Source organism: Manacus vitellinus, unplaced genomic scaffold, assembly GCF_001715985.3.
Source record: "Manacus vitellinus isolate BGI_N305 unplaced genomic scaffold, ASM171598v3 scaffold_25_pilon, whole genome shotgun sequence".
In the NCBI taxonomy this organism is placed as follows: Eukaryota; Metazoa; Chordata; class Aves; order Passeriformes; family Pipridae; genus Manacus; species Manacus vitellinus.
The window spans coordinates 1,540,632-1,612,387 of NW_021939882.1; the positions used below are offsets into that span (position 1 = coordinate 1,540,632).

A 71,756-nucleotide genomic window follows, 5' to 3' on the forward strand; every position below is an offset into this window, starting at 1 on the left:
AAAGTGTCTTGCCTGCCCAGCAGCCCTGGCTGGCTTGTCTGTAATAATTTTGTGGGTGTAGATTGAAACATCTTCTTGAATTGCACGGATGTTAGTATCATTAGCAAAGAATGTATTTTTGGTCAACTATTAACAGGATTTTAAGTTCTTAATTAGCAAGTTCAGAAATCTTAGAAGTGTCATGAAATGTTCAGTATCCAAATGTACAAGGTACAACTGCTGAATTCAGCTACTGTTGATTCCCAGCCCCTTTTGTTGTGTTTTGTCTCCTTGTGTAGACTTCAGCAAATTATTTCTGTTTTATCCTGGAGTCTGTTGATTTTCTTCTATTTGTCTTGGAAATGTAATAAAAAACTTCTCAGTTTTAATACTTGTTTGGCAATTGGAATTAATTCCTCTGTTGAGAGAAGTAATTGAACCTTGTGACTTAAAGGTGAAAAACCTGCACAAATGTCAGTCTTTCAATATTCACCCATCTTCTACCCTAGAGATTCAGTGTTTTGGTTATTATCTATAAGAGTATTTTTCTTTTTGTTTCTTCTCAGGGAACTTTGGCTGGAGATAAGAATGAGATCTTATTTTCTGAATTCAACATCAACTACAACAATGAACCTTTGATGTATAGAAAAGGAACTGTCTTAATATGGCAGAAGGTAAAAAACTATTGCCAGTAGCTTCTTGCTCATGTTTTAAATAGTTACACTGTGGCAGACAGGCTACACTGTAAAATCACCAGATTTATATCACTGGGGCCTGTGCCGGGCCCTTCCCAGAATTAGGTCCCAAGTGTATCCATGGCAAAGGAATTACAACCTTTTGTTCAGTAATGTAGCTCAGTTCATAGTACACTTAGTCCTTTTCTGCTTTAAAAGTAACTTGGAAATGTTCATCATTCTAGGATAATCCAGAATTAGTGGAAAAAATTCCTGTCCTGTGGTTTTTTTATGAGATGAAACCCCAGAAAATCATAAATGTTTATGGCCTTAGTGTCCTTCTGTGCTAGGAGACCTTATGTAGAAATAGTGTTCCATCTGTCTATACTAAGAGTTCTCCATAACTTGCTCAGCCTTTTGTCTTCTATACTTAAAAAAACTGTAATCCTTTTTTATTTAAATTTTGGCTAACAATTTGAACTAACTAGAGTAGACAGATGCTCCCACCTGGAAATACAGTCCACTTGTTCCTTAGACATATTTTTCCTTGGTAATTGTAGACATTATCAAGGTTTCCTCTTTGCTTTATATAGCTCCAAAGTACATATTGTGCTTCATTCAAGGATACTTGAATCCTTAGTAATGTGAATTTGCAGGTAATTTCTTTAGGCCATGTGATGATGATGGGCAGCTTCAACTGCTCACTATTAAGTCTTTGAATTGAGAACAGACTCTGTTTCAAAAGATGCTATGTTCAGACTCTGGTATGATAAAGGGTTGATAGTTGTTTTTGTTGTGCCTTTGTTTCTTGTCCATTTGTGAATCCCCTCTGGAGTCTTATATGTCTGCTAATGTGTCAGCTGTATTTTCAGGTTAATGAAATCATCACGAAGAAAATAAAGCTGCCAAAGGAAGCAGAAGAAAAGGAAGTGGAAGTGACCCGGACTAAGACTAAAGTTGTTCCTCTGCACTGTGATATCATTGGGGACCAGTTCTGGGAGGAATATCCTGAGATTCTGGCTGAGGATCATTGATACCTCTGACAAGTAAATTGGTAGTTTACATTTTGCTCTGCTTGGGTTGTTGGCTACTGAGTAATACGGATGGTGGCTGGCAGAGTTTAACCTGGAACCCTCTTCAGCAGCTCCATTGGTTTTATTACTGTTGTTGCCTAAAAAGAAGACACTGGTGTGTTGTCTGACATACAAGGATATGCCCATATGGAGAGCTAAAATCATATTATATTTTGAATGTTAAGAACTTGTCATAAGTTAAGACTGCTCCTTCCTTGTACATGTGTATCTTGTACATGTGTATTTGTAGAAAAAGTGTATAGAAATTTCCTGCATTTCTGTACCATTTAATGTGTGAGGTATTTTACTGAACTGCTGAACCATAAAAAAGCTTGCATATTTGAACAGAAAATTATTAATTTTATTTTTGTTTCAACTGAGTTGGACCAGAATACTCAATTGGCATATAGTATTTCAATTCAAGGCCAGTGTGTTTGGTCAGATGAGTGACACACCATTCAACTGCCTAATGTCTGATTCTTACTGAAAGGAAATGGAGCGGCTCAGCAGTTTCCTGACAGATCTTAAAAGTTTTTGTCAAATGTACAGGATTTTTATACTTGTAAAAATTAAAAATAATAATAATACCTTCTCTGGTATGGTTTATCATGTGGCCTTCCTCATTCCTGGGATTTTTACTAGTAAGTGGTGGAAGTTCCAAAAAGTGAGGTTAATAAAGATACTGTACAGACTGGAATTCTCTTAGGACAGGGATAGAGTTTTCTCACTTTCCATGGCCTGGGAAGTCACCTGTCTCCTACTGGGCAGGAGTGGCAGTAGCAACACAGGGGAACATTCCTGGTGCCTGCAAAGAGGGAGCCAATATCAACTTGTACTGTTTTCTGATTTTCCTGGGAATGACACAGACACAGCAGTGCTGACAATCCATGTTAGATGGAAGAGAGGAATGTGTGTTGTCTGGTTAATGCACAGGTTTGTTCTGGTTTAACTATCAGTTAAGACCCTTTGTCAAAATAGTTAAATCATGCAATCTCTCAGAGTAGAAAAAAATCTGCTAATGGATAGGGGCTTGGAATTTGAGAGAAATAACCTATTTCAGTGTAGAAACACAGCTATAATGACATAATAGGTATTTATAAGGCTATTACTACTTCTAACCATGCTGGTTTCAAAACCATGGTGCTAGAACAGTAACTGAGCCAGTTATTACTAAGGGAGAGATAGTCAGCAGTTGGGACTGGCCATAAAAATGGAAAGAAAGGATCAAATGTGATTGCGAAGGTCATTCAGTACAGAGTTCATTTCCCATGAATTCACTTATCAATCTACTCTGTTTCCCCTTCCTGCAGGAAGAACTTGCACATTTAAGGCAATGTGCCTTTTGGTGTTTTTTTTTTTTAAAAAACATGAGCCAGGTACTGATGTAAACTTTGTAGCTTCTTCCTGAGATTAAACAATGAGCCTGTGTGTTTATAATAGCACAGGGCTTCCCCTTCTGCTGCTCTGTGCTAATACTGAGCAGTTAAGAACATGCACTGAGAGAATGTATTTTGCTTTTAGTTTGTAGAACAGGCCACAAAATTCCTAGGAAGAGGATGTGAGTGAGTGTGAGATAAAGATTTTGAATGAATCGTTCTACCAGTCATTTACCCCAAGAACTTTTTATCTGTCTGCTGGTTTTTTGTCTTGTAACACAAATGTAACTTACTTGACTTTGAAATGCCATTTGTTACTGTCTGGTGCCTGACTTTGGACATTACATACAAAGCAGCTGTTCCAGAACTGGTAACACTTTGGATTTACTCAGACTAAAGATGAAAAAAAATAATTTGGCAGCTATGATTCATGCTTAGAAAGTATTATGTAGGTTTTTTATCTTAAATATTATGGCCACCTTATGCATTATACAACATATCTATGTATGTACCTTGTATGTGTGTATAAAAAATGGGTCTGTATAAATTCGTATCCTCAGAGTGTTTTCTAATTAACTCATCCTTACAATAATATGGAATAAGCCAACAAATGCAGACTTTGGAACCGAGATATGGATTGTCTGTACAACCATGGCCTTTAATTTGTATTAATATAAATTCTAGAGAAAGAAACTCTCTGTGGCATCCTCATGCATAAAGTCATATATATGACTTAATAGCTGTAGGGGAAAATAAATACTCCCAAGTTTCAAGCAGCAGCCCGGTGTTGGTGACACACACATCAACCTGTGCCTGTTCTTCCATGTATTGCTGTAGCTTAGAAGTCCTGTACTGTGACCCAGTGAAGAAAGAGGGGTTTTCTGTGCAGTTGGGGAACGACCTGTGACTGATGTATTGCTGTAACAGGCGGCGTTAAATGTACAGGAACCCATTATGAAACATTAATGGAGGTGGTGAATCATTACAGTAAAACCTCTCTGCAGCATTAATGGTGTTTCCTCGCCGTTCCTCAGAGAAGTGGTTCTGTGCTGTAGATCCTTTGATGGGTTAAAATGCAGACTATATTGCAACCACACGTTGCCCAAGTGCCATTTCATTGCCTGAGGCAGATGGGATTTTGTGCCCAGTCGAGGGAGCACCCCCAGAACCGCTGAGGGGCTCCAGGGTGGGCTGCAAGGGAAAGGTTGAACCAGGGGGTCTGAGTGAAGATGACAGAATCACAGAATTATTAGGCTTGGAAGCGACCTCTGGAGATCATCCAGTCCACTCCCACTGCCAAGGCAGGGTCATCTGGAGCAGGTGACACAAGAATGAATGCATCTAGGTGGGTTTGGAATGTCTCCAAAGAGAGAGACTCCATGCCCTCCCTGGGCAGCTGTTCCAGTGCTCTGCCACCCTCAGTGTAAAGAAGTTCTTCCTTATATTGAGGTGAAACTTCTTGTGTTTTTGTTTATGGCCATTGCTCCTCGTGCTGTCGCTGGGCACCACCAAGAAAGAGCCTGGCACCTTTCCCTTGACACCCTGAGAGACTCCCCCCTCAGTCTTCTCTAGGCCCAGCTCCTGCAGTCTCTCCTCATCAGAGAGATGCTCCAGACCCCTCACTAGCTTCATGGCCTCTGCTGGACCCTCTCCAGTCTTTCTTGCACTATTGCCAAAACTAACCCCCAGAACTGCTCCTCCCCTTGACCCGCCTCCCGTTTGGAGTCAGCAGTCCTTTAGGGTGGTCTCTCTTTAGTCTTCTTCACACTGCCCTTTTCTGGAACTCTTACTTTTGGCGCATCGTCAAGCCCTCTAGAATCAGTGTCCATGCCCCTTTGGAACAGCGTGCGACCACGAGGACAGTTTTGACTAGTTTGCAAGCTTCGTGTTCCTTTTACCACTTCCACTTCCCAGAGGAAAGATACCCCTCAATCTTTTGAGAAGTTCCCGTCTGTCGAGAACCCCCCGACCTTTTACGTAACTTAAGCTACACAAAGAAGCTACATAGCCTAAGCTGTATGGTTCTGTGCGGCTACAGCCCCGACACGAAGGGTGCCGAACGAACGAACCTGTGGCACCTGCAGGGCTCCCACAGCTCCCCGCCCGCCCGCCGCCGGCTGCCTCGCCCCGCGGGCCCATGCTCCGCCCTCAAGGGGCCTTGCGCGGCAGCAGGCCTCTAGTGGCGGCCGCGGGCGTTGCCGCCCCCCGCAGCCCGGCCGCATGGAGGCAGGAACGAGGCGGGCGCGTGAGCCGCGGGGTCCCCCCGGGCGCCGCCCGCGCCGAGCCCCGGCCGCCTGCGTGAGCTCCAGCGCTTCGATCCGCTGCTGGCGCTCATACTCGCCGCGTCACGCGCTGCCCTATACCCCGCCGGGGCGCCCTGCTTTCAACAACCTCTGCCGAAGTACGAGAGGCTTCCATGGCGCTGCGCCGCCATCGCGCGGCCGCGCGCCGCCCCCGCCCAGCCGCGCCGCGCCGCCGCCCGCGGGCCCGCCGGGGCCCGCCCCGCCGCCGACACTCCGGCGAGCGCAATACCAGCGGCTCCGCAGCCTCATGGTGAACGCGGGCCCTCGAGCAGGACGCGGCCGAAGGGAGAGCGGCGGCGGCGCGCGCGGCGGCGGGCACCGTCGCAAATGTCCTCACCAGGATGCCGCGTAAGGGAGCGCGGCCCCGGGGGGCTGAAGCGGCGCTGGGGCGGGCGCTGGAGCCCGGGGCTGGGTCGGCGGGAGGGAAGCGGCACGGTGGGGTCCCGGGGGGATGGCGAGAAGGGGCTGAGGTGGGTCGGGAGATGCGGCTGCGCCCGGGAGTGCAGTTGGGATGGAAGTTTTGGGAGTTTGGAGGTGAGAAGAGAGCGTGGCTGAGGAAGCGGTGGGGTGGCAGCGGGGCGTGGGTGGGTGACAGCGGGGGGATGATGGCGTTCGGTCGGAAATGGTACTTGGGTGGTGAGACACTGGCACAGGTTGCCCAGGGAAGTTGTGGCTGTCCCATCCCTGGAGACGTTCAAGGCCGGGTTGGACGGGACTCTGAGCAACCTGGTCTAGTGGAAGGTGTCCCTGCCCACAGCATAGGGGTTGGAACGAGATGATCTTCAAGGTTCCTTTCCAACCCAAACCACTCTGTGATTCTGTGAAATGGTGTGCAGGAATGAGGAACAGCATTTCTCAGAGCTGCTCCCGCAGAGATGACACTGACTTCGTTGTGGTCATGTCCTGTCTGACTTGGTGTGGTGATGTCTGTTATTTGGTTAGTGACATACATCCCCTTGGTTTTAAGGGGAAAAGGGATGAGAAACTGCTGGACTTTCAAAAGTACTATTTTAGACGAGGAATCAGATTTGAGTCCGTGCAGCTTATAGTTAAATCATAACCACAGGGCGAGTCTGTAACACGCTGCTGTTACTTGGTTACTAACCCTACATCCTGTGGGCATAAATACAGCACTGGCGTTTCTGTTAACATGATGGCAGAACAGTGGATTGAGGTGGGAGGCAGCTCTGATGTTGCTAAATTCATCAGTTGTGATGATGTACAAGTTTCTCGGTATAAATGTATATATATGCAGTTGTGGTAATACCCCCTAAACATTAAGGGGTTCCACTTCTGCACCTACGCTGAGGATCAAATGGCATTGCTATCAAATGAGATGTAACTTTAGTGCTCTTAATTAACAATACTGGGGATTTTTTTGAATCAGTATCTCTTCACCACCATCACCTTAATGTTCTTTACATAAAAAGACAAAGCCCAAAATGTTCAGTTCTACCCAAAGCAGAACTTTTTTCTTGCTTAGGCACCAAAACACAATGTATTCATTGCTATATGTTATTAATCCTAGTACTTAAGAGCATCAGGATGATGCACAGGCAGATTTAGCTGCATGCAGAGCCTGGTCATTACAGCCCCTGGTGCTTGCAGAAGAGGTGTGTTCCAAAAATAAATTCCTTGCGTTGGAAGGACAAATATGCATTGCATATTTTTTCTGAGATGTCAGGTTGTTTAGAGGGTTTTGGATGATGTGTTCTGCCCTTTTGATCAGGTGAAGCTGGAGGTTTGCCATGGAGAAGCCAGAACCTTACACAGCAAGGAAAAGTGGGCAGTCTAGATTTGGTGGAGCTGTATAGTGTTTTCCAGGGTGCTGACAGGCAGAGGTATAGTTGGAAATAAGGATTGTATTTGGATTTTTATAAAAAGGTGTAGATAAAATTTATATGTAAAGGGAATATTGGAATTTAAAATTTAAAAAAAATCTAGATTTTAAATTACTATTCAAATTCTCAGGGTTGGTTAGAAAAAGTGCTGTTAACTGATTAAAAGCATCAATCTGATGTTGTGGTGGTGTCATCTCTGGTTCCCAGGGTGGATCTGTGAATTCAGAACATAAGTTTATCATCAGTTCAGCTGAAGGAGGCACAGAGACTCACAAAAAGACCCTCATAAGCAAAGCTGGGAGGTGCTGAGGTAGCTTATGCTCTGTGTGAAACCAGTTTCCTCCAGTTATCCTGCTGGAGGGGGCTGGCAAGAGGACAATGGATCTCAAAAAATAAACGTGATTAGGTTAATTCAGAAGTAACTGCTTTAGATTTCCCTGCTGTGGCTGTGAATTACCCTGCAGCCCAATCCTGCAGATCAGCTGTCATACAGTAACTTTACACTCACAGGAAGCATTTTCCACTGTGCAAATCAAACCTTGAATACATGGTCCCTAAAGCACAAGGTGAGAGATCATCTCTGACTCACATATTTTATTGATATGAAGAACTGTGTGAGATTTTAGACCAAGTCTTTTCCCTGACTCTCAGTAGGAATTTTACAGCAACCCTGAGGCTGTGTTTGCACAGGCAAATGGGTACCTGTGATTTATCACTGTGATGGCTTCATCATGACGTGGGTGGAAGTGGTAAAGTAAATAAGATTTACCCTCTAGATGACTTACAATTGCAAAGATTTCTAGTGTGTGGATGAGACTCATGTGTGCAAAGTAAGGCATGTGTTGTACTGAATTCCTTCAGTTTTGCCCTGGCTAAAAGCATTATTGTCCTGTGGTTTAACGTGGTTTCATTGCTGGCTGCTGCTTAGAGTCGTATTCCTCTGCTGAAGATTTGTATGTCTTTGAAGGATGTTCAGTTGGCTGCTGAAATTTGAAGTGAAACAACACATTTTCATCAATTTAAAGTGGTCTGGTTTGGTTTGTTGAAGGATTTTGAGTCATTGTTTCAGAAATCTTCTCATAAAGGAAAGGAACACATCTGATATAATCCTTTATTCACAGATCATAATTAATCCAGGGTAGCCTTAACAAGGTATTTGTCTTTTCTGGGAAACTAACTCTGCCCCCATGAGCTTTCTGTTCCCTCTGAACCACTTTTATTTACAATTAGCATTACTTAGCATGAATTTGAAATGTAGCTAAAAGATTTTCAGCTAAGGCTGATTTGACTGTGGGTTATGTAAAGCAAAACCTTCATGTTTTATGAAGTCTTGGCTGTCCCCACCATAATTAGAATTTTGGTGGTCTGGTAATTGCAGCTGCAGTGTGTTACAGTGCTCTGGGGCTCCTCATTCCTTTTGCTGTGAAGACAAGTGTCGTGCCAAGATGTGCCATATTTGTAGATAGAGTAGATTTCTACATTACTTTTTTTTCTCTCTCTCTCTCTCTGTATATGTAGTTACAAGATAATGTAGTGATAGAACAAGGGGGAATGGCATAAAACTGGAAGACAGTAGGGTTAGATTAGATATTAGTAAGAAATTATTTACTGTGAGAGTGGTGAGGCCCTGGCACAGGTTGCCCAGAGAAGCTGTGGCTGCCCCATCCCTGGGAGTGTTCAAGGCCAGGTGGGATGGAGCTCTGAGCAACCTGGGATAGTGGAAGGTGTCCCTGCCCACAGCAGCAGAGTTGAAACTGGATGATCTTTCAGGTCCCTTCCAGCTCAAACCATTCTGTGATTCTATTCTATGATTCTTTGTATTTTGTTGAAGACTGGTGACGTTCTCTTTCTGTTTTAGTCCATGAAGGCAGCCCTCTGGGGGAGCTTCATCGCTGTGTCCGAGACGGTGTCAAAATCAATGTTCACATCCGCACTTTCAAAGGGCTTCGTGGAGTCTGCACAGGGTTTCTGGTTGCATTTGACAAATTCTGGAATATGGTAATTATTGTTCCAGCTCTTGATTTATAACTGTTATATTGAAAACTTGAAATTTGCAACAGGTTTAAGCGGACGACATTCCGAGAGGATTAATGTGGTATTGTGGTGCACAAACTAATTTGCTCTGGCACCAAGTGCTGGGTTTCAGATGTAAGTGGTGCTTGGTGTTGGGCTGGTCCATCTGGGAGGTGCCCAACTGTTTTAGAGAGGGTTTAGATGAGAGAGAAGCTTTGAAGAGTTCCCAACATCTTCAAAGAATTCATGATTGTGGAATATAAGGAATATCAGAAGCTTCCAAAGGTTTCTCTGCAAAACCCAATCTTTTTGTAGTGATTGTTGCTTCATTGTGTTCTTTCACTAACATCACTGGGCTGTCAGTGACAAAAGCTTTTCCCTGTGCTCTACCCCATGAACATCTTAAAGACAGAGGATGGAAAAGCAGCAATTAAATGTTTGCGAGCCTGGAGCTGTGAAAAGTTTGGAAATGGGAAGGTGGGAAGGATTTCTCAGGCAAGGCTCAGAAAGGTTATGCAAGTAATGCAGAATGGATTTAACGCTTTGCTGCTGCTTTTATACCTCAGTACAATTTAGATGATTAACAAACCAGCTCCAAAGCACAGTTTGTTCTTTGGAGAGATGGATTTTCTCTCAGATAGAACATAATTTCATTATGCCTTGACACAGAGCTGGTCCAAAGCTGCTTAATGTCTTCTTTTAATTTTGACCTTTCCGTTTCTTTTCTCTTCTCCAGGCCCTGACAGACGTGGATGAGACTTACAGGAAACCAGTAATGGGCAAAGCTTTCTATGCAGAACCTCAGCTCACACTGACCCGAGTAGGTGACCATCTCCAGTTTTCTTTTTTTAATTAGTATCTCCTTTTTCAAAGTAGTAAGAGGGGAGCATTGATTGGAAAACTATATTTACATTTGAAATATTTTACCTCCTTTTATTACAGATGACTATAAAATTACTTGAACTGAGGGAAAAAAAATAACCCAAAATGTTTTCTGACCTTTTTGAAAGTACTTTGGCCATAGTTCAGTGCTACTAAAGTTCCACTTTAGGGCCCCTATTATTCAGAGCATAGTTGCTGCCACTGCTTAGTTCAATATGCTGAGCTTCTAGAAGCTCACTCTCTGGTTTTTGATTTATTTGTTCTGTGTGCTTTTTGCACCTGTGACTGATCAGGTCCATGTTTGTCCTACCAGGGAATGTTGCAGAGCATCCCTCTGGTACAGCTGTTCATGGAACCACAGTCTGTGTCTGCAGCCAGTGAAACAACATGGCTGTTTGGTCACTTGAGCTTCTAGCCTGGGTACTGTGGAGCCCAAGATTCTTGCTCCAGAGCAAGACACACTCTACGATCCAGCTGCAAACAGAGTTGTTTACCAAGTTGAGAACTGAAGAGATGATAAATGAACTTCTGAACAATGAAGGGGAAAAAAAAGTGACAGGGCTGTGCCCGTTGTATGGCAACAGCTCTGGGCCTTTTTGAACATCAGAGAAGCATCACAAAAACATTTAAACAGTTTCATTGTGAGGAGTTTGCTTTCAAATTCCTGCCATTTAAATCCGTTTTCTGATAGATCCCACCCTTCCTTTTTTAAAGATTAGTTAAAAATAATCAAGTTGTCATTGTTCCTTTAGCCCACTCTCACAGGGATTGGCTTTCCATCCTGTTGCTGGGACGAGACAGGCTAACCAAGAATCCTTCTCATTTGTCAGTGTTTCATAAAAGCTTGCCTGCTGCCAGAGCAAAAGCAGTTTCTTTCCCAGTTTCAGCACCATGTATTCTTAGATTAATGAGTTCATGCAGTGCTTTGGATCCGCTGCTGTAGCTTTTATTATTTTTCTGTTGTTTGTGATCTGCTCACCTCCCAGAATACCCACACGGCAACTTTTAGTTTGCTTTGGGGAACACAAAAGATCCCTCATTTTTTCAGTGTGCACCCTTTGCTAATGGAGACCCCTTATCTTAGGCATTCATGACACAAGAATGTCTCTAACACTGACAACATTACAAGAGCACTGGGAAAATGAGCTCATGGAGCAACTTGGTGTCTCTGTGTTGCTCTTGACCAAAGTTAAATGCTACCACACAGCAGGGTTGCTCTCCAAATTAAATTCCTTGATGCTCACATAAAGACACTCATGACCGTGCAAGAGATCCATTCACCTTGTGTCACTGTTTGACTTGGGTAAGAAAACATTGTCTTTATTGGTGGTGAAGATTCTTCACTGATTGTGTCTTGTGAGCTCTGATTTAGGATCATATACACACAAATACCACGTGTGGAACAAGCAGCCTCTCTTGTTTTATGAATGTGGTCATAGACACAAATGTCCTTTTACAGCTGTTTGACAGACTCAAACTTCAGGACTCCTCGGGGAAGAAGGGAGCTGACTCAAAGACTGTCTCAGAGGAGCTGGCCCTGACAAGTGACTCTCAGACGCTGGGATCAAAAGCTGGATCAGGACGAGGGAGAGCAGAAGAGGAGCGTGAGAGGCAGAAACACTCGGGCAGAGCTGGAGAAAAGAAGACGCCAGGTGACAGTTTGGTTGCCGGAGGTGAAGCTGATGTGGGCAGCAGGACTGCCCACACAGAGGGTGCCAGTGCTGGTGGCACCCGTGCACGAAGCCAGTCCCGGAGGAAAAGGCGGCCCAAAGTGGATTATCAGCAGGTGTTCACACGTCACATAAACCAGATTTTTATTCGAGGAGAGAATGTCTTGCTTGTCCATTTAGCACATTGACTTGGCTGAGCTTTGGTCAGCGTATTTGTTTGATAGCATGACTTGCTGCAGCAGCTCCCATTGCTATTTAAAGTTGTCATTGAGTTTGATGGTACCGTGGCTGGTTTCCCATTGCCATAACAAGGTAGGGGAAATAATTGTAAGTAGAGCATCCTGAGCTTGATGCCAAAGCAGCTTCCTTAGATCCCTGTTGGGGGTTTCAGGACAAGGTCAGCAATGGAGTTGTTTCTGTGATATGAGGGAGGTAAGCACAGATCCCACTGCTCCTTAAAAAGAAGCTAAATGGAGAGGGTTGGAAGAGAATTTTGGTGTAATCTGTTATAGGAGCTACTTGTGGCACATGTTTAAGGAGCTTAAGATAAGATCTCCACCTGCAATGAATCAGAAATGCTCTTTTGCATGTTCTGAGAAATCTCAAGAGGAGATTGCTAATGAAACCAACAGTTTATCTGCTGCTGTTACATGGGTGTCCTCTTTTCCAGACATAATTCTGACAGTCATTTTGAAACAGTTTGTAAAAAGGTGGAGTGACATACTGCTGATGGCTATTGCCCTGTGTGATAGAAAACCTTTTAATTGAAAACTGCTCATCTAATGTGAGTGATGATAGGACTGTAATTTGTTTTCCATATCAAAGCTTAGGCTTCTCTTTGTAGTGCTGTGCTTTGGCCCTGTGTCACCAGCAAGCAGGTGATGCAGCTGATCCAGGGGCCTCCATATTTGGGGTTTATCTGTGAATGCTGTGGATGCAGATGGAAAATTGTACTGTTACATTTCATCCATATACTACTTAGTGTAATAGTGAAGCTGGCAAAGGTGTAGGGTTTTTCTCAGATGTGTTTGTGCTGAGCACACTTGTACTGTATCTAAGAGCCTTTCAAGCTCTCTATTGAAACTAGAGGTGCTGTGTCTCCAGCAATTCCCATGGAGCAGAAATCTTCATGGGTCTTTCCTATCCATGTGAATGATGCATCATCTAATTCCAGTTGAACTGAGCTTCGGAGGTGTGGCTGAAAATGTTTTGAAATATAAAAGTCAAAGTCAACTCATCAGTGTTTTATTTTAAAAAGACTATTAAAGCCAGGGTTCTGCAGGTATAAACTGATTTCCAAGAGAGTCATGTGGAGAAGTTTCAGGGTAAATGAAGCTGTTACATTATCTAGTCTGTTAGCTTCATTGTCCAAGGACACTAGAATTCATGCTGCTATTCCTGTATTCATCTCAACTGCCTTGTGCTTTGCAGCAGATCCGTGTGTTTAGGATGAAGTTGGGAAATTGCTTTATATCAGGTCTTGTATTGCATATAGGAGTCATAAGTTCTCAAATTGAGTGACTGTTCTGTGGGTGACGTAGATTGCTGCTGCAAATGCAGCATTCTGGGGATGTCTGGTGTTTGGGTGAATCACAGAAATCATTTAGCAGGAGTTCCTGGACACACAAAGCAGTTGGTTTTGCCTCTGGGGGAGCCTGAAGCTTCTGTCAACATTTCAGGTGACAGGGGGCTTGGACAGCTGATGAGCTGAGCCAGTGAGCTGCAAATCCTGGCTCAGCCTGGGACAGCAGTGCTTCAGAATAAAAAGTGCTGTTGAGGCAAAACAGTTTCATCAAGAGCAAAAAAGAAAAGAAAAAAATGAAATACTATCTACAGCTTCTTATTATACATTGCTTTATTGTAATCCCTTCCCACTATGAACTGAGACCAGGCACTGAAAAGATTCTTCTCTTAGAGGCTCTTGTTTCCTCTCCTGTGCTGTTCTTGTTTGTGTTCCTGTGCTCTGCAGTTTTTCCCTTTTTTTCTTCCCCCTTTCTCCTGTCAGTACTTTGTCTCTTCAGGATGTTCTAAACCCTGGTTTATGAAGACTGTTCTTGTATTCATCCCTAGTTGTTCTGGCTTTCTGAAGCATTCTTGGTTGGCTTTCTGTGTGGTTCCCAACTAACCAGAACCCTCACAAATTACTAGAAACATGTGAAGCTAGAAACAAGGTGCTTATTTCTGCTCCTGACTTCCCAGCAGCTTTTATTGCAAGTGAATATTTTCTTCATTCTGTTTTTGATTGTGGAGTTTTTTTCCCTCTGTTTTCTGACAGCTTTGTTTTTATTCCAGTTGCTTAGGATGACTCCTCTCTGCCTTTTCCATTCATGCCAGAGGCTGCTGGTTTTGACCTCTCCTCTTTCCTTCATATTTGCCCAAAGGATGTCAAACTACCCTCAGGCCTGTGTACTACTACATCTAATTGAATTCTTTACCTCATGTTCTTAATTCTATTTGTCTGCTTGTATTGCCTTGTGCATTAAACAAGGTACAACTGCCATGAATGTTCTTGTGGCTGTCCTGCCCTCCTTCCTTGTCGATTGACACTTCCCCAAGTTCTCAGTTGCTACTGGAAGTCTCAGTGTTTCCTTTAATCAGAAGTTTTTCTCTGAAACCTTGCAGGTGTTTGTTGCTTCACATTTACAAGTTCCTTTGTTTACATTTTATGAAAAATACTGGTGCTTAGACTTGCGTTTGTGCCTTGATTTTTGTATCATCCCTAACCTGTTCTTCCAGAATCATCACCTTGGTCAGCAAACCTGATTAAAAACTATAGTTTGTCTACTTTTTTTTTGCTCTACCTCATTACTAAAATGTTCCTCCTCTTATCTGTGAAGTTGGTTAAAATTCTCTCTTCCAATTTAGATTTTATGGTTTATTTGTTGGTTCTTTGTTTGGTCCACCTTTCTCCTTATTTCCAAGCTGCTTCCTAAATACAGCTGCCTCTTCTACAACTTCAGATCTTCCAAAATGTCTTCCTTTTCCCACTTTTTCTGGCATTAAAGCGCATTATTAAAATGCTATTTTATGGATTTTGTCTCTTTCAAGCATCATGATTGTGATTAAGCAAGTGATCCTGTATGTGTGTTGTCACTTGCATGTTTAAAACTTCAGATAATGTTGCTCTTTAAATAAAATTGAATGTCATGTTCTGAAATGAATTCTTCTACCTCACCTAAGTATTCACATAAATCTGTTCCAAAAAAAAAAAAAAAAAAGAGAAAACAACCCTTGGAAACAAATGAGCTTTGGTTTTGGTTTGTTTTTTTTTTTTTTTCTGGGTTTTTCTGTCCATGTTTTTTTTTTTCCAAACTCAGCATCAAATTTTTGTTCAAAAAGCTGTCTGCTCCCAGCCTTCCCTCTCTTGGCTGCAGTGTCACAAAGATGCTGTGAGCAAAGACACACCAAAGGAATGAGGAGTAGGAGCAGGAGACAGTCCTAGGAGGCAGAAAGATGTGTGAGAGTAAAAGAGGTTTGGGCAGGTATGAAGAACCTCTGAAAAGGATCCACTGGTTCCCTGGCCCATATTTCTAGGACTTTGCTCATCCTGGTGCTCAGCGGTGGTTCCTAACGTGTGTTTGTGGTGAGGTACTGAATTATAGGGAGCAGTTTTCTGAACTAACTTTGAAGGAGTGTTGGGATAATTTGAGAAATTTTTAGGATAATTTCTAAAACAGCAGACAAATACAAAACTTGTGAAATGTGTCGATGCCAGGTGCAGAAATGATGTAATGCCACAGTCTTGGATCGTGATGTCAGAGATATCTCATGGTGTCATCGTGTATCTTTCCATTCCCAACACAGTCCAGGAGGGAGCCAAGTCTCAATTTTAAGAGTGACAGTTTTATTTGTACAGTGAAGTGTTTTTGCCCAGTTTTTACCTAACACTTCTTAAACAGGGCTGTGGTAGTAGAAGAGGTAAGGCCGAGGGGAAAAAAGGAGCTTGTAAAAAAGGGTGGGTTTAGTTCCTTCTCTCAGCTGACTAGTCCAGCTTGTTAATTGCCTGGAAGTTTTTTTCCTGATCTAGAGAGGTACTTAGCACGTCCTCCCCAGGTGATTAATGAATTAATCAGTGAGTGCTGTTTTCCATCTGCTTCTTGTCCTTCAGTTTTTGGATCCTTCAGTTTCTTTTGCAGCTTTCCCTCAGCAGGGCAAGATCTCACCAGGAATGAACTTGACTGCCTGCTGATTTTTCCCCCTCTGTAAGGAATGTTAGCCCACCTAGTTTTGAATCCAGATAGCCTTTGCCTGTTCTTGATTTTCATAGTGTTCTCTTCACACTTCTGGAATTATTTGGTCAGAAGAATTATTTGTCTTGGATGATATTACTTTTGGAAGTAAACTGAAAAATTTTTGAAAAATAATTTTGTTACTTATTTTCTTTCCCACAGTGCTAGGTTTTCCTTGTTTGCTGTTGCAGCCACCCACTTGCACCTGTGAGTCACTGTGGGTGAAGAGGTGTCCAGGAAAAGAGAGGCAGAGAAAAAAAGGTGTATAATTTTATTGAATTTGGCATTCTGTCCAACATGCTGCCTACAGTCTCCCTTTCTGTTTCTTACTGCCACTGACCTAAATGACACAGGTGGGGAAAATGACTTCATCCAGGGTCTTGAAGGAAAATGGAGAAGCAGCAGGGACAGCAAACCGAGTTTTTGAGGATGCTTATCTCCAGGTGAACTTCCCATCTCTGATCAAACAAATCAGAGTTATAACTACCAAATTACACTACAAGCTCTGCCACTGGATAAAACTGGAAGGCACAGTATTGCACCTTTTCAGGGGTGATGCAGTGATTCCCTCAGCCAGGCAAGCTCTTCCCTGAGAAGCTGCTGAGACATATGCCAGTGTCTGCCTCAGAGCATAACTGCAAAATACTGCCAATTACTATGAAGATTTTTGTCTCCTGCCTGCACAGCCAAGTGTAAAACATAAATGCTGAGGTCTGCATCATCTGCAGCCCAGAACTATTCCAGTTCATGCTTTTGCTTCTTGACATTGGCTTAAAAATTTGAGGTGTGTACTATAGCAATCCTAAGACAGCCTTTGTTATAACATTATGAAAAGCTATTACTTACTAGAAATAGTATTGGAAAACTAGAGTATTACAGAATTTGTGGAATTCTTATTGTAATTAAGATATTGCAAACCAGGAAAGGCTGAGGGAATTGAGATTCTCTCAGCTGAGACAATTAGGGATGACCTAATTGCAGCCTTCCAGCACCTGAAGGGTGCCGACAAGAAGGATGGAGAGAGACTATTTACAAGAGTATGTAGTGACAGGACAAGGGGGAATGGCTTCAAATTGACAGAGAGTAGGGTTAGATTACATATTGGGAAGAAATTCTTGACTGTGAGGGCAGTGAGACACTGGCACAAGTTGCCCAGAGCAGCTCTGGATGCCCCACCCCTGGAAGTGTTCAAGGCCAGATTGGATGGGGCTTGGAGAAACCTGGTCTAGTGGAAGGTGTCCCTGCCCATGGCAAGATGGAATGAGATGTTCTTTTAGGTCCCTTCCAACACAAACTATTCTGTGATTCTGTGAAATGTGGAGAAAACTGTTATCCTTTGCTGCTATCTTTTTTACTTATTAGTAGCAGAAAAAAACTAAGCCCTTTGGGAAAGGGTAGGCAAGGCAGTCTGATGGTCCTCATCTTGGTAGGCACTGCAGGATTGATGCACTTGATGGAGACTTTTCTTGATGGAAAAAAAAAAAGGTGTGTAATTTCCTGTAAGTATAACACATACCTCTCTGTACATTATCCCAACTGTAGCCTTTCATGGCATGCTGAAAGTGGGAAAGCAGGCAAAGAAAGAGGAGTGAAGAGGAATTACTTGGTGATAACTCCTTGACATGGAAAGTGGCTTTCTAGCCTGTGGACTTGGGCACAATCAGGCCAGCACTGGGCAGTTGTGCTCTGTAGGGGAAGGGGGAGATGCAGAGACAGCCCTTGAGTGCAGCTTCCTTTGTGCTGTGAGCCTTTCACAGCACAGGAACTGCCCCTGGAATATCTACCAGGCTCCTTTACTAAAAACTGACATGTTTGATCCCACCTTTAAAATTTTGCAGGGGAAACCCAGTGGGATAAAAAACAAGTAAGCAAATTTGCCCTGTTGAGGCAGGGATGGAGGAGACTTGGTTGTCCTTGTTGGCTTCCCAGGGGTGCAGGAGAAAGGACTACTTTAGTGGAGAAATAGCAGAGATGTTTGTCTGGTGATGTTTACAAGTCCTTTTAGATGTCACTTAGTGCTCTTGCTCTTAGCTGTTGGCAGGGAAGGCCTGTCAGGGAAGGAAAATGCCTTCTGATGTTCCTGGATAACTATCTTGTTAGCTTCTAGCTTCGTAGTGTACACTTGGATAACTTTGTTGAAAAAAATTAGTGCACCTGAGACTTTCAGTCAGCCTTGTATTCGTTTAGAATGAAAAACAGTTTGATCACTTTGTGTGAAAACATATCCATCCTGTTTTCCTCTCAAAAGATCAGTGCTCTCCCTCAGGAAAGAAATGAAAGCTGCTCCTATAGCGATTGCTTCTGATTTTCACTACTTCAGAGCAGAGTGCAGCTGTGCCCTGTGTGTTCAGTGAGACACATCACTCTGAGAGGAGGAAATGAGAGAAGTGTTTGGTTTGCCTGAAACTAAAATGGGCATTAGGAGGGGAGCAGATGCATTGACCTCTTTTCAGATAGTGCACACATCCACTGTAGTTGGGCAGATTGGGACTTGTTGACCAATCAGTCACCTATAGAGCTTCCTTAAGGAACCACAGAGGAGCAGAATGACCTGCCAGACTGACGTGGGACTGGGAGTCAGAGGCTGGCAAATTCTTATCTCTCTGCTCCTCACTGTGGCCTTCACAAGTCACTTTGTTCCCTCTCCCTGACTCTCCACAGCTGCAACACTTCTAAGAGCAATCCTTGCCTGTCTTGCAAGGATCTGGGGAGGTGGTAAGTGCAAAGTATTGTTATTAAAACTATCCCTGTCAGGTAATGCAGGTACATCCACCATCTGCCCTCTCCAGGCACGTGACTGTTAGACTCACACCTTGGCACATGAAACCTGTGCGGGGTATCAGGTACAACAATGCACTTCAGTCTTGAAATTACTGACGTCTTCAAGGACTTCAATATCTTGTTTCACAGCTGCAGTTCCATGTTTGGGTCAGATGGTGATAAATGAGAGTGTAACTTGTTTGTAATTCCTTCTCTCTCTTCCTAAATATTTTGTTTCTTAGGAAGCTGATGCTGCTATGAACATACTGAATAATACTGAATTTGCAATATCCTGCTTTCCAGATGTAAATGTTTATATTTAAAATTGCTACGACTGCAATGCAATAAATATATCTGTGTAACAGTTTGCCTCAAAGCATGATTTCTTTTTTGTGCTCTGCCAATACACTTGTGTCAGTGATGGAGCTCCTTCTGTGGTGGTGAGGACCACCTGGATGTGGAGACCACCAGGTTTGGATACAGCATTGCTATCTAGTCACATGGTTTGTGAACAAACCCCTCATGTGTGTTGAAAAGGGTATTAATCTACAAAATAGGAATATAATTATACCTGTCTTGTAGAAGTGCAAAAGGGAAGTGAACTTCATGTTGAAGAACGTAACAACCATTGGCCTGACCATCACTCAAAGGTCTATTTCCTTAGTGTGTGGTCTTCCACCACGCCACCAGGAGATGGTTTTTCAGGAATTGGGGAGGTCCAGAGCCAGCATCCAAGCATCTGCTCTGGTGTGTGCATAGCCAGCGGGGAACCTGTCTTCCAGGAATCTATTCCCCAGGTAAGTGATGCTCATGTATTTGGATCAGAGATGTTTTTTTAGGAAGAAATTGTTCCCTGTGAGGGTGGTGAGGTCCTGGCACAGGTTGTCCAGAGAAACTGTGACTGCCCCATCCCTGGAAGTGTTCAAGGCTGGGTTGGCTGGGGCTTGGAGCAACCTGGGATAGTGGAGGGTGTCCCTGCCCATTGCAGGGAGTTGGAATGAGATGATTTTAGCTCCCATCCAACCCAAACTGTTCTAGGATTCTGTGTTAACTCTATGGTTTAGCATTGGAGATGGTAACATACCCATGCTCTGGAATTCTGATGTTTGCTAAAAGGAGTAGTTCTCATCGCAATAGGAACTGTTTAAAGAATAAAATTTGCAGTGTAAAGCCAGAAGTGGCAATATGAGGATGCATGTAATGAGCAGGATCTGACGGAATTCACAGAAGAGGTCTGCAACCCGTGTACTTTGATTTGCATTTGAAAGTGTTGTTCTACACTGGAAGTCTGCCCTGTCTTCCATGTGTTGGGTGTTTCCCTGATTTCTTACAAGATGATTTACAGCCAATATGGCAGTAGACTCGTGGTCTTTTAGAGTCCAGCTGTAAAGGGATCATTCTGGGATACTCCTGGTTGTGCAGATCCTTTTAAAGGGTGATTTGGGAGAGTGAATAGTTTTGTGTAAAAATTCTCTCTGCCAATTGCCCAGAGGGTCAAAGCAAAAGGAGAACCCAGCCCGAGTGCTCCCTCTGGGGAATCCCATCCAGATGGGAAGTGGATGGGCACGAGGGTAAGGGGTGCTCCCACTCTGTGCAGGGACCCTGCTCCAGGGAACCCCATCCCAGGTGGGAGGTGAATGGGCACGGCGGTGGGTGGAGGGATCCTCCTGCTCTGAGCAGGAGCCCTGTTCTCTGGGAAAGAGCAGGGGATATCTTCAGGGTTCTGGATTTCTCCTTTCCATGGGCATTAAATGCTCCAGAAAGGTTGTTCAAAGACTCCCCTGCATGCTGCAGCCCTTCAGCTGCTCTGTGTTCCGCTGGGAATCTCGGACAGAGCCTCTCCCCAGCTCCAGGCAGCGCAGCCATGGAAGCGCCAGGCGGGCTCCTAACCAGCAGGAATCCGCTGATGCTCCCATCGGGATACAGGTGAGATTCGGACGCACCGGAGGTATCCCCAGCTGCTGACATTCCCGGGCCGCGACATTCCCGGGCCGACATTTCCCGGCCGACATTCCCGGGCCGACATTCCCGGGCTGACATTCCCGGGCTGACATTCCCAGAGCCCGCCCGCTCCCGTTCCCGCCCCGGGCCGCCAGGGGCAGCAGCGCGCAGGGAATCCCCGCGGCGGCGGCTCCGGGATCCCGGGAAAAGGGGGAGAGGGCGGGACATCCCCAAAAACCGCGCCCAGGGAACCCTCCTGCGGGCACCGCATGGGATACGGGCAGTGTGTGTTTGGGGTGTGCGCTCCACACCGTCCGGCTGCTTCACAGGGCGCAGATCGGGTCATCGTGATGTGTTTGCAGAGCATCGCCCCTCTCCTGACTGGCCAGATCAAGTTTCCCCCCACTAAAAACAGCTGTCCTGGAGTGGTGGCATGGCTGGAGTCACTGGGGCCGAGCCCTCCCACAATCACAGAGTCATTTAGGTTAGACAAGACCTCCAAGATCATCGAGTTCAATCTTCGACTGATCCCCACCTTGTCAACTAGACCAGAGCACTGAGTGGCACATCCAGTAGTTTCTTGAACACCTCCAAGGATGGTGACTCCTCCACTTCCCTGAGCAGCCCTCCCCTCCAGGCCAGGTCTGACAACAGGGTTGGTGGCAGAATGGGCCAAAAAATTAGTCCCCATGTGTTGTCTTAAGGGTGTCTCTGCAAGCTGAGTTCTGGGTTTGCACCAGAGCCTGCAAAGGGAACCCTGGGGTAGGCAAAACATCACCAAATTTATCACAGGGAATGCACAGACACAAATCTGAAGAACTGGATGGGAGGCAGCGCTGGTGGAGGGAGCCATGGCCGGGCCAGGCTGCAGGAGCAGCTCCCCCAGGTAACCTCCGTGGGTGGTTTGGGGTATAAGAGGAGTCCTGTAGCTGTCCAGCATAGATGAGGATGATGGCTGCAGGAAACACTGGCTGTGGGAGGAGCACAGAAGTCGGTGCTGTTGGGTCTGCTGGAACACTCTGGAAACAGTGACCACTGGCAGTGCTGCCCAGGCTGTAAAACAGCGCTCCGTGGGTGCCCGTATCTTGTCATGTATTTACAGGAAGAAATCATGAATAATTTATACACAGTGTGCAGTAGATCCTATAAAATACTGTTCTTTGAGAATATGAATGCTGTGGCAGAGTTATCTGTAAATGCGACAGCACAGGCTTGAAGAAGGAAACCACCCCTTGCTGTCCTGCCCTTCAGGGCATGAGGCTCAAGCTCGGTACGTTTTTTCCATCAGAGTGTAGTCAATGGAACAATTGTACAACGTGTTGATCAGGAAAAGGATGTGGGAGCCTGAGTGGAAAAACTGATGGTATCGTGCTAATGGCACTGAGCAGCAGGAAGGATGGCAAACAGGATGTGCACCGCGCTCGGAGGGAAGAGCTGCAGGGGCTGGAGTCAGCCGGGGTCCTTATTGGGACCATGGGACAAGCTGGACCAGAAAGCAGAACACTCCTGATCTTACACTTCTCTGCTGGGAACAAGGGCTCTTCGCTGATTCCTTGGGGGAAAAGTGAGCAACTGTTAAGCAACATCCCAAAGTTGGTGGAAGAACAAACTGGAGAAAACTTATTTGTAGTTGTTTGAAAATCAGAACAGTGGGAAGCTGAAAAATGGTGTGTGTGGGACCCTCAGGAGGACCTCCTTGCATCCAGGGCTTTGGTAGAAGGCTCTTCCAAACACAGGGATACACAGGTTCAAAACAGTGCTCAAGGGAATATCCTGGCACCACCTCCCAGGTTTGTAGAGGCTGGATGGGCAGCCCTCGTGCCCAGCTGCTCCCAAATGTTTTCAGCAGAGCCTGAGCTGAAGGTGTGTGAGACAAGTCCCTTCTTTCCACTACCATAACCATGAAAGTGTTTAAATCTGAGAGCAAGGAAATAGTTTTTAGTTGTCCTCCGTTGGAGGAGTGTCCCACAGGGAAGGGGTCCCATATGGAATGGACTTTTCCCATAAGGAGCTGTTGTGCTCACATGTGGTTTGTGGTACAGTTACCCCCCTGTGTGTTGGGAAAGAGTTATCAGGTGAGAAGCACTGGCTGTGTTTGCTTCTGGAATTGCATGTGTTTGTAGTGTTTTGTAAATATTTTGTTTCATTGTTTAAAAATGAAATATCCCAATAGGGCAGAATATGCTCGTCCAAAGGCCCCGAGCAGGAGTGGACCCCTGTGTCACCCCAGCGTGGGCTCCTGGGCCCCCCCTCACGTTGGTGTGTGATGTTGTAACATCAAAGTGAAACTGGGTGGTGGAGTCAAGGTGCACTGAAACAGGTCGTGTATGTAACTTGCCCTAAAATCAGCCCAGTGGTGTGAATTGGAAGCAGCTCCAGTCCCCTCCAGCTCACCTTTGGAGCCGGGTGTTCCAAAGCGTGTGCCTCAGTGTGCTGCTGGTATTGCAGGAGCATTTGTGTCTGCCTAGCCTAGTTTAGAAATGCTTTGCATCTGGGTTTGCCCACCCTCCTCGAGTGCTGACAGTTTTATACCAGTAAGATAGTGGGTATTAATTAATTTATTTTAAAAGCCGACATGTGCTTGTCATTCCTTATTGGGTCAAAATGCTCCACAGTCACCCATTCCTCAGCTTGGTGTTTTAATTAAAAACACAGACCCTTAAAAGAGGGTTGTACTGTCTCCAGCTATTCTAGCCATGACAAAGGTTAGTGCAGCAGAGTGTGAATTGCTTGCCTAGAGCATCCTCCAGCCTGGCCTCACATCTATTACCAAGTGTAAACTAATGAACAAAGAGCGGGCCTTTGTCACAATATCCAGTGTAAGGGCTTTCAAAAACTGCTGTAGGCTGATGTGGAAAGATTGCAAGAGGCTGCAGCCTCTGACCTCAATAAGGGCTTCAAAGGAAACTCCTGGAAAGTTTTTGCTGCACAAAGAAGAAATTCTTCAGGTAATGTAGCTCTTTAATAGCTAAAACTACATCAAGGCTTCTGCTGACTGGATGAAACAACATCTTTGTTTTGCATGTAAATGCTGTTCTGTAATGTCTCTTTTTTTGTTCCACTGAAAAAGAAAAAAAAAAAAGAAAAAGGACAAGGTGAAGGTACCAGCTCAACCACCTGCAGCAACTGAGCCAGGTAGGGTGGGAGGGCAGGTGTGGGGAGCAAGAGCCACACAGGCTCCAGTCCCTACAATGGGTTGGGATGCTGAAATCCCAGCTCCCAAAGACAGAGAAGACAAGAGCATGCAGTGACAGGAGAAGGGGGAACGGCTTCAAGCTGAAAGAGAGTAGATTGAGATTAGATATTTGGAAGAAATTCTTTGCTGTGAGGGTGGTGAGGGACTGGAACAGGTTATTCAGAGAAGTTGTGGATGCCCCATCTGTGGCAGTGTTCAAGGTCAGGTTGGATGGGGCTTGGAACAAATTAGTCTAGTGGGAGATGTCCCTGCTCGTGGCAGGGGGGTTGGATGATCTTTAAGGCCCCTTCCAACCCAAACCATTCCATGATTCTGTGATTCTATGCAGACCCTGCCTCAAAGAAGACAGTGGGGAAATCAGCAACTGCTCAGGCACCTTTGCAGTGATTCTGGCCCTGGAGTGGGGGCCCAGACCAGTCTGGGGGCCCAGAGGAGCCCGGGGGCTGTGTGGCCCCGGGAGGAGGTGGCCATGTGGTGCAATCCACAGCACTGCTCCTGGGGAAGAGGCCCTAGAGCTCACACAGGGGGTTGGGGGCTGCCTGGCGTGGCTGGAGCTCCAGCTGTTTTCCCTCTCCCCAGCTCTCAGCTGCTCCAGCAGAGCTGTTGGTGCCGGGTTTGTGCTCCATTGCACACCAGGTCATTGGCTTTGCCCCCAGCACTGTCGTTCCTCTATCAGGCTCCAAGTCCTGAAGCCAGAGCCAGCCCCGCTCCCTGACTGAGCACTGGACCATGCTCTGCTGGGCATAACTCCCAGGGCCAGGAATCATTGCTATCCAGAGATGCTGGATGCTGCTGAGAGAGGAGACCAGGGCAGCTCATCTGGCCGAAGCAGTTTGTGTCTAATTAAGGTGAAAACTGTCATCCTGTCTCTCCCCCTGCCTGCACCAGCCCAAGGCCTCGGTCCCGGGCCGTGGGCAGCTGACCCTCAGTGCTACAGCTGGCACAGGGCAGGAAGATCCCATCAGTGACATATCCCCACCCTTTTTATGTTTGCAGATACTTCAGGTTTCCCATGAGCTGCAAGCCCCTGTGCAGGGAGTGGGAGGTGTCGAGCACCTGGTGTGGTTCTCCCACAGCCCAAAGACAAGTCCACAGGACAAAGCTCAGGTCCGACTGCTGGCTGCCAGCAACTCTCTCTGCTCAGCCTGCCCAGCACCAACAGGGACCAGGAGTCCTGGGAAGGAAAGTGGTGCCATGACAGTTGTAGGCATGAGATAAAAATGGAGAATGTTCCAGCACCAGGTAGGGAGATTCACGTGCACCAGACTGGGCTGGAAAACCATCTGGAGGCCACACCTCAGTAGGAGTTGGGAGAATGTGGTCCCCTGGTGGGAAGGTGAAGGGACAAGGGGCAAACAGAGGCAGGTAGAGAGACAACTGAAAGAACCAAATTTCCTGGCTTTTAGGAATTTAACCCTTAGTGTTCTCCAATCCGGGAATTTGTTTGCAAATCAAAAATGGGGAAAGATTTTGGTAACCTCATAGTATCACCAACAGTTTGTTAAAAGACTAATTGCCAAGTAGCTTATGCATGTGGGACCATTAGTAATTCTGTAGCTATGCAAATTAAAACAGTGATGTATGATTTATAGCTTTAATAATGTTCTGAAGGCTCTTAAATTTTAATCACTTGCAACATCCTTTTTAATATTCAATTACTTTATTAACTAATTAGGTCACTTGCTGAAAAAGCACATAAGGCTGGTGCTATTTTAATATCAGCTGAACATCACAAAATACCTTTGAAATGGTGTAAATGGTTTATTTATTTTAAATAGATCATTAAGGTGCTGTAATTAATAAATCAATTACAGAAAAAAAAAAGACAAGAAATTGATAGATGCCAAACCACAATAGTAGTGGCTTCTCTGCTTACTTTATAAATGTTCACAGGGATGCTGAACTTGGTGAACGTGGCCACTGAAGCACCTTCCTGGATAATTCGTATTCAACTGAAGGGATAAGTTTTGAGATATACTTGGTTCATTATAGATGCTTTTTGTATGGATTTAGCTTTCTGATTGATAAAAGCTCCACAAATGACCTTGAAAAGTGAAAGTACTTAAAAGGACAGCCCTCCTTTGCAGAGAGCTCTTTTGTCTGCCTCAAAAGAAGATAAAGCTGTCGCATCTGAGAGTCCTGCTAATGCTGGGATGAAAGGCAGAGCTGGGGGAGAGGGCAGGTGGGCAGCTGAGCAGTGACCAACCTGCTCCACTCAACGTGGACAAGCACGTGCTGCTGCCCAGAGATGGGGCTGTGGCAGAGCAGCAGCACTTGCAGCTGAAGCAAGGAGAGAAAATTCCACCCCTGGAAAAGCCAGGAAGATGCTCAGCTGCACTAACAAGCCTTCATGTAAAACCTGGAGTTTAAGTTAAATTTGAACCAGTGTGGGTGCAACTCTAAAACAGATTTTGAATAATCTTCTGTTTTAAAACTAAGGGTAAGACCAAACACTATTTCAAGAATTAAGTCATCTTTTTAACAGATTTTGGTTTAAATTATATCCATGTGATGACACAAAGTGCAATAATTTTCTCTCTTGAGGAGATGCTAGAGAAGATCTGCAGTAATTACAGAGCACTTGTCTTCCCATATTAACTTTTCTTACTTCTATTTTCTCATAATGAAAACCTGTAAATTAGGGGGGAAAACGCTTAATGTTACAGTGATCTTTCTGCTAAAACTAAGACTGCCCTTTACAACTCAGCCACATAAAAACTAATCCAAATCTCAGTTTAAAGAGTTACCTGAGAACTGAAATGTATATGGCCTAAGTCTGGCTCTAAAGCAAGGTCCAGGTGAGGTACAAAACTGCTACTCCAGTTCCTCAAAACCAAAAATAAAAGCTGTCCCTACCCCTGTCCCAGGGGCATCTGCAGCCCAGCTCTTCTGCAGCTGACAGTGCCTTGTTCCATTACCGGGGCTTGAGAGGAAATCATGGATTTTCACTTAGGAAAATGCCACCTAGTTAACATTTCTCACTGCTGTGAGAGGCTACTGCTCAGTGTGATCATCCCTTCACTGGACTAACCTGAGCTGTGCAGAAGGGATAAAATAAATGTCTAAAATAAATCTATTTCACACTTTACAGGAGCTGCCACAGGAAACAAAGGTGCAGAACAACACAGCTATAAGGTAGCAAATGCTGGCACAGCTCGGGACAACATATGATGCTATACACCTTGGAACAAGTGGAGATAGAACTCTTAAGGGGTCAGAGATCTCTCTAGTCACATGAGGTCATTGTCACTGTTTAAGGAGTATTTATTTCACCCTGCAACAATCCTGTTGTACAACATGGCTCAGGGGCTGTTCTGAGCCTCCTTACAAAGCCCCAGGTCTCAGTCAATAGGTGCATTTTTATCACATTCCTGTAACTTCTCCGCCGTCATTTATTCATGTGATCGATTTCCGTGTCGCTCAAATCCAACTATGAGGGAAGCCCCACATCCTCCTCTGTCAGACCAAAAAAGACAAGACTAGCTGGAATGGCAAATAAAGAGGTCACCAGTGGCTCAAACCCAACTGGTACCAGGAGAAATAAGGAGGCAAAATGCAGCAAAAACCACCCGCAGAGCTCGGCAGGCCCAGCCCTCTCCCTGCATCCGCCTTTTCCGCCACGGAGCCGCCGGTACCGCGGAGCCGCTGGATTAACCTCCCCGGCTGGATTCAATGTGACAGTGACACTTCACAGCACATTGCATCCAATCTCATTTGAAGCTGACAAAGATTGTTTCTGTTTTATATCTATTGGTTTATTAATGGCCTACAGCCTCTTAAGCAGATGCATATTCATTAGATAGCCAGCTGTTAGGAGGTTCCCAGATGTCGAAAGTAGCTCTGTCTTGGTGTACATTCTTTTTTTTTTCCCTTCTCATGAAACAAAGTAATTGCAGCTCGATTAAAGAACCAGTTAATTACTGAACCAGTACCTTATGGCATGATTAAAAAAAAAAAAATCTGCAAATTTGTGAGTACAGACATTTTTAAAAACAGAGATGAACTGAGCCTTCGCTGTGCTGTACACATGCAGAATTTACAAGGATGTAGAGACTGGATTACTCCATGTAAAGAACCCCCAGCTGCAGAATCCTGGGAAACACTGAGTTCTGGAAAAGCATCTTTCTTCATTTTCCCCATTCTGTAGAATTTCTCTTACCTCTTATCGTTCTTTATGTGAATAATGGACGTAGAAACACAGGGAAAAATGAAAATGAGACACATCTCAGATTTTAAAGGTCATTTTATACAGAGAAGCAAAATTCCATGACATCCCAGCTAGATAAAACTGTGACCAGATCATTGAACAGGCTGTACAGGTTGACTTACAAATTCCATGGGGCATCCTTCTCAGTCTTGCAATGTTAACCTGATTCACCGAGTTATTTTTTGCAACTTCTTTCGTCCAAGCTCTAAAAGCAGCTCCCAAAAGAACAACCACCACCCTCCTGCCACCACCTCCAGGAAGCTCTTTGGCCACAGAAATATTTAAAATGCTAAAATCAGCTCCATATGCAAGGTTCATGAGGATTCTGTTCCTGGCTGATGGGCAGGAACTGCTCAGCCCCTCAGTTGTGCCAGCCAACGAGGAGCATCAGCCCTGCTTTGTCCCAAGGAGCTGCACTTCCATTACCAGGAGAGAAAGAAGAGGGCAACTACTTTTTCCTGGCTGCAGGCAGAGCTTCAGGGGGGATAAGAGGAAGCATGCAGGTATTCAGGATTTAGTCTCCAAATCTCTCATTCATACTTTTAGTTTCCCTCAGTCCAGTCTGTCACCAAGTACCTGGCCCTGCACAAGGAGAGATTTTTTTACTGCGCTGACAATTCTGAATTAACAAAAACGTTCTCTCTGCATGCAAGAATTTTGCCTAAAATAAAGAGTTTCAATGTGTTTGCAAACCCAACAGACCTGAAACAATTCTGAATTTTAGTCAGTAGCATCTTGAAATAAAACTTGGGGTCAAGGGAAAAAAAAAAATTAAAAGCACCCCTCAAACCAAACCCTTGTGCATTAAAAGCTTTAATCAGAACCAAGTGATGGTACTATAAAATGTCATCTGCTATCAAAGTGTTTACAGTCATGCACAGAGGAACATGGAGGCAATTTTGTAGAGCGACTCCTGGAGCAAAGGCCTCTGAGAATAAAAGTGTCTTTAGATATTTGTTATCCTGTTATAGCTGGTATCACCTTGAGTATACAATGCCTGCCTGCATTATGTAAACACTTCATTGATAAATCCCTCCCCCACCTCCCCTAAGCTGTGTCAGACTGTTCTTAGCTGACAGATAGAGCTGAAACAGATGCTGCTATAAATACCCTTGTTTAGCTGTTTGGAATATAATTTCTTTTGTAGAACATGGTGGGTGCTCTAGTTATCACTGAACCTGCACCTGTTCTGGAGTTTATTACTCCTTTGTACACATCAAGATGCCTTTTTTTTAATGATTCTATAAAAAAAATCAAACACAGAGTTGGATTCTGCTGCCCCTTTCTCCTCTTCTAAAGTATAGATATCATTTACAAAGGATTTCACTCATTTTAAGTGAACTCTTACAGATTTCAGAAGCTACAGAATCCAGAGGCGGTAAAAGTTTAACTCTTAGGAACAGACACAGAGTTAATTCATAAAATTATATATATAGAATTCCATGATTCTATATACATATACAGTCAAGTGCTACACAACACCCAGCCAGCCAAATCCGGAGATCACAGGTACAGTTGGACCCAGTTTTAAAAATTAAGAAAGGAGTTGTACTAAGTAACACAGTGGCATGATTTTGGTTATATTCAAATTTTACTCAGCAGCAGCTGATAAATGGTGCATGTCTGTCCCCATTCCCACAGTAGCTCATTTGTTTTTTCACCTGGAAAGATAATTTTTAAAGATATTATTTTGCTGTTTTGCTCACACCTGAAATATCAGAAATGGAAATATATTATGGTATTTATCTTAAATGAGTTCAATGTTATTTTAAGCAAAACCAACCCATTTTACGTTTGATCTTTATCTAAAAATGTAAACTATATTCTGCTAAGCACTACTACTTGTGATTCACATGCCTGAACTGGGAGAGTGAATTGGACAAAACTTCCATGCCCCAGGCTATCTCTCCCACTGCAGAAAAGATGCACAGGGATGCCCCTGGTCCATGTTCTGAAGGAATCTTTGTTGGTTTTTTTCTCTGATGTTTATTTTGGATCAAAGGACTTTGTTTTTATCCACCTGCAGATGACCTGGTTGGCTGACAAAGCTGCTTTTCCCACTCCACACACCCTACTTTGTAATGAGGATATTGATCCAGAGGATGAACAGGGATCAGTTCAGCACTGCAGCTGCTCCCTGAGCCTCTGCACCCCTGACTAAGGTGTAATTGGCACAATCCAAATGATCCATTCCACAGTGGCCACATGTTTTCCACTGGAGTCACTCTAACCCCCTACAAATCTGCTTCATTATCACTGTCTTGATTAGAATCACTGGTTGCTCTGTGAGATGTGAACAACCTGAACAGGGACATGATCCTTCAACTCAAAGCTGACTATTTCACCAGCCAAACCCACCTTAAAAGAACACCACGAGGAATACCCATCCTACTCATCCAAAAACCTTCCACAGAGGACAGAGCAGCACTGCAACCCTCCAGCACGACAGGATAACACTGACTACAGGTTTAGTTTTCCTTCTTGCCCCCCCACCTCCCACCTCTGGAACCAGCTTTCTTCCCACCACAATTTTGCATAGATTGAACCAGTTTGAGTCTTGCCATCTGTTCCAACTAAAGGGTCTGAAGATGATTATTCCAAGTAAGTGTAAAGGTTTCGGAACAGGAACCAGAGTGATCTCTCCTACCCAGCCGCTGAAGCCTGCCTTGATTACTTTGATGTAACAACACTTGAAAGCTCCTATTCTTTGAAACTAATTTAAACACATTGAATTGTTGAAAGATTAAAAACCGCAGTCAGCTAATTACACTCACTCTCATCTCTTATTCAGCAAATGAATCACTTTTCATTACCACTTAGCTGAAGTACATGAATTTCTGCCTAATTAGAAATGTTGTAGATGGAGCATTAGCAAGGCTGGAGCGGGTCAGGATATCTTGCCTGCTTCATTTTTAATTCCTAACAGTAGAGCCAGATAGGAAAGGCTTCAGATAAGAAGTCATTAAACAATTTTAAATTATTTATAAAAATTACTTTGCCCAAATTATAATTATTTTTTTTTCCCCAAATGCTCTCATAAACGTCAAATGGAATGAAAGGAAAAGCAGCCCAACACTGATTTTAATGAACATTTTAATGTTATGTATAACAGAACATTATGAATACAATGGAAACAAAGTTTTATCAATTTAATAATAAAAAAGAAATTCAACATAAGAAAAGGGAGGCAATAAATTTCATACCTATAGTATAGTGCTTATTCTTAACAATATTCCCAGCTTGTGAATATAACAACGTCTTTGTGTTCCAGATTCTAAAATCTTGATTCAAGTGAACTTAAATGCAGAATTACAGAAGGAAAAACAAAAACCCCAAAAACCTTAATTCATTCTTTTGCTTTCAGTAAATCAGTAAAATCTTTGACTGCTACAGGTCTCCTTTATTAATATATATATATTTTTTTTTTACTCCTCTATTGGATTCCACAGCTGCTAATGCCATATTTACACAAAAGAATCACCAAGTATTGTATAAAAGCCAAGATCCAATGCCATTGGATTAGGTTGGGTTATAGATTTACATCACTGAAGTGTGATTCACTTGCTGCTGATGCCTTAAACCAGTGGGTCCATAGGGACATTGGTGCTACAAAGGACACCAAGTGCCACTGCAAAAAGAACTCCAAGAAAGCGCATTTTCTGGAGTTTTCTGAAAGGAAACCTTCCAGCAGTCTTGGATAAAGATTCTCTTAGACTTCCACGGGATATCATATATAACATTAGAAGCATGTTAAGACCCCAAAAATCTGTTGATTACCAAATTGCTGAGAGAGAATTTTTACAATAAAAATTTGGGTAATACAGCAGCGTGGCTGGAACATTAGCAAAAGTATATATACATTCCAGGTCCCTTTGAATTAGCCATAGTCACTTATGTAAGCCATTTCTGGACAAAAATATATATTCTTATAAAAAACTGATCATAGTACTTGAGTGACTTCACAATTGTGGACTCAGTGGTAGTAAAAGGAATGATCCAATTATGACAAAGCGATCAGGGAGAGGGGGGAAAAGAAAGTCAAAGCTCTTCAAGAAAAAAGAAAAGTATAAAATTAGATTCAAACATTTTTATCCAGTCCCCAATCCAGTCTTCCATCAAGTCTCAAAGTTAAAATTGGTTCTTCTACATAGGAAAGGTTTTTTGATGGTCTTAATACAAATTATTTTGTAAAATCATCCAACACATTCCTTAGAAGAATCTTTCACCTCTCCAGAATTTGAACACTAGTTATTTCAACATTTAGAAAATAGCTTTTGGTTCTTTATGTAGACACTTTAACTGATAAAGAAAAAAAAAGTATTAATCAGTGTTTTCCATCCCTTCCTCAGCTATATTTGTGCAGCTAAAAATCCTTCATTCAGCCTGCCCATTTATTTTATTTTATTTTAATTTCATTTTATTTATCTATTTTACAATCTTTATTTGCTAAAATTGGCAAAATTTGCAAAGGCATCTTGCTTGGGTTGTACAGTCCCAGGAGTCAGAGTGGTCATAGCCATATTGGGTACCCCCATTCCTATTGTGCCCGTCAAACCCATTCCTGTAGCTGGCACTCCCATGTTCATGTTCATTCCCATCATTCCCTGGTTCATCATCGGTGTGGGTCCCATGGCAGTCATTCCCATTGTACCTGTCATCACATTGGGCATTCCCATCCCCACGGGCATGGGCCCTCCCATCAACGTGCTGCTCTGGGGTCGCACAGGCATCACGTTGGGCTGAGGACTGAGGTTCACGGCTGCAAAGTTTTGAGTCATGACATTCACGGGTTGTTGCATATCTGCAGGAAAGGGAAAGCACACAAAAAGCACTGATCAGATCTGATGGCACTGAAGGTGCTCAGGCATTTTAAGAAACTTATGTGGTAATCGCTGTGAGCATGGATACACAATGGCCAAACCCACACCTATTTCCTGATTTGGACATCAGGAAGAATTTCTTCACTGAAAAGGTTGTTGGGCATTGGAAGGGGCTGCCCAGAGAGGTGGTGGAGTCTCCTCAGTCTCACCGTCTGAGGAGGTGTTCAAAAGACAAGTGGACATGGCACTCAGTTGACAAGGCGGTGATCAGTCAAAGGTTGGACTTGATGTTCATAGAGGTCTTTTCCAACCTTAATGATTCTGTGGTTTTATTTTGCTTGTTTCCCTATTTTCTGTGTGAAGACTCAAAAAACTTCTATAAAAAATTTAAATATAATTTTTTACCAATACATGCTGCTCTGCATATTCTAGAGAAGTTCTAAGGATTAGGAAGCCTGAAATCAAGATACAGCAACGGTGCAAGCTCTGCAGTAGAACCTGCACAGATACAGCCTCCTGGCACATCAATAATCTCCATTTAGAAAACATCACTTGTGTCACAACACTGCAGCAGTTTCAGGAACCAGTGTGACTAAAGGTAGGAAAACAGCAGGCTAGAGCACTCAGATCTCAGGGCCAGCCTATGGAACGCAGGGCTCAGTGTGCACACAAAACAGCGCAACGATCACTTACTCTGTTGCTGCATCATGGCGTTAAGCGATGGCTGTTGGGGTTTTGAAGGCTGCATCCCAGGTACTAAATTGTCCAAACTGATATTTACACTGGGATCTGACCAAGTTGAGGGTAGAGTTTTGCTTGCATTTTTCTGGACCATCTCTGTCGCATTATAAAGAGAGTTAGACTTCGGCATCATCGTGTTCATGGTTTGCAGAGGCTAAAAAAGAGAAGTTTGTTGGAATTCACTTGAAAGAATTTACCAGTAGGAAACTGGACTAAACAAGAGGTGTTAATTTCTCCCACAGAAGACAAAAAAAACCCCAATAAAACAGGCTGGAAACCTGTAACATGCTGCAGAAAATGGCTTTAAAATATCAACCTCAACTTCTCCAAAAAAGCAGCAACACTTCCTAGATCAATGAAGATCATCTCTGAGAACACTGGCTTATAAAAGGACTTTTCTTTTTAGTAGGCTATTCAAACATTTATGGACAAAACTTCCTTACAACATGCTGATCACATCTGAGTGACCAGGTCTAATGCATTCCAGGAGTGAGATGGATTAATTTTCAATGCTGTGACTAAAGAGAAGAAAAAAGATTAATCCAGGTAGGTCATTAGCAAACAGTACCAAGAGCAGCATACCTGTGACCTGGACATGGGTAAACTGGCACTCATCATGGTGAAATTCATGCTTTGGGTGGTGGTCATGGTTGTCTGAAAGGGACCCATCAAATCAAAGAGATCTGTAGCATTTGAAGCAGCTGGAGGCTGGCCCGAAGCTGGCTGGGGGCTACTGAAGAGCTCTAGAGCCGGCTGCTGTGCAGTTCTGCTGAAGAGCTCTCCAGATGAAGCACTGGGACAAGGAGAAGCTTGGTTGAAGGCACTCCAGTCACCAAAGTCTCCATTTCCAGTTGTTGCTGTACCTGAAGGAAAGGCAACAGTGTGGGAGGAAGGAAGAGAGAGAAGAAAGGCAGAAGACTTAGAGAAAGGCGCTGAGCAAATGCCATATTCCATGAACTGAAACAAATGAGAGCTGATCTGTGTCCGTCCAGATTAACATCTGCAGGTAGAACCTCCATCTGGACATCATTCCCTCTCATGAATATTCCAACAATTTTAACAAGGTAGGAAAGGAAATATGAAACACCCATACACAAAGTAGAAGGATGTTTGATAACATGTCACCTGTGGACGCAAGAGCAGCAGGGACAGGTTTTCTTCGGCTGAAGTACAACTGTGGAAGATAACTTAGGGGTACACAGGAGGCTACAGTCAAAACAACACCTAGAACTTCGATAACTTTTATCAACTTTTTATCTAAGCATTCTGGTATTTGCTGAGAGAGCAGCTGTCAGGAACAAGCCACTTGATAAAGCAAATTCCATCACGATAAAAGAAAGACAACAAAATTTGGTTGTATACAACTAGTAGCTCTTTGTATAAAACCATGCTGAGGGGAGTAAAAACCAGAACTTTGAAAGCAGGTTGTCAGGGAATGCTTATTTGAGACAAGGAATAAGCACTTCCCATTCCATGAAGTGCTCATGTAAAACACATTAGGTTTTCTAAATCTGATTCCTGAACGAAATGCCTTGGCTTGAAGGAGAATTTCAGTCTTGGATCTAGCATTTCTCTCAGCAGCAGCTTTGCTGAACTCTTAGTTCATCACTTAAACATTGTTTCATTTCAATATAGGAGGTTTTTGGAGACAAGCATTTAAATAAAAACACAGAGTTCTCACTGTATCCCACTGTGAGGACAGATCCAATAGTATGAGCTGTTTATAGACACCTGCAAGAGCACCTATTTAAGCATCACAGATGTTGAGACACAAACCAGTGAACCGAGAGCATGTCATAACCTTTGAGTCAAACAGGAGGAGATGTTACCTCCCTTAAAAACACATGTTTCTGGATTAACAAGAAAAGTGTTGCTTCACAGGAGTGATGGGGGAAGAAAAGCTAAAAAACATCATCTCTAGGAGATGCTGAATACAAAGTAACAGCATTTAAACAGCTCTCATGCCACACAATGCATCCTGTTCTGAGTTTGAGCCACTGTCTGGGTCAGTTTTTTGATTATCTCACTGATACCCTTTCGGTACTTCAGCAGTCACAAGCAACATTCTTGCCATATGCAATGAAGTTTGAATGCTAATGAACATTTAAATCATCTCTTGAATTTCTTTAGCTGAGTGAATGAAGACTCAAACACACAGAGCTGGGGTAGATTAATCTGGTGCCAGTTTCCATTTCCTGCTCTATCCAATGGCTGGTTCCATAAGGGCCACCCATAGCCATTTTCTACATCAGTATTCCACCCACTCACGTGTAACTGCAGCAGTCTGTCACATTTCATGTAAATATTTATCAACACACACCTTGAACCTTTAGTCGTCTCCATCTTTACCAACACATTACAATTTAAAGAATAGTAGGAGAGTAAATTTGTTCACAAAATTCAAGTATTGCCAACAACTTCAGTGCATGAAGTGGGCTAATATTCATTAGCTTAGGGCCTTACTAGAACATTTGCTTTGATCTTCCTCACAAAGAGGGGCCTATATTAGAATGTTTCAATTAGTATCACATATTAAAAATTAAAACCTACTTTAAATATTCTTGATAGATAAGTAAATGCTGAGTGTGCTCCTTCTATGTTCAGACCTGTGCACTGAGCACCAATAATGGAAGTGGGGGTAAAAGGGAGAAGGTTTTGCCCCTTCAGTAGGACTTCAAAGATGATTAATCAAGAAGGAAAAGATTTCTAGAGGGGCTTACGCTGTTCAGGAATGATTAATCATTTCACAGGACTCCTTGTCCCTTGCATAATGGTGATTGGAATAGATTAATCATGTTAATGCAGATAAAGGATTGTATCAATTTAGACTGTATTAACTCAGGAGTTATTTGCATAGTAGGCGGCTTTGTGTTTGCAAAACAACTTGGGTTTGACTAAGAAAGCCTGTAAAAAAATTAGAGCAGTTCTTTCCCACCAAGCAAATTAAATGTGTATTAACTAATCTAGGTAGCACAGCTTTCCTAACGCAGCAAAATAAAGGAAGAGATATAAACACACTGACTAAAAGCTGGCTCACAGGTAGATTTTCTGATCAACCTCTTTGCTATTAGCTTCTCATTTTGTACTTAATCCTACCCTGAGAACCCCCAGTCACAAACACTCCTGCCCAAATTAACTTCACAAAAGACAGCCAGCCAGCTCTCTCCACTCTCTGCTTGTCTGCAGCCCTCTTCTGTCTGGGTAGCACTGCAGGCTCCCAAAAACATTCCACCAAAGGGAAGTTGATTGCTTTAGGTGGCCCCCTAGTATATTTTATTTTTTTCTAGTCCAATTTCAAGGGAAACTGTGTTCAGATGGTGGCCATGTCTATGTAACAGCTTGTATGTTTGCCTGCAAAATGACTGCACATGCACTGAACCAGCCCTGGAGAAACAGGCTGTGCCAGGCAGGGTTACCTTCCTTACTCCTGTAGCACTTGTGGTCCAGTTACACACACAGTTTGCCACGCAAAGGGAGGTGACTTTCAATTATGCCACATGGCATCTCTTCCCCTCTTCTGACCCTTAAATCAATCTGTAAATTAATCCTACCTGGTGATGACGGGAAACTTGCTGAAGCAGCAGGTGAACTAAAATCAGCAAATCCTCCAAATGGGTCAGTTGGTCCACCTAGAAACAGAAGGAAGCCAAAAGCTGTTACAGGATTGTGCAAAGATCCATTGCAACAACTGCATGTGGGATTTATGAAGAGAAGCTGTTCTGTACTTGACACGATGGATTTATTGATTCTGCTCCCTAAGTCAGCTCTGTTTTCCTGTTCATCTCCATACTATATTTATACAACCCTGAGCAACAATAAACTGGATTATTTCCAACTACCTGGTAGATCTTGCAGTTTTGTTTTCCTAGGGAAGAACTAAAATATGCAGGTTTTTGTCATCTCTAAAAATAAATGTAGAGATATTAAAAAGATTAACAAGATTTTAACTAGGGAGAAATGCTACTAGTTTGGCAGTTTGTAAAATTAAAACTTTGAGAGCATTATATAAAAAGCCAAACATTCCTACTGTATTAAAGTTAATTTATTATGCTTCCTATGAAAAATTACATGTCACTTTATATTTAGTTTTTGTGTTACTTAAAGCATGAATGATTCTGCAATGTTCTTGAATTGGGATTTCAAGGACAGAGTTTGCATTTGTGTTCATTTTTTTATAAGTTTGCTCCCTTTCTACAAGGAGAACATTAAGTTTTCCAACTAGACATTTGTATACAGCATATAAATTATTAACTTCTGAATACAGCAGAGTAACAATTTTTCACTTAAAAGATACAGCAAAGGTATAAAATCAGAAGATTTAAAAACCATACTGTAAAACTGCTTTTTAAAAATAAACTGAAAAAAGTTAAAAAAAAAAAAAAAAGTCACCCAGTTATTGTTGGCACTGCTTTTAAGCAGGGATTCCTGACCTGAGGAAGCCAAGAAGTTGACCTTATTTGTTTGTCCTCAAAGATTTCACCTCCAAGCAGTCCCACCCTTAGAAGAAGCTGCAGCAGTTCAATTATTTTGCTTTTAGTGTTATGCCTACATTATATAGGTTACATCACAGCTGCTTAGCCTGCAGTGCTTAGGAACCAGCCAGGTGGGACTGGAACATCTGTGCTGCACTCAAACACCACCAGGGACAGTTTCCAACATCTGGTGCCATTTCGGAATTGTCTTATCGCTGCAAGACATTCTGCCCCATCTGCTACTCTCAACTGGGTTAATTAAACTAGAACCATCTCCTTTTTAATAAATGGCCAGCAGTAATAAAAGGAACCATTCACTTCCTAATACATGTGTACTTGTATTTCTTTATAATGTTATTCTACTGTAGACGTTGCCAGGAAGGCGACCGTTCTTCCAAGGGGAAATGTCTTCTTGCTGAGAATGTAATATTAGATATAAAACACAAGTAGGGAATGCAAGGATGCTCTCTTTGAATTTTCACCAATACAGCATTACTGAAACCCTTTCACCACCTTTCCAAGAGGGAGATTTCACACAAAGTTAAGGAATTTCTTCGATAAATTCTGAAGTGATCGAATAAGTATCTTACCTGTGTTTATATACAAGTTTTATTCTGACTGAAACCTGAGAATGAAAAGGGGCTGGTAAAATATTAAGCTAAAAAACCCTGTTCTGATCCTGTTTACTCTGTCTGCTGCAATGAACATTTTCAAACAATTTTTTTCAGCACCAATGTGCTTCCAGAGTTCACAACAGGTTAGTGGTTTGAGAGTTTATATGCCAAATGAGCAACATAGATGACATACTGCTGACCACATGCCCAAAAAAAATTAAAAAATTAATGCTCTCATGCTATACCCATTATCCTTGGGCTGCCTGCCTAAGTGTCTAGGGATTAATTTATTTTAAAAACAAAATAAGGTTCAAACCCCAAATAACCCCTTAACATTTTCCATCAAGTAAACTTTTCTTCTACCTCTCTTGCCTGTTTTCAAATGAAATCTAATTCCAGATGACAGAGATCAAGCTGGATGCAGTAACTCTATAAAGAAAGGTATCACAAGCTAAGGTTAAAGAACCTCAGTTCCAGCAACACCAGAAAGTTATTTCCAGCAGGTCTAACCATGGATTCTGTCTTCTTTATGGCAGTAAACCAACCCCCTCACGTACAAACTGTGTTGCTTCAGTAACATGTAACACTGAGCCCAAGCAACCTTTTCCACATCTCTGCACCTGAAAATACACAGATAAGCAAATCCTGAGTTCCCTGAATTCACATCACTTCCCTGCCAGTTCCTTCACAGGACAGATCAAAGGCTGCATTTGACCCTTTCCCTGTGTCTTGCCTGACACTGGGAATGTTCCCACACCCTGTGCTGCAAGGAGCAGTGGTCATAACAAGTGACCTGCACGTGAAGGACAGTGCTAATCTTCTCAACATGAGCTGGCCTCAAAGATTCCCATGTGAGATCTGTCACTACAAATGAACCCTTTCCATCTGCCTGCTCAGGTCAGCAGAGGTTATTTAGCAGGACCAGCTGGTAATATGCCTCTTCTCAGCACCATTTCTAAATGCTGCTTTGGAAAAAGAAGAAAAAAGGTAAAGAAAAAAAGGCTTACTACAGCAAAGAGTCAAACTGATGAAAGATTTAAATACACTGTAATATGGAAACTGCCATAGTTCTGTTTGAAATATGGGCAGGTTTGCTTTGAAGTGGAAACGTCTATTCTCAATGTGATTTTATTTTTATAAAAGCAAAAACATACACACACATATAAATAAAAAAAGGCTCCAATCCCTTCTGCCATAAGAACTGGATAGAAGTTGTTTCAGTATTGATTTTGGGGTAGTGGCTCTGCTCCAGGATATTAAAATTTCATGGGACTGTGGTCACTCCAATGTACAACGAACAGCTTTGTATACGAAGTTAACAAAATAGGAAACAGCACAAAATAAGTTGTTCCTTAGATTTAAGCATTTGTGCACAAAAACAAAGCACATGAAATTAATTTTATTTCTTAACAATTAGGAATTAACACATTCCAGAACAGAATGTCTACTTTCCCAAAAATAAAAGTGAACAAAGTTGTAAAGATCTACTCGAAATAAGGACTAAGACAGATGTCTGATACTAAATTACCATGACAATTTCCCTCCCCTCCAGTAGAGTTTTCATATATTTTATAGTGCATTGAATACTTACAGATGTAGCATTTTGGTAGGATAGTGATGAAAGGAAGGTCTCTCTGAGTAGTCACAGTACTGTGCTCATATGTTACAATACAAAATCAGGGGTTCCCCCTACAATAACCCCAGAATTGGTGTAACTTCAGCTAGAAGTGAGTAAGAGCAGTCTTTACAAACACCTGAATGCAGCCACACGGCCACACACATGGCCTCCAGCCCCTCTGGACTGCCATTTTTTGGTACAGCCTCTGTGATTTTACCTTGTCTTTAAAACAAGGGGACAGCAGACACTCAGGTCAGCCTAAGATATACACATACACTTTTACAAACAATGTCAATATGAATCCATGTATCATGAGACACTGCTTATTTATAAACGGGAGAAGTTCTGTGAAAGGTTCCTTCCTACAAAAAGGCACATGCTCATATTTTATTTGCTACTCAAAGTGATCTTTAAACAAAAAAATTCTGCCCACAGTTAACCCTCTCCCAACTGCACCAGCAGACCACAAGTGCACAAAGCCCTTTTTCTATTCCATGTCACAACCAAACCCCTTCCTACAAAGAACTGGTAAGCACAATAACATACCTTTAAATTTAAAGTCTTAGGTTCTGAAAAGCAAACCACCAACCCCCTGAATGCCTCTACCAATCCTGTATGCAATGCACTAAAATTAAACACACTCCTAAAAAGTGCATTTTGAGAGCTTAAGTCCATATGAAGGTCAACATACTTGCACATTTACAGAGTGAAGGGATGTGTTTTAAAAACAGTAATTTTACTTTTAGGTAGTAATTTCTTTTTGGTATTAGGGTTTGGATGAACTAAGTGCCAAGAGAAAAGATAAAGAAACAAATTTGCCTTACACTTGAGATGAAAGTTTCTATGGAGATCATCCATCTCCAGCTTTTGCACTGCACTATGAGAAATGCCTGAATGTGAGTGAATTGCACTTGCTTTTAGAGTTAATTATAAATAACTGCATTACATACACAGTTTCTGACAGACTGATCTGGCAGTTGATCTTTGTGCTGCTAACATTTATTAGTCCCACGCAATAGCACACAGAGTACCTTGCTACAAAAGGTTCTAGGCAGTTCTAAACTCTTTTTCAGTATTCATTTCTCCATTTATCTACTATTCTATCTACACAGCAACAAACACGCTTGAACAAGCTTTAAACAGAATTGGTTCCAAATATGCATTACTGAAATAAAACCAAAACGTGCCTACCTGTAGAAGCTGGCTGGCTGGCTCCATCAAATGACAGGTCAACCAGGTCATTAGATGGCTTGCTGCCAGAGGGTACAGCAGCCTGAAGAAAAAATTACACAACAGATCTCATGATGTCATCAATCAAATGACATTGCAAAGTTTTTGAGGTTTTGGAAGGCTTTGTTTTCTTTTACTTTGAAGAGATAACAGATTTGTCTTTGAAGCCAACAATCAGTGGAATGTGGCTAAATGTAAAATCAACTACTAGAAAAAACTCATGACTCAGGTCTGGGTTTTTTTATTGTAACTGAAGAATTTGGTGACTTTTCAATAACTGTACAGTTCCAGAGAATCCTTCACACTTCAGGCCAAGGTTTTCTCTTTGCTTTTCTGAAGAGTAAAACATAGTAATGACTATATCTAAAATATTCTACATCTTAAATCAATCACATAGATTAAACTGTTCCACAGACTTTGAAAACTACAACTAAACATTTCTGATAAAATAATTCCCTTGAACAGTGCATAATAAAAATTCTACCCTAAACTAGAAATCGTCTGAGGTCAGAAGAAAGCAGTTTCCAAAATCATGTTTTACTGTACCCTCCTGCTGTCTCACCTTTGTTGCAGGCTGTGCAGGATGAGCAGCATTCTGTTCTGGACTTGCTTTATCTCCTGTATAATGTGCTGCTGCTCCCAAGTCAATGGTTTTTGAAGGATTTGCTGAGCGTTTTTGTCTGATGGTTGTAATTTCTGTAGCTTGTGCAATATGAATGTGTTTCGTTGTCACAGTCTCCTCTTCATCTTTAAATTCAGCTTTGGGAGATTTACCTCTTCTTGATTTTTCCTCATCACTGTCACTAGAAAAACAAAAGTGATAGCACAACATTTGTGATGAACTTCTCAGTTCCTTGAGTGGACATTTGGCTAAAGCCACAAGAGTTTTGGTTACTGCAGTTTCCTGTAGCAACAGTTCCTAATAAAAATATTGTTTCTTCCTACATTTGAGAAAGGAAATGTTTCCCCCTTACATAACCCATCACATCACACAGCATTGCACCTGTTGTACAGATGTGATGAAGAAAATCAAGTTATTTTGTTAAACATGAACTGCAAGTCCACGGCAGAGGATAACAGGAAATCAGTGTTTAAATCCAGTACATGGAATTACCTTCTGACAGGAACTCCTCCACACATTATGTAACACTTCAGCAAGAAAAACTTAAGTTGGCAGCTCTGTTCAGTACTTACACCAAGAGACAGAAAGCAATGAACCGAATAGAGGCACTATCTTTCAGGTTTCAACAGCTCCACTGGTATTTCAGCTCATTTCCTTTTCCAGAGAAACAAGCTTTTATAGTCTTTAAAATGTTCGTGGGGAAAAAATGTTTACAGAATTATGTAATGCAATACTATTCCCTTTCTATCAGAGCACACACAGTTATTCTTAAAATGTAAAAGAACAAAAATGTCACCCTTTTAGGCAAAAACTTTGGATGCCACTGCATACTATTTGTTTAATCTGCTACATTTTCCACTTTTACATTTTAAGTCTTTCACAAACAAACCAACTGGCCCCAGCCAACAGTCAAGTTGCCTGCTACAATCAAGATTTGTACATAGCAGGGAGAACTGCTATAAAGAAAGCTTAAATACATTGAAACATTTTGAATAGTAATTCCCTTAGCAACAGAGTAGAAAGTGGGTTTTATATTTTAATAATGCATTAGAATACTAAAACTGCAAGATTTAAGAAAGGCTGTCCCTTTGTCAGTGGGAATATGACAGTAACTGCAATATACTCTGGAGGGGAGCCTTTGTTCTCTGCTAACAATGGTTGGTTTTTTTGGAACATGTTGCCTGTGTCATTTCCTCTATATACATTACCTACTCACCACTGGGGATGCCTCAGTTCAGTAACATCACTGAACACAAATGCTCCCTCCCTTTTTCCATTTTTTTACTTTTAAAAAGGTAAATATCACAGTTGCTGGCCAATCAGCAACTCCTGGGACAAGGGAGCTCAAATGGCACCACCATAACCTTATTCTTCCAAGGCACTTCAACCCTGACGTGTGACAGCAGTCCCACTGTCCCAGTTCTGGAGTTGTGCAGGTACCCACCTGTGTGCACAAACACAGAGGGGACCATCACCACATTTCCATTTGTGACATCAGGATTTTAACACAAGCCCCCAGAGAAGACAGATCTGCACATTAGATGGTGCACATGGCACATCCATCCAAAAGCCTCAGAGGAGTGTGGATGATGTTGCCTTTCAGATGTGTGTTTAAAGCCTCTCCAAGGCTAGGACAACATAAAGTAAGGCTTAGTCTCTTAAAACCTGCTGCAATATGTTTCTTGTCCTCACTACTGAGTCCACCAAGTCCACATACACATTCTGTGGGTTGAGAAAATGATTGACAACCGAAGTCTGATCCTGATAGAACTGTTACAGATCAATCTCACTAATGCAAGGATGAAAGAGTGAGCCTTTGGTGATGTACAGCAAAATAAAGGACTAAAAGCTTCTGAGAAAAGAAATCAAACATATATCCCAGAAAGGAGAATAAATATTAAAGACTCAATTTTCTATGACAACCTCTACTGCTTTGAAACCCTCTCAGGAGATCCACCTTTTATTTTCCTTTCATGGTCACATTAACAAAAAAAATAATTACAGATGAATGTTCACTTTAAGTGTGTTTACTGTGCTCAGTAAAACTACAGTGCTTCTTCTGAGAATTACAGAATTAACTTAAAAATAAAAATTCTAGCTAGCAGTGTACCAAATAATTAAAAACACTTCTGCAAAGAAAGTACATGGTTACCACTTCTAGGAATCAAAGTATGGACACAATCTCTTTCTTTGCCTGAAGTTCTTTGTGGTGTGGGTTTTTTTTTTTTGAACATACTTTAAGGTAACAAAAGTAGTTTACTGAGACTTAAGCAGACCCAGCTTCTCCAGAGCTCGTTGTGTAGAGCAGTTCCACTGAAATCTACTGTACACTCAACAGTCTGTATCACAGTTCTTAGCTCTTTGTTAAAGTTCTTTATTACTTTAAGTATTTTTTTTTTTTTACAAACTACTGGCTCTGCAAGTAAAGCCAGAAATCCAGAAGTTTGGGTAAGTTCTTCTGGTACATAAAGACCATGTCTTCCAAGTTCCCTTAACCACAGTGAAGATGTGTAAGTCCCATTCTCTGTGCTTCAAGGCCTTTATTGGCTTTAGGGTACTCAAGTAATAATGTTTATAAAGTTATTATAATAGAAACAATAGAACATAACAGCACATTTGCCAGCTGAGTGAGTATCACCATTTAGTCACTTTTCCAAGTGAAATGGTAACTTAATTGTTATTATATAGCAGCAGGCTATGAATAAGCCAGTAAATTTTTTAGAAAAAAATTACTGAAGTGTGAAAACACAGAAATGCACTGATTTTGTGAGGCATTTACAAAAGTATGTTGTTATTTTGAGCTTAAGTTATATGATAATTAAAATTTCATGTTTCCTTCCGTTTCAATATTTAAATACAGTATTTTGCTAATAGAGCACCCACTAAGGCTTGTAGTTACAGTATCTTTAAGTATAAATACAGAAGTCTATAACCTTGAGTTCAATCTTCTTGGATCCTTTGATGGCTTCTGTGGAAAGAAGCCCCTTCATTTGAACACTCTGATAAAATAGCTTTGATGCTATCTAATCACCAAGCCAGGAGGAGCCAAAAGGAAATTCCAGGATGGGAGCTGAAGCAACCATATTGCTGCAACCTGGATTCTTCTTAGAACAGGATAACCTGCAATTACCTAACTGGCTTTGCTTGTGTATGTCCCAAAAAAAAACCTCCTTCTATTTTGAGTCCTTTCATAAATTTCAAGACAAATTCCCCAAGTGACATACACCAAAAAATAGAAGAAAAATAAAACAGAAGGGACAAGGGTTACAAGAGCAAAACAAAAATGAAAAATGTAATATTAGCCAGAGAAAAAGATCAGTGTCACTTGGGGTAGAGATGTACAGTGAAGAAGTCATCAAAATAAGCTGCTTTTGATAAAGATTGGACTTCAGAAAGGCCTGCCTAGACCACTGAAAAGTACAAGAATTTATCCAGTGTAAGAGACCAGGAGCCATTCAGAAATAAAGCAAAGGAAATAAGATAAAAAAAAATGAGCTTTGCAGACATCAGGGGACAAGTTGCTTTTGAAAGGTAAGAACAGAAAAGCACACAGCAATATACCATTGTTACATTTGAAATTGTTTACTTTCCTTCTGATCCCTTCTCTTTGTAGTCCATTGATAGTAAGTTCTAAGAGGAAACCCTGATGTGTGTGCAAAGAATACCAGTTTTATGATTTATTAATGCCCCAGCAAGAAGACCATACCAGCCTTTTCCCCAGAAATGCTACCATTACCATTATATCTTGTTTCTGTGCAAAATTGCTTTATTCTTGCACCACAGACACGTGTGCATGTGTATTTTTATATTCATATACACCCATATGTATATATGTGTGTGACTGTATCTAAAGACATTCCTGTAAAAAATATTAATCAAATCTCAGTGCAAATTTGAATTTTAAGTTGTTTCCCAAAAGGGAATTATTTCAATATACTTGAGCACTTTCTCTACAGCAATTTCAGATTCTGTTAAGTACGAACTTGATCTCCAGATAATTAAATTCAATGCACCTGTTGAAGTGTGATGTATGTAAAGTTCTTTCTGGAGGCAAAGCAGGGTAGGTTTTCTTCCTTACTGAAAAAATTTAATGACCAGATGTAAAATACAAGAACTTTCTTGAAAAGGTTCAACTGAAATGGACTTTTTTTAAAGAAGCCACCTGCAGGCTGTTCTTCCTGGAATCAGTTCAGGGAAGCAGCCCTGTGTCAAGTTAATCTAAGCAATTTTTATCTTCCTCTTCCTTGGCACTTCAGCATTCAGAGCAAGTGTAGCATTAAGTGGCAGCCTTTGGTACACTGGCATAAGACCACGGAATTGCTGAGACAAGGAAAAGCTTACAAAATTTCAGCCAAATTCCCTGCTTTGCCAGCAGCTTTCTAAGCTGGGGCAATAATGGAAAGCAGCCAAGAGTAGTTAACTACTGCCAGAACTACACTATTCCCTAAGGCCAGGAAGACCTGCATAAGAAGTCCAGGAAGCAGGTATTGAACCCAAACAGGCTTCCTTATGGACAAAAGGAATGGCAGAGCATTGTAAGGAATATTCAGTAATGTCAAACAGCTCTATAATAGTGATTTCACAGATAAATTTGTGTTAAAATAACTCCAGTTAGTACCTGCACCTCTCTGGAGAGTCTTCTCTATCTTTCCTTCGGAACTTGCTGATGGTATCATCGATCCTGCTGCCAATTTTGTCACTTAGCTCACCTAACTTATCACTGAATGGAAAAGCTGGCTTTTTATCCCATTCTTCATCCCATTTGGACTTGGGCTCAGGATCATATCTTTCACCTGTGTAAGACAAGGAAATATTAAAGATAACGCAAGAAAAAAATGCCCGTGGTCTTTCAGGAATCCCTCTCAAGCCCCCCTGCCCCACAGACATAAAGCCTTACAAGTTTTCAAAGCAATCTGAAAGCTCCCACCATGCTGAATCAACACTATTACAGCAAGGCACAGCATGGAATGCCAATCATTAAGTGGCAGAAATGCAGATTCAAAGACTTTTGTTTATGAGAATGACACAATCCTAATCAGGATCCTGTTGGACTCTGCTGGAGAAGCACAAGCGGCACCATCAACCCTGGCTGCACAAGCAGCTGATCAAAAAGGGGACACACCAGTTCTGAACAGTCACTTAATGCAGAATATTCTATTCCTGGCCAAGCTGTGTGCTCAGAGGTAAATCACTGGGTTTTTACACACTGACATTCAGGAACACAGAAAAGCACAGTAACAAAATCTCAAAAGACGTGTACAATGCATGGCAACTTTCTGTTTTCTTTTCCACACTTAGCAGTTAAAGAAACCTTTTAAAGAGATGAAAACAAACAAAAAAAAGAGGCAGTAAAGCAATTCACCTTTTCAGCAGCCACTGAGTATCCTGAACATCTTTACTGAACATTATTATCAAGGAATCAAAAACTTTTTTTCCTAATCAAGTATTCAAGACCTCCATACTGGTATCTTAGACTACAAACAGCTGTCGGTTTTACTTGAAATAAGCACATTTGCTGTACAATCCCAACAAGGAAGGTTAAAACACTAAGTCTGAGTTACTTATAAACACAGAGACAACCTGAGCTTAATTCAAAAGAAAAAGACCCCAACATTTTAACAAAGACTTAACTATCAGGAGCACATCACACTTTAACTTGTATTGTGATCTTCTCAGATTTTCTGCCCAAAATATAAAGGTGTATAAAGCAAGGAGAACAGCTCAGTTTCTAGACAACATTTTTAGACAAAAATTTTGCATTCCAGGCCATCACACACATGAAACAAGACACTTTTTATACTTTTTTTTACTTAAGCTGAGTAAAATTGAGTAGCAGAATGGAAGAACAATGGAAAAAATCATTACTTCAAGTTCCACAGGAATTATATTGCAGCTCAGACAACGTTCAAGATGTATTCAATTAAGCCATTTTTAATAAAAAAGAAAATTATGGATTCCAGCACTACAAGGTGCAAAATTTAAGTTATACCTGTCTGATAATTTCGTATGATAGAGGATGTATTTCCTTACTAAAGACATAAGTGCAAGTCTCCAATGATAGTTGTTCAGATCAATCAAACTTTTTCAGTAGAGAATCTGTTACAAATCCTTGAGATACTCAGTGAGATCTTTATCACTGGAAAAGGAGATACTGCTAAGAAATGCATTGCTGTTAAATTTTGCAGGAGAATAAAATGGCCTTATTTCAGTTTATGCCAGGCTCTCAAGCACTTTAATGCAGATTCCTTTAGAAGGGTTTCCTTGTGCAGTAGAAATTTTAAAATTAAAAAAGAAACCAACTAAGAGCTCGGTATCTTTAGGATAAAATGAACTAAGGAAAAATCTGAATATACAAGCATTTATGTCTAAATAACTAGAATCTTTTTGATTACAAATCTCACCTGGGAAAAGGTTTGTTTTCTGCTGCTAGAAAGATTCTTTTGGATTTTTTTTCATTTTTTACTTTACTCACCACATGAAGGAATAATAAAAAATATCATAAAAATTAAATACAAGACAAAGAAACTAGTCCTTCAAATTAAAAAGCCCAAGTGATAACTAAGGAGCATATGGAGAAAGGCTTCTACCCAGCATAAAAGGATAGATCACGACTCTTTACAGAGCAAGTCAAAAGATAAGCTCAGGGAAAGAACAGAGGGACATGTACTCAAAGTACAAATACAGTGACTCATAAGTATTTCCTAAAAAGAGAGTCACCAGAATTCCAAGCAGGTAGCAAAAGCCTAAAGGAATATAATAAAACAATATATATCCTGCCATGGAAATAAAGATTTTTCAACTACTCTTCATATGACAAAAAGAGAGAACAGAGAAATAATCTGTCAGAACCAGAAGGGAGTAAATCTAAGCTTAAGGCTCCCAGTGAAGAACAGTAAAAAAACCACACAGACAGCACCAGAGAGCGACAAGTGAAATTTTAAGTTGTGCACAGTTACTGCTCAGCTCTTACACCAAACCCTTCTCAAAGAGCTCCCCAATTCTAGCAACCCAGAGCCTTGTGCCATTGGGACTTTGGTACTCATCCCTTAATAAAAGCAGCCAAGGATTTACTTAGGCCAAAGAAAACACAGACTGACAGCTGGATCATGGAGGGCATGCTGGGATAGATCAGATATAAAAGCCAGTTCAAGCTCAGATCTCTGCTACACACTATGACAGGGACTAGGGAGCAAGGAGAAAGCAAGGTACTTAGTGCTTATATTAAGTCAGATCTGACAGACCCTGGAAAATCCACAGGTATTTTTCAAGTATTACTTGGAAAACCAAAATGTCTAATGGCATCTATCTACCTATGCTGTGCCACCCAAACAGGATCACTACCCAAAAAGCCCTAACCCAAATTAACTAGTGGTGCTAAAGGAGGTTGGCAGGAGGAGGCAAAGCAAGCCTTGTGCCATGGTGGGTGCAAAGCATCATCACTTTTATTTTTCTGATTAAAAGACTGACTAAGAAACCCTAACTTACAAGGGCATTTCTTTATCTACTTCTGCTACAGCAGCATCCATTTCACAAGGAGACTCTGTCTATGGATAAAAACAATACAGCTAAGTTTGGATTAAGTCAATGCATTAATGTTAGTTATTGAAGTTGCTAATTAGTTATGACCAGAAAAGACTAACTTATGCTTTTTAAAGTAATTCATTTAAATTTGTATGGGGAGGAAATATGCAAGATTTCCTTTATAATAGTAACACTGACAGTTAAAGAAACATAAAAGAAAAAGCACAAATGGGAACATATTAGAAATTCCTTTGGTTATTCAGGTGATCTAAGCCAAGTTGGGATTGTCAACCCTTGACCAAGGAAGCCCAGTACTCACTGTATCTGAACCCTCCAACATCGTCCGAGGAAACCCCAATGTATTTGTCTTTGTTCTTCTTTGCTTTCTTCCTCTCTTCCCGCAGCCGATCATCATCTTGAGCAAATTCAACCATTTCTTTTACCTTCTGGCGGATATTTATCCCTTGGTCTTTGCCATTCTCATCTGTATAGGTAATGCAGGATAGAGATGATGGATGGAAGATGGGGGGAAAAAAGGAAAAAAATAAATAAGAGGTAGCAATACTGAACATCAAAATGATAAGAAAATTTGAATTATGAGCAGAGCAATCAAAGATTTTATGGCTACTGAGGTCCACTGCATCTGTTTAAAAGGGACCAAACACTTTAACACCAATTTTCATCCTTAGATAAATGAGTTTTCACTGAACGGTGTACTTAGAAACATCTAACTGCTGCTGAAACACTGGAAAGATTAATAAAGACTGAGACAGAACTTATATGCTCCACTTGAACAATTTTAACCCCTCAAAACATCCCCCTTTTCCCCTCAATCTTTTTAGCACAGTTTTGGCAAGTTTCATTGCAAGAACTGTCTCACTGTAAAACTGGTTTTTTGAAAAACTGCTTTCAGTTGGGAAGTAGTATAAGCTAAATGTGCTCCTTTCCAGCCTTTTTCACATTCAAAACACACACTGGCCTTGCTGCCTTTGCACTGTAAATATTATTTGGTGGGAGGAAAAAAACCCCAGCTTCAAACAGATGTGTGTGTTTTGGAGCTCTAACCTTTTCTTCCCATATGATTAAAGCTATTCCTTTACGGACACCACAGGGGACCAGTCTCCAGTGCATATTTTAATATAAACCCCAACACTCATGTTGTGTTGGTTCTGTTGTTATTAGCCAGTCTTTTCTGCAAGTTCTTGTCTTCACTAATTAATACTCTAGGGCCCCACGTCTTGGATTCTGCACTCTTCACACAACTGGCAACAGTCACATTTTAATTAGACTGGGGAAGCTTCTAAGCTGGTTCAGGTGACTGACAACTCCAACTACTGTTTTAATTTGCTTATAAGATTTTTCTATTGCTCACCTACAAAGTGGTAATTTTCCAGGGATCGCAAATCATAAATGTGTTCTCTGGCACTTGTAACAACACGCTCTGATCCATTCCTTATGAGGTAAGCTAGGAGCAGCAAAGACTATAAAAATACAAAGCACCTTATGATTGCATGAACAAAAGCTCTATCTTTTTTTTTTTAAATAGGTAATAGAAAACCCAACCTACCCCCCTCCCCAAATTAGTAAGCAATAAGACTTTCCCTTTTAAAATAAATGCCTATTATATGGTTCACAAAGAAAAAAAACATGTTTTCCTCACATGAACCTTTTGCTCTTTAGACTATCAAAACTGTATTTGTGAAATCCTAACTTGTTACTACTAAATCACAAGTTGTTACCTTTATCAGCTACTGCTTATTTTAAGAGAAAGCAGTAACAATTTAAGAGAAAAAGTTAACCCTGCAAAACAAAGCATTTTCTTTTGTCTCTTTTGTTCACAATTTTCCAATGGTTTTCACTGAAAAGTAACTCTTACAGGAATTTAAGAAGCCTTCTGCAGGATTCCACGGATATACAAAACTGCATTTCAGGACAATTTTAAGCAAGTGACAAAACAAATGAAGTTTAAATAATACCTTAATTTCAATTCTTTATGTTGAGGATTTCTATCTAGAAAAAAAAAATAATGTACCTTATCTGAAGAAGTGCCTTTATCAGCTAAAACTATCATTATATTTCATCCAATCCAGACCTGATAAGCAATTCCAAGAAGTCTTTATAACATTAAGTAGCTACGTGTGATAGCATTAAATATTAATTTCTATTGTACTTCAGGGAAAACAATTACTATGACTACAAAACATCAAGCACCTGTGAAAAGCACAAACCATGCTTTAGAATTAATTGTGTCTTGCTACAATCCTGGCATCAAGAAAAACAGAATATAAGCTAGCCTGTTACATCAAATCTAAAAAATGAGGTTATATTTGCATAATTCAGTGAACACTGAACACCACTTCAAGTGCAGCATGATACAATCTCAAGCAAAAAGTTTCTGTACCATGTTAATTCACCAAAGACAAGAAAAATGCAAATGACTCAGTTACATCCTAATCGTGTTTTGGAAAAGTGTTATAAGATCTGCAAGAAAATCCGGTCCACTCAAAGTTCAACTACAATTTTTAAAGAATTACGAATTGCCAGAAAATTAAGATTAGTTTGCATTTTATTTCAGGTATTCTTGAACTCCTTCAAAAATGTTTTCCTGACAGCACAGTAACTTACCTCCTTCTCACGGAGCTCTGTAACAACTCCTTTGGGCAGATTCAAACTGCGAATGCTACTCCAACACTTGAATATCAGCAAAATGTAATTGCTCTGTTACGTTCATTAAGTAGGATCTTAAACACTCTTCTAAAACCAGAAATTTTGTGGTTTTTTCACATACAGCATTTGAAAGACACCTTTGACTTCACTAACAGAATTACAAAACAGTTAAGAAAGAAATTAAAGGTTACTGGTGGAATAAGTGCTGTAGGAGTATCTAAACACGGTACGAGCACCAAGACGAAGTCTCAGACATACACACCTTATAAACCCTCCTCCAGTTCTTTTTATTATCTTTCAGCATTCGAGTCCAAAGCATGTTCATGAGTTCTGGGAACTGCTCATACATAAACGTAGCCCTAAAGAATTAAACAAAAGGAGTAAATGTTCTCCGTGCTTTGCCACAACGGCTTGTTCAGACTCAGGGCTGGCAGTAGATGGCAGCGTGATCTAAGCCCAGGCACGTCGGGTGACATTACAAGGGAAAAAGCTATCCCTGGTTTTACTTATTTACATTCCAGGACTACAAAAGAAAAAAAAAATGTAATTCGAAAAATCTGAGGCAGTAAAATAACCTTCACTAATCTGTAACCAAAATAACGTTGAATATGAATACCCTAATAACCACTGCAACTAGTCAAATTAATTTTAACAGACAAAAAAGCTCAAGGAAGAATTTGACATGTTTTGCTCTATTTGGAAAAGTCACAAAAAGGCACTTTGAAAATAAACACTCCAAAACCGTCAGATATATTGAAATAATTTTGAGGCTACATAAATGGAAAATCAAGAATTTAAAAAATACTTGGGCTTAATTTTTTGTTTGAGTTTTCAATACATTCTAAAATTATTCATTAAAAAAATAAGACTTGATTTACAGCAACTTCTCAGCATTATCAGTCTGCATACCGCAGAGTTGATTTAGCAGCAGATTTCACGTTCTTATATAAAATGCACCTTTCTTTTCTTCATCACTGAGTCAAATTATCACTTACTTGGCAATCTCTCCCATGAGTTGCCCTGAAGGTCCCCATGGATCATCATTGGTTGCTTCTCGAACCTTAGACTCTATTTCTGAATAATTCATAACCACATTGGTGCTGCAAAGGAAAAAAAATTCACACACATGAAGATTAGCATCAAAACTGAGAAACACATGAAAACTTAATAATGACACTGGTGCGTATCTCACTTAATGAGATACCTCTACAGAGTGGGAAAGAAAACAGCTTTAGTGCACAAGTTACCCTGAGGACACCATACAACATATTTAAGTTATCTTTAGGAGGGTTTTACTATTCCATTAGTCTTCAAGAATACAGATGAGAAACTAGGGATTACATTACAGCTGGATTTAGTCCAGCTTTTGGTCAAATTAAAATCCAAACCAAACCACTACAGTCAAAGCTGATAGTTTCTGCAACTAGATATGGTTTGCAATGGTGCACAGTTATTTGCAAGAGGCTTTATAACTCAATCAGGAGCAGTTTAGGCTCTTTTTGAATGAGTGCTACAAGGGAAACTCAAGAATATCAGTATTAAACAGGTGTTGGTGAAAACTAACAAACAAAACAAACAAAAAATCACATGGAAGACTGAAGTAAGGGAGAGGAGATTCACTAGAAGGCCTGTTTCCTAGCTTCTATTTATTTAATTAAGGCAAAACAGCAAAAGAAAAGCTGCAGAGCACTCAATTACAATTACAGCAATGCAAGTACTGTAAGGAGCTCAGGCTGTCTCTACAAGAGGTCACAGAAAAGCCTCACTTGGAAAAAAGGAGGCAATTTTTCCATGCTGTTTACATTAAAATAGTAAATATGGGGTTTTGGGGATTTTTAATTAATCTCTCAAAGGGGTAACCTATAAGACCAGGAACGTCCTTTGTGCCCCTAAAAGCATCCAGATATATTTGATAAAACAATAATTTTCCTTATATTTTAAGTGAGTGAACAGGCCCAAAGCCTCATTCATATAGAGAATGTTTGAAAACCAGCTCTCCAGTTCCAGGGCAACAGGAATGAAATTACCACTGAAAGGAGCCCTGGTGGCCTCTGCTTTCTCTACATACTCAGAATGTATTTGAAATAACATGTTTACACCTATCATGTCAGAAGTTTGAAAGTTTATTTAAAAGTACATCATACAACTGGTTTCAGAAGCTAAAAAACCCTGTAAGGTGATGACTTTCAACACAAACCATCCCACAAAGTCAAATTAATTAAACTGTAAGAAAGTTCTAATGATTTATAATGCAATGTGGAAAAGGCATTTGCTGCTTAAAAACCTCTTCTGAACCTGAAATATCTAAAAGAAGAAAAAATAACAAACATCAAGATGCTCAATAATCATCCCTCTGTACATGTAGAAGTTGGCACAAAGCAGCATTCAAGCAATTCCTGTTCAATTTTATTTGGCATAAGGATAGCAAAGATCCTGGAACTGGGAGTTATAAACAGCAGAAACAAGAATGAGATCCCCTTAAGTCTGAAAAGGGACACAGAAGGTAATTGTTAAAACAGAATAAAATTCCTGGACTTATCCTGGATTCTCAGCATGAGAATTCCTGCTGTCAGATCCTGATGTATGATTTTATTCAACTTTGTGTCTAAAGAGAGCATAAGGTACATGACTGAATAAATAATCAGCAAGCTAACAGAGACTGTCTATATTAAAAAAAAAGCATGTAGGAACACAGTAGCAGTTTGGAACAACAGCCATTAAGGTTTTACAAATTCATTTATGCCAAACACACCTCAAGCCTCTGTTTCTGATATTTTCTTCACCAGATGTAAAATCGTGAACTAATACCATCTTTATTTCCCTTATGTGTGGAAAAAAACACAACCCCAAAGCTACAGGCTTCAGGATTTGCAGCTTCCAGCACACTGGTTCCCTTGTCCAAAGCAAGGAAAGGCAGGGAGCTGAATGGAAAGGTTCTGCTTGTTTTTATAACCCCTCCTTAAGCGTTTGTTCAAGAGACTTGATGGAGGATTGGGAGGGGGAAGCACAAAATGAAGCATTTCCTTAATTTCTTAGAGCAAAGACTTTAAGAATGGAAAATGCGTGAAAAGATGCAAATTTGCTGTAAAAAAATAAATGGCAGCATTAGCTATGGAAGAGCTCAGAGCACATGGCTAAAGCAGCAGCGGGGTTGGAAGGGGGAAGCGGAAGGAAAACAAGGGAAATTAAGTAATGCCAAACGAAAGAAGGTGCAGTTAAGCCTCCCTAAGTACAGAAACATGCTCTATTTCTAAACTCCTCCTGCAGAAAAGTTATTGTTCTCAGCAACTAGGAGAAAGCTCTTTTATAAATGCCAAGCTGAGATCTAATGGCACAAAACGTTCCAAACCAAAGCATCTTTTAGCCGCATTTAATTCAGCAACAAATGTAAACTTCAAGGAAAAAAAAAAAAACCACCACTGTTGTATAGTTTGGCATCATTCCAGGGCACTTAAAAATAACCATTTCTAAAAAGGTGGAAATACAGTTTTATTCTTCCTTTCCCATGTTTTCTATGGCCCTCATTCCATGCCCTACCCATGATTCCTGTGACCTTTGCAACAAAAAAATAATTTACGTCCAGATGTGAAGGGAAAAAGTGACTAGCTTGATTGCCAAGACTTCCTGTGATTGATATAAATTTAATATCCGAGGATACTTCCCAACACCAGGGGGGGCTCTCTGATTGGTTTATCCTGGGCAGCTTCCAGGGAATCGTGCTGGATTGCATGGACAGGGTCTGCTCTGCAAACAAATCCACTACAACAGTCAAGGCTGACAGAAAGGAACTTCGCAGTCAGCGTTTAAAACACCCCGTTATCTACCAGACAAACTGGATTCACCCCAAATCGTTAACTGAAACCTGCACAACTGAAATCTTGTGACAAGAACATTTACAGGAACTTCTGACACAGACAAAGACATTGAACTGAAAAGTATATTGTGAAAGTTACATCCAAAATAAAGGCACAGCAATAACGGAGTTGACAAACATCACAAACTGTTGCATTCTTCTCTGTGTTACATTTATTTCAAGTTTATTAAATCAGACTAGTGTCAACAGATGATTTTTAATCTTTATTGTACCCCTAACAAATTATTTTATTTCAGTATTATTTTTTTTTTTGAAGAAAACCAAACTGTTTGGAAAAGCCAAGAGAGGGCACTGTCAGATCTTTGTGGAACAGGCAGCATGATGACAGCTTTTAATTTCTTGGAAGAGAAAACTCAACTTTAAATATTTGCATCCACAATTTATAGCAACACTAAATAGGTAGCTCAGGTCTGAAACTAAATTCCTCTATGTGAATAAATGGACATTTGCTAATGAAAAGTCAGTAGACAGTAGTTGCAAATATCTGACCATCTCCAACTGCATCAGATAATAAGACACACTTCCTCTTAAAAAAAAAAAGTTTTACACATATTTTATAAACTATATTTTAACATTGAAAATTAATAGATCCATCATGTACCTCCAAAACACTACTTTGTCCACAATTTTGTCTGTATTTTTCAAAGAACTGAACCAATTGTAAATAGTTCAAATTTTATTCAAAGTTACATTTTGAGATTTGTGCATTTGAGATAAAGGTGTCATCCAGATCCAGGTGTCACATCCTGCAGCACGCTAAAAAAAAACCCCAAAAAACAAACAGAAAATTAAGCAAGACAGGGAGAGGAGAGGGATGAAAGGGGTGAGAGCAGCACTGCACATACCTCAATGTATTATTTGAGGTAAGAATGATGTTTAGCTGGTGTTAAGGAGAGCAAGAGGGAACAAGAAGTTCTGTACCTGCCCATGTAAAACTCAGATCAGAGAAGCTATCAAGGTCCAGCCAAAAAGTTTACCAATTACCTGCCAATTCAACCTTTACAGTTTCAACAGCCTGAAAGCACCTGAACTTTCAGGTGTAAGGATAAAAATCCTACAGGTCTGAGATTGTCCTCAGCAATCTCTAATACATGGAAATGAAAGGCAGCTTGTGGATGGCCTGCATGAAAATAAAACCTTACACACTGCAGGAGCACTTCACAGGTGAGATACAACAATGACAGATTTTAAGAGGAGTCCTGTCTTCCTCCTCTCTACCAGCAGATACTTAACATAACCCACAATGTGGACATAAATACACACAAACACCAGTAAGTGATAAAAATATCTGCAGAAAACTCCTATTTGTGTTTGATTTCAACATACTCCAGTGTAAGGCTCTGAGAGATGTATCTGGCTACTCTGATCAGGCTTCTGATCTTACACAACGCCACATGAACCAAGCTACTAATGATCAGAAGGACAATATTACTGAGCATGAGGTATATTCTGCTCTCAGCAACATCAGCACTTCTGCAGTGGGTTCTCTATAGAATAGTCACAAAATAAGCACTGAAAAAGAATACTTTTCTAGACTAAGGAATTATTTTTTTAAAACTACTTTTATGCCAGCAAAGTTATTTTATTTCCAGCCAACATTTTAATAAAAAAAATTAAATAAACACAACATCCTGAATTGAAATGTTTTGTCTCACAGTGAAGACTTTTCACTGTTCAGGACCAAAGGTGATCTCTACAGATTCATATGCTGTAAACAAAATCAGCTCAATTATCTGTTAGGAGATTACAATCACTTATACACAACTATAACTGTACTGTTTCTAGTAATAGCTTCCAACTGGTAACATTACAATCAGTTTTGTTGTGCCTGAACTAATTATCCACATCATTACTGCTGGTTCCACACTGAAAAAAATCCCACCCTAAATTTCTCTAAATCATATCCCTTGAACCAGAAACTCTTCAGAAACGGGGATGGGGAAACACAAGGCTCTGAGCACAGTCAGCAACAGAAATGGAATAGTGTTCTCTCAGCTAATCTCTGCTCTAAAATTAACCACCAAACTTGAAGGTTAATCCTCAAACAGCAGTGATTAAATACAATGGCAGCAAACCTGCTAAAGAAAAAGATGCAACAATTTTTGTCTTTGTCCATGTGATTTAACACTTTGCTCAGAACCTTGGAGGCAGCCTGTAGCACTAGAAAGTGTAAATAGTTCAGTCTCCATGGTCTTCCCAAAAGAACATCACACAGATACTTCCACTTCATGCTTCCCAGCATCTCCTCTATTTTTCAGATTTTTTCCATAGTCAGTGTTGCTCTGTTCTGTCATCAGCCTGACAATACATTCAAGTATGAAATCACAACTTGTAAAGAAAGCTCACAGTTCATAGCTAGATTTTTGGGAGCAATGAAGGAATTATTCCTAAGATAAGCATTCATTGGGAAAGGAATAAAGTGTTATATCTCAAAGTTTCAGACCTTCAAACATCACATACTCAGCACTTTGTATGAATGCTCAAATATCAGCAGTCTCAAATATGCAGAAACCTTTCAACAGCATGTGCCTAGAAAACCTGCACTAGAGAAAATAAGCATCATGAGAAAAGAAGGTATTTATACATTAAAGGTAATGAAAGAATAATAAATATCTATCCATCCATTCATTCAGAATGGAACTTACTTGAAAAGTATATTAAGGAATCAGAAAGCCTAACAGATCTTAGTCTATGTTTCTGCACAAACTTAAAAGCCCTGAATAAGCCCTGGGGCAAGAGTCAGACCACTCCATTAAAAGCACCATCAGGATTAGAGTTGCTATTGATGTGGGTGGTGTCACTGAGGACACAAGCACATCTCTGGACATTAGATCCACAGAAGATTTGTGAAATGCCATGTCTAATTTTATGAAAACTAAAATAACCAGAAGCCACAGACAGGCTACATTACAGCAGTTTCTTTATAGTGATGATAAAGGTATTGGATTGGACAGGGGAAGCCTAATTAGAAACACTTCTCAAACCTCTGGGAAGCTGCCCACTGTGCTGAGGGACTCGGCAGCTGCAGCAAGGAACCTGGTTACACAGTCAAATATTTTTCAATGTATATTTCAAACCAATTACAATATCATGTATACATGGGACTCCTATGTGCATAATATTATGCCTTTAACTATTACTCCAAGGACACCACTGGATTATGCACCTTCTGTTTTCCTTTTTTTAATTTTACTACTGGGAACGCTAAAATCCTAAAAGCTGAGATGAGAAACTTTGTACATTTTACCACCATTAAGAGTTTCCAATGAGACCCCATTCTGCAAATATCTGTTTAAGGACTAAATGTAGAAGAAAAAAAAAGTTCAAGCTTTACTTACATGTATGTGTCATACATGCAGCGTGAACAATAATGTTATTCAAACAAACAGCAACACTAAAGAAATTATTTTTTTTAAAGAAAGTAATTAGTCTGTTATAGCAGGAGGGGTCTGGATGAACAGAAGAGAAGCTCTGTTATTGTACAGCACTCTGAAGTCTGGTGCCAAAGTTTTCTTACAAGAAACAAATATTTTAACCTTTTGTTATTTAACATGCCAAAACAGACACAACATGATTTTATCTTCTGAATAAGGTATTTAACACTATCCTTTCAATAGGCAATTCTCAAATACTAATACTTTAATTTCATTCCTTCTGTAATTTTTTTAGCAGCTTCCTTATTTTTAGAAAGTCTTCATGTTTCCTGTGACTTTCACAGCAAATGAAAGCAAAGCACACTTTAACTTTGGTCCATGACAGAACAGATGTTACAGACTGAATAAAATCTCACCACCTCACTTGGTGAGATAGCAAAGGAGACTGTTACAGTAACAGCCTTTAGTCCACATGGACAAACCATGTCAGAATACACTTGCACAGTTCTATCCTGTTTCTTGGATTTAAGTTAATAAATTGCATTATACAATCAGAAAAGACCATAAAATGCATAAAATAGTTAAAAAAAGTTAAGTTACAGCATAAGGAAAGTTCACTTGAACTAAATAAAGAAGAACACATGCAGAAGGTTGACTTATTTGCCTTTCCTCTCTCCATCTACACATCCCTACTGTTTTTATGGGAAGGCACAGAGATGACAACAGGACTACTTTCTCATAGGGATGGTGTGTTACCAGCACAGTGGTAGCTCCAACATAAACTGAACAAAGGCAGCAGTAACTCACACCTGGAGGCTGAGCCAACTCCCTGCTCCTGCACTTCAAGCCCTGGCTTTGTCTTCCAGCAGCTCATTTTCTCCAATCGGTTCAGCTGCCTGGTCCCTCTCAGCTGAGAAGTCAGCAGTCACCCACTAGGACAACACAGGGACCCACGAGCTATTGCTCATCCCATCCATGGTGCGTGTTTTAGGAATATTACCCAAACACAACAGCCGTAATTTGCTTTCACATTTCCCAAAAATCAGTACGGGGCTGACAACTTAAGGCAAAAACCCCAACTTATAGTGTAGCTTTGCTTCTAGACATTTAAGACTGTATGCATAATTGTTTTTTAAAAGAAGAATAAATGAATTAATTATTGCACTATAAAATGAGCCAAGTGAACATTCAACATCTGGAAAAGAGATAAGGCAGACCTTGGGAATATTTTCACAGTACAGTTATCTAGAAGACCTCCACCTACAGACACACGTGCATTTAAGATGAAGCCCTTGGAGAAGAGTGAACATACCATCTCATCCTCACCATTCAACTCCTATGAGTCATGCATCTAAACTATTTTTAGTATCTAGATTAAAAGGTTCCTGTGAAGGAGTGGAAATAAGAGAGAAAGCTTTCTGAGAATACAAAAAAAGTTGCTTTAATATTAAATGATCCATTTTTAAACTATGTGCAGAAGTTAGTTTCAAATACTGAGAGCACACAGTAAATAAAAAGCTACACAACTTGTCTAAGTACAGGATATGTCTCCCCCACTCCCAGGTGTGGGAATCTTGGCATCTATTAAACTGTTAATTAGTTTCCAGAAACACTTTTGCCAATTAAAAAAAATCATTTAATACTTATCCATCTGGGCACGAAATACTTTCAACAGAGCATTTGAATTGGTGAGCTAAAAAAGAACTGATCCCAATCCACACAGCACCACCTCCCAAACCACCAGAGGCCAGCCCAGGGTGCAAGCAGCACCCCATAGTCAGGGGCAGCATCTATTAACTCCACTTATTTCTGTGAGCATCCCTTCCTTCAGGCTCTGATCACTGGTCCAAACTTGTGTTTCAAGCAACTGAAAGGATTTAAGAAAATCACATAGAAAGATGCACTTCAGGACCAGACTTTGATGCCCTGTGACTGTCTGTCACTACCTTGGAAAGCTCAACATGAAAACAGTTTCACAGACAGAGGGCAGAAAGATAAGACATCATTTATCCACCTGTTATCCCAAACAATATAATGGACATTCAGGAATTTATGTACCTAATGCTACCAATAATTATTCAGAGAAAAAGACATTAATTGCCTTCAAAATAAAGATGGTGCTGTTCTTGCCCTCAGTGAGCTCATATATTCAGTCTCACCCAGCATTTCTCTCCTTGCTGAGTGAAGACAAACTAACTAAAAAACATGTAACAAACTTAATGAATTTTCATTTTGCTCCTGTCAGTAATGTCACTTTTGTTATAAAACATGCAGCTTAGATTTAGAGCCTTACAGATGAAACATATGGATACCAAATATGAAGCCAGCAGTCCACACTGAACGAAGAAACAGATGGGGACCCATCTGCCAAAATGCCTGGTGAGATACCTCAGGTTACAGAGAGGTAACAGCACAACATTAGAGATACTTGACCGTTTGAAGTTCTTTATTTTCCAGCCACTCCTCAGAACCATTACAAATACGACACCAGCCAATTCAGTCCATGAATACCAGGGGTTATTCCACACCTTCCATGCAAGTAGCAGTCATGCTTTTTCTGACCAACGATACCATCTGCATTATGGACAGGAGGATCTGAAATACATTTTCAGCTTTTCAAGTTCAGTTTCATAATTTATGTGGCAGATGTGCAAGGCAAACTGCACAGAAAGAGATAAGCCAAGAAAAACATCCTGATGGCCACAAATGAATTACAACTTGTGGGAGGAAGGAACTATAAAGCTATTTCCTGTGCCTTACAACTTCTAATCACAAAAGACTACCAAGTAAACAAGATAACCCAAAATCCACCACACAAACGTTCAAAAACAACAGTGACTTTAAGAATTAAATTGCAGCCTGTTAGAGAACTCAGAAGCTCTCTCACTTACAGAAACCATCACTGTACCTTACTGAAATCTTTCCTTTCAAAGTCTCCCCCTGCCAAAAGTGACCCAATTGCAGCAAGCTTTATTCTAAATGGGTTTGTAATTGCTTTCTACAGCTGAATTATTTTTTGCAGATGTTGGGAACATGAAGCTTGGGAACATGGCAGTTTTAAAGCATATTTGTGCAAGGAACAAACACTTCCTCCCCCGCTTGATTTAAGACTGATTTCACCTCTCCTACTGCAGATTCCCTGCAGTATGTCAGTGTTAATATTTTCATATTCTTGTATAAAACAATCCCTTGTGGTTTACACCAACAGATACATGGCTGCTTTATATATCTTAATATGTGGCAGTAAATAACTTCTCAAACTCACCAAGGATTTTGCCATGTTAATACTAATGACTGTGGTTTTGCACCACCTCTCTATAAAAAATATCTTTGTCTAAAGCCTAGACCCATTTCTTTATTCCCCATTTTTTTAACTTCTCAAACTCACCAAGGATTTTGCCATGTTAATACTAATGACTGTGGTTTTGCACCACCTCTCTATAAAAAATATCTTTGTCTAAAGCCTAGACCCATTTCTTTATTCCCCATTTTTTTATGGGAAGTTTTAATTCCAAGCGCCCACCCTCATCTTCTTGTTACCATCCTCTAATCTTCACTAATTAGCCTCTCTTTCCTTCAAATACACATTTTTGGAGTTTCATTTTTAAATGCTTAGTATGTGTTGTCATTTTGTTTTGCATACTGAATTCAAAAAACATTCTTTAAAAGGTGACTTACCAAAGTAAATGTTACACTCCAGCAAGTAGAACGAATCAAAATATTTCCTTTTAACTTACATAGTAAGAACACAATAGTTTTTCCACTGTTTTTCAGTAATAGTTGCCTTTTAGGCAGCACTCGACATTTTGGTGGGGCAGTTACACCCTAAAACAGCAACTCTGTTTCTGATTCAGACATAAAGGCAACACTGTTACTGCCCTGTGCAAGTTTTCAGCCTCTTTGCCTCATGTGAATTTACATCTGGCACATCTGATTGGAGTCATTGCTCTGCAGCTCCTATTCCTGTGGATTTAATTGCTTTCAAAGTTCAACACGCTATGTTCAAACAATAGTGGCTATAAAGTCAAAAAAGAAGTGGAATTATGAAATTTGGGTAACCTTTTGTAACTGCAGAACTGAAGAGATTTCCATATGTAATCTGTAATCACATGGCTCAGTTTACTGTTGCTCAATCCTCAGACTTATTTGGCTACTCTGCTTCTTATACTTCAGCTTTTTTTTTCTTCTGTAACAGACAAGCCGCAACAATTTAAAAAATTTTTTTTTAGAATTAACTGCATTTGTTTACAGAATTCAGATTGCACTTCATCCTTCAAGAGTCAGTAAGAGCCACATCACATATTTGCCATCACAGGCTTTATCTTTAATTTTTCCATATTTGCTATCCAATCAGGTAACAGGACTTGTGCTGGAAACAAATGTTTAACCAAGGAGGACAAGGAGCAAGTGAAATCTAATAATTAAAGACACGTTTCTCTAGAGTGCTTTTTATATGAATAAAATACCAGCACAAAATGTCAATCCCAATAAACACTGGTAGACAATTATAACATAAAACTAAAATTTAAATACGTTATTTTAGGAGACTGAAGCACTCCTCCCCATAGCTTACAGCCTCCAATCAACTGTGTTTCTTTGCCCTTTGTTTCATTCATATAACTTAAAGAGTAACTTTCTCTGAAGATAAAAAGCCGGTTTCAGGTGTTCATAATGTGCTGCATAAGCTGTCTTACAAATAAGCATCTAGTGCTACTTCCTTCCTTGTATGCACACAGAATTAAAAGACCACATTCAAGCCCACAGCTCGAGTATTTTAAATCTTCAACAGATAAAGAGACTCACAAGTACTGCCAGTCACTGAGTTTTCAGGATTAGGGCAAAATATCTTAATGCTGAGTGAGAAGTATTTACAAGAAGAATAAGGTCTTATCCTTCTTTCAAAACAACAAATAAAAGGGGTAAAAGTTTTCAGAGGACAAGGAAGTTGTAGCTACGCTCACCATGAAACAACAGTAAGCTTTGAAGCTGTGAAACTTCAACCCACATGTGCACCTCAGACTTCCTATATTTAACCATAAAAAATTGTGAGAGTCACCTTAAATGGAGGAGGAAGATAGGGAGGGAAAAAGAAGAAAACAAAAAACCAACCTCGCAGTAAAAATAATACTCTAACAGTAGATATGATACTCCAAACCCTCCAGAATGCACTGTAGTGACCTCTGTACTTAAGATGTATCTCCCACTCCCAGAACAAACCTCAAGTTTTCAGTGTCAGAAGACCTGGCATTAGTGCTTTAGGATGACCCCCAAAACGTACCACTCCTTTGATAAGCCTCACTCACCTCTGAAGCTTCTGGAATTCTGTGCTCTTTGTAACTGTTCACTCACTATTCATGTGAAATATGTTCACCAAAAAATGTCATACCAGGGCTTTTTAACATCATGAAGAACTTGTAACAGTTCTAAGTAGTGCATCAATTGGTCAAGGAAAGCTCCTGATGCTACATATGCTTCAGGTGTATTAACCAAATAGTTACAGGTAAGGGATTTAACTGTCCTGGCAGTCAGTGCACCTTGGACAGCACAGACCTACTCAGTGCTACTAATCACACTGAATTCAAAATAATCCAAACGTTACATACTCAAAGAACTGTTTCAATTACTTGTCAACTGGCAGAGTATTTGGTGAGGACAGAAGAATGCACATGCAGTAACATGGAGTTTTATATTGCCAAAACCACATAAACACTCCCCCCAACATTAGGAGGCCATGCTTAACAATCCTCATAGTTCCAGCTATCCCTTCCTTGCAAGCTGAGTACCATTAAAACATTGCCCTAATTCCAAATTTATTACAAATTAAGCATTACTCTAAACACATGCTTGCTGTTCCACCAGGGAGGGCTGATTAAAGTTTAAACAATGCAGGCACTGAAGCTTTTAACACACAAACTGATCATTCTCTGTTACTATATAATCACTTTGGCACTGTGACATCTCATGTACCCCTGTACTTTGCAATATCAATCCACTTCTGCAATCATTTTGAGGAATAAACCTGAGCACAGACAACTCCTCTAAGACAGCAGTGAACACCTGTTACAAGCTCTTCTCTGATCAGATTCATGGGCAGAGTACAGGTAAGGTAACGGATTTGTCTGGAGTCCCACTCAAAGTGTCACCCTTGTTGTCTCCAGCCTGTTCGAGGGCTCCAATTTCTACCAGCTCCTCTCCCTGTCCCTTTAGGCTCAAGGCAACCAGAGTCAGGGCAGCAGCATCCCAACCCTACAGAAATTATACACATTTAACTTGGTTTTGTTTAGAAAAACACAAGTTGCTCTCTCTTCCCAACACCCAGACTGCCTTTGAAGGGCTTTCATCTTCCTCCTGCCTTTAACTCCAGAGCTATGACTCTGTATAGCTTCACATTTCATCTGTGTAGTAGCAAAGTATTACCACCATATTACCTAAGAAAGCCTGAGATACGTATATCATCAACAGAAGCATGGTCCAAGTAGCAGGCGAAGCAACTAAACGAGAAAACCTTCAGCTGCACTTTTAATATGGCCTTGTGCCCTGGAAAATGTCCTAAGGCTGAGGCAGAAGCTGTACTGCACTTCTCAGAGTAGGAGAAAGGAAGAGGAAACAACAGTTTAGACAAAGTTATCAAATTGCAGGTTCACAACCCATTATTTTCCTTCATTTATTCAAGTGTCTTGCAGTGGAATTGCTCAGCAGGATGTATTCAGGAGGACTGAGAAACACTTGAGGCCACTATCTTCATCTTGGCTTTTATAAAGTAAACCACATTATCATCTAACTATCTTATTTTCTAAACTACAAGGTGCTGATGCAATGTGCATCTAACCTCCATGGGACACAAAGTCACCCACTGCCATCACATTTCCTGCCCACATCACCTCTCTGCCATCCCCATGGGGCAGGAGGACATCAAGCAATAGAGTTCTCTTGCTGATCTTGCTCTGCCCTCACACCTCTACAAATGGCACAATTATTTACTTTACAGCTTATTATACTGCAGCCAGGAAATAAACAAAGAAGCCTGTTTAACAAAAAAATACTCTAATATTTTCCTACTTCAGATCATTCATCTGTTAATAAGCCTGAATTACCATGGTTTTTTCCTGCTACAAGTCTATCCAAGAATAAAAAGTAGTCACCCTAATCCTAAATAGCTTAGTACCTATTGTCTTTAGTCATTCAATTTTCTATGAAGGCAGGTGACAACCTAGAAATACCTCTGCTGCTGTATAAAAAACTGGACAAAGTAACTTTGGTTTACAGTTGATGGCAGTGTCTTTCCACAGCTATTCACAGCAGAGTATCCAAAAATGGGCACAAGCAGTGAGAACACACCATTCAGAATAAGAATTACAAGAGCAATGTTACATTAACGTTATTGTCATTAAACTTTTCAAGTTGGTAGCTCACATCATAGAAAAAGTGTAGCTTGACAAACTAAAACCCCTGAGGTTCATGAACATGCATTTTGACTCAAAGCAAGTGTTCTGTTGTGAAATGAGTCTGGCAAATAACATACAAATTAACTTTCCAAACACCAAGGCATGTTTATTTGTGGAGGATAATGATGTTTCCTCTCCTTTCATAGGTATCATTTGTAAAACTGGTTCCTCCAGGAGCTCAAGTGACTCTTATGTCCTAAAAAGGTAACAAGAGCCGTTTCATTTGCCTCGGAGCCCGTTTCCAGTTCCTGTCCACACACAGATGATAAATTTCCAATGACACCGTGTATTTGCAACAAACCAATTTCACTATAGTTCAATACAGGCACTATTTATTTATTTACTCACTAATGGTAAGATGACTGGATTTTTCTGAGCTAATGTCTGCAGCTACATGAGTTACAGTTACCGTGTAATTAACAAAAACACGATGCTGGCAGTTTAAAGCTGAGAGACTCCACTTGCCAATTAGGAGTCTATTAGCATTAAGTTTTCAAGCTGTCTCAAGAAATGCAATCATCTGTTTGATAGCAAGGAGAGATAAGCCACTCTGATAGAAGTTAACTCATTTAGACAATAAATACCTTTGAACAGAGGGCTTCCCCCCCCCCCCGCACAATCATACAGACAAACAGTTTAAATAATTAAATAATTGTCAAAACAACAAATAATTAAAGACGACAGCAATCATTAAGACATCAGCTCTATTTGCAGACCTAAGTTACCCAGACTGTAATTTATTTTTCAGAAGATGCATCCGCCCACTGCAACTCCAATAAAATTATCCAAAGTTATCAAAAGCCTTTTTCTTCTCTTTACATTCAAAATGGTCTTAGAGAAATCTTGAACTGAGTAGTCTCATAGAACACAAAACACACCCCTCCCAAGAATCACACAGGGAGGTATTTGTTTACTAAAGTAATGTCTTGAGAGGAAACACTGAGCAGTCTGTAACCTACATTAGGGTGATTCTAAACAGCTTGACAGGATGGAGAGAGTAACCACCGAGGAAAACATTATTGCTCTGACTCAGAATGGAGTAGAGAAAAAACCTACTCCCTAACTCCCAAAAGGTCTCATTATTATTAAAAGAGATTAAAAAAAAATGCAGGTCAGTCCCATTAAACATGTTGAATATACACTAATATTTCTAATTGTATCCCCAATGAACCAGTTAATATCTACTAAGCATGCAGTCAATATTTAACTGGTCAAGATAACACTATTTGGATGAGAGGAGGGAAAAGTACACCAGTTTTGTAGTGGTTTCCTTAAAACACATAAATAGACACTGACAATGTAAGTGTTGTCACAGAAGTTTTATTTTTAGTGGCAAACCAAACACCTCCAAAAAGATTTAATCTATTTAAAATAACAGCCTACATAGAATACCAGTCTCACCACTCTGGACTAATCACAATATACACCACCAACATTTCTAATATAATAATATGCAGTTTCAAATTGAATTGAAAGCTTCTCAGATGAAGATCTGTAGGATCAATTCCAGCCTGAGTACTCAAAGTAGCATCATACGAGACAGAATTTTATTTCAATCCACATAATTTCTCTGAAGTTTGGGACCCAAGTGTGGAACCAAAATACTGATGCTTACCCTCCCCATTACAACACTGAGACAAACACAGAAAGCTTAGCTGAGGAGCTTCAAGCAGTGATATATAAGATAGAAAAGCAACCTAAAAAAATTTAAACTTGCAGCTAACAAACCACTAACAGTGCAGTTTCAAATAAGAATAGATAAAAATGTATTCTCATCTAAAAAGTTTCCCACAGCTCATCTTCCTGTCCTTTCCCCATCAGCACAAGTGCTTGTGGTGCCATCAGCAGCTGCTTATGCAGCACCTGCCAGACCAGTTCTGAACCCTAAAACCTTGGGGTTTTTCACATATATCAGCAAGAGAGCACAAGCAAATACTGAACCACACAACAGCAGCATAAGGAAGGCAAAGACAGTGAATGGCCAGGTATAAGAGTGGGACATCCTCTTTTAATGGAAGAATAATATTAGAATTCTTTAAACTGCTTGTGAAACCACATGCTAAGGGTGTACTTCAAGCACTGAACTTGTACTTTGCCCCCAGCCACTTATTCCTATCCAAATACCATTCCATCCCTTATGCCAGAACAAATATTTGTGTGACCATGGAGTTAACTATACCAGGGAACCGATCCAGTGGAGAACTAAATTGGCAAAAACAACTGGTTAGTCAGAGATTCTCTCATCAAGCAGAAAGTCTGCTGGTGCCAACAAGAGGGAGAGAAGTGTGCAGTCTGTGGCAGACGGGAGGCTGTGAAACCTCTTTTACCATCAGCCTACGCTTACACTGACTGTGAAACTACAAACCAAGATTTCATGACTTAGGTTATGTTTTCATTTTGTGATTGTGCTGATGGAGTTACAGACTTCAGGGCAACTACAATGGGAGACTCAACTCCATGTTCCTGTGTCGTCCACTTATACTAGAACATTACAGGTCCTTTTCCTCTCCCCTCCCATCCCAACACTGCTTCCTCAGATGGGCAACACAAACATTCAGCTGTATGGCAAAAAAGTCTAAGGAACTAATCTAGCCCCAAACCAGATAAACTACAAAGTCCTTTGGGCAGAGAAACAACTCCCCATTGGATCTGTGCCCCTGTCAGGTTCACTGCACGGTAACCCAAATCACCATCAGAGCACACAGTGGCAATTTGGAAGTTGAAGCTTTTTATCAAAGCACATGCCAACGAACTATTTGAAACGTGCTTGAAGCAACAGGTCACATTTTGCATGTTGGAGATGAGTTTAAATGGGACTTCATGTACTATGACTTGGGACAAGCTGTATCCCAAACTTGAGAATAAACCAATGACAGAAATTCCAAAAGTTCCAGAATGAAGCACACCACTCATTTTTGTGTTCTTAACCTACCATCATGTAGGTTCCACTCACTCTTCAATGTCTAGTCTGCTTTTCTAAATACTTTTTATTTTCGCATAAATACAGAAATTCATTTAATACATGAAATGAACAGAGACAAACACGAGAAAGCAGAATCAGATTAGAATTTCAAGATTTTATTTTAGGACAACTGCAGTGCTTACACAGCTGCACCCTGAAACAGCAAAGCCTGAGGGGAGAAAGCAGTAGTGTGTTCCACATTTGCACAATGTTTGGAAGTAATTATACTTGTATATGAAATAATTAAACAAATCAGCTAATATTTTGTAATACACTAGCTGTTAACACAACCAAGAGGAATTAGCACAGAACTGAGCTAAGCACCTTGATCCTTCTGACCACACCTGCAGTGATGTAGGTAAGGCTCTTATCTTTGACCAGCTTCATGCACCTCCCAAGCAGAAGCCCAGTCTTATTTCTGGCAGGGCAATGCCAAGCTATGATTTAGAAACACTTGAAGGACACAGAAGTTGTCACACATACACACATCATGTAGGTTCCCTGGAAATACATAAAGCCAACACCTTAGCCAGTCTTACGCAATGTAATACAAACTATTGTCAGCTTCCACGGGGTGTAAAATGGCAATAACACATTTGAAAGAGCACTAACAAAAGCACCACTTGGAGTGTGTTGATGAACCCTGTGTGCTTGGCCACAACTGCCTCATGCCAACCCTTAATATACACCATAGCTTGTAATATTTGCCTACCTTTGATTACTCCACCAGATGAATATTCAAACGAGAACGACACATCTATGTAATAACAGAGCATAATACTTTCAAAGATGCTTATCACCCATACTAAATTACATGGCCCAAGGACTATAAGCCTTTTTATTATTTATTAACTTATAAACTTTCTGGAAGTTTTTTAAGGGAAGGAGGAAAGTGCTAAGATATAAGTGCTGGCAGACCCAGCCGTGCAGGGCTGCAGAGCCAAATGCCACGTTCAAATGCAGTCTTCCTCTGTATTGCCAAGACTTTTTCTTCTCTCACTCTCTGGTAACCAGGGAGAGGACAAGTCCTTCGAAGGCTGAAGATAATAATCATCACCTTGCTTGTAATAATAATACAAAATGCTGTTCTTAAAGCAGTTATCAGCAGGACATCTCTTAAGTAGCAATGGGAGGGTAACTCATGCAGTGAGGGTTAACTGTCCCTTACATAAAACAATGGATGTGTTCATTGCTCTGAAGATCTTGCTTATGCAAACCAAGACAAATCTTAAATATAAAGAAAACTAAATGATCCTGGAAGTCAAGTAAAGGAGTTTACAGGAAGGTCAGACAGCAATGGACAAGTGCTGGACAGTTATCTACCCCCCTTTGCTGGACACATCATATGATGGATCATTTACCATAATGCCTGCTATTACTAAACCAGCAAACAGCATTTCATTAAAGAGCTTAATAGTCTGGGTGGACAAATCCATGAACCACAAGAAAATGGCCTGTAAACAAGAACAATTCCAGGCATATTAAAAAAAAGAAAGCAGTCAGACTAAAAGACTTAAAACCTCCAGCTGAGTATACATCAGATCCTGTTTACGTGCTGGTCAAACACGAGGATACTACAGGCAATGAGCAACCAAAAGTTGACTGTAAGGCATGTAATTGTAGGGTAAATAACTGGTATACATCTCCCACAT

The 71,756-nt window shown here is 40.8% G+C and overlaps 3 protein-coding genes across 5 annotated transcripts in view; 2 read left to right on the top strand and 1 right to left on the bottom strand.

The window, feature by feature from the left end:
• The window catches only part of THG1L (tRNA-histidine guanylyltransferase 1 like), a 5,723-nt gene extending 1,615 nt beyond the window's left edge, over positions 1 to 4,108 (top strand). For both annotated transcript variants that reach the window (XM_018073677.2, XM_018073678.2), the window contains exons 4-5: positions 546 to 653; positions 1,526 to 4,108. In XM_018073677.2, the coding sequence (XP_017929166.1) occupies positions 546 to 653; positions 1,526 to 1,687 (270 nt within the window). In that variant the 3' untranslated portion in view covers positions 1,688 to 4,108. The remainder of the gene's footprint in view (positions 1 to 545; positions 654 to 1,525) is intronic.
• A 1,779-nt stretch (positions 4,109 to 5,887) lies between these two features.
• Positions 5,888 to 15,075, top strand: LSM11 (LSM11, U7 small nuclear RNA associated). The gene is made up of 4 exons (XM_029960169.1): positions 5,888 to 6,041; positions 9,084 to 9,244; positions 9,996 to 10,079; positions 11,601 to 15,075. Exons 1-4 carry the CDS (start codon positions 5,888 to 5,890, stop codon positions 11,997 to 11,999), a joined length of 798 nt encoding a protein of 265 aa, XP_029816029.1. The 3' UTR covers positions 12,000 to 15,075.
• Positions 15,076 to 31,220: 16,145 nt separating this feature from the next.
• Positions 31,221 to 53,568, bottom strand: CLINT1 (clathrin interactor 1). Of its 2 annotated transcripts, XM_018073634.1 has the most exons (11): positions 53,445 to 53,568; positions 52,712 to 52,808; positions 51,155 to 51,263; positions 50,102 to 50,266; positions 46,880 to 47,054; positions 42,202 to 42,442; positions 41,601 to 41,682; positions 37,257 to 37,334; positions 34,288 to 34,568; positions 33,658 to 33,859; positions 31,221 to 32,945 (listed from the first exon to the last, which is right to left on the bottom strand). In XM_018073634.1, the coding sequence occupies exons 1-11, from the start codon at positions 53,534 to 53,536 to the stop codon at positions 32,584 to 32,586; spliced, it is 1,884 nt and encodes a 627-aa protein (XP_017929123.1). In that variant the 5' UTR covers positions 53,537 to 53,568; the 3' UTR covers positions 31,221 to 32,583. The 2 variants fall into 2 exon arrangements, with proteins under 2 accessions (XP_017929123.1, XP_017929124.1); XM_018073635.2 differs by lacking the exons at positions 52,712 to 52,808; positions 53,445 to 53,568 and adding an exon at positions 52,408 to 52,543 and having other exon boundaries at positions 32,305 to 32,945.
• Between the last annotated feature and the right edge of the window lie 18,188 nt (positions 53,569 to 71,756).

Excerpts from the sequence above, each read along its gene's own strand:
- CLINT1 (XM_018073634.1), bottom strand. The coding sequence starts at position 53,536 with ATGAATTATTCAGAAATAGAGTCTAAGGTTCGAGAAGCAACCAATGAT. Across the intron at positions 34,569-37,256 it reads AAGTTTCCCGTCATCACCAG|GTACAGCAACAACTGGAAAT; the intron begins GTAGGATTAATT and ends CCTTTCCTTCAG. Across the intron at positions 33,860-34,287 it reads TACCCATGTCCAGGTCACAG|CCTCTGCAAACCATGAACAC; the intron begins GTATGCTGCTCT and ends TCTCTTTTTTAG.
- LSM11 (XM_029960169.1), top strand. The coding sequence starts at position 5,888 with ATGCGGCTGCGCCCGGGAGTGCAGTTGGGATGGAAGTTTTGGGAGTTT. Across the intron at positions 6,042-9,083 it reads TCGGAAATGGTACTTGGGTG|GACGTTCTCTTTCTGTTTTA; the intron begins GTGAGACACTGG and ends TTGAAGACTGGT. Across the intron at positions 9,245-9,995 it reads TTGACAAATTCTGGAATATG|GCCCTGACAGACGTGGATGA; the intron begins GTAATTATTGTT and ends TCTCTTCTCCAG.